We start from the raw sequence: 67145 nt of genomic DNA, 5'->3' as shown, positions 1-67145 counted from the left end.
TGTAATTCAGCGTTGTGTGCAGCAGCGATCCACCCTCATTGTCAGTCCACACAAAACCTCTCACATTGGCCGTTTTGTAAGTAGTGAACAATTTGCCGCGCTACCTACTGTGTCACTCCACGCATGCACGTCTTGCGTAAACAAACTTTGCAAAGAGAAAACCAACGCCAACTTGTGGCCTGGCATGGGAACTACATCGTTTTCATCGTTTCAGGTGTCATCGTGTAAACACAGATCGTTTCTGAAACGCTATCATGTAAACGGAAGGCTGAAACGCATCAAAACGACACCGTTTCAAAATGTACCCGGCATCGTGTAAATGGGGCCTAAAACCCCTGATGGTATTGAACCACGGCCCTTTTCACACCTTGGCTCATGTGATGATGCGCATGAACAGTAGTGGGTCATGGACCACCTCAAGGGGACTCGCTATCATTTGGTTTTGAGCTGAAGAAGTCTCTTCGATGAGAGGTGAAAGTCCATAACAGCGACTGTACAGCAGCTCTTTGCTGCAGGATTTTCCTTTTATTTGTCACCTGTCAGTAAAGGAGCCACCATATTCCTCTGTTCTCAGCATGATTCAGACGTATTCTTTTCTGGATATCTCACTCTTCCCTTATATTACAATATAAACGATATTGATAAAACTGCTGTAAAGTCTATGCTGGTTATTTTTAATCAGTAATAATGCTGCTGTGCAAAACTGGAAAGCTGTAGTGGACCAGAAGCAGGATGTCCATGGCTCTACTGTATGAATGTCATTTTAGCCTATGGTTAGGTGGTTGCCAGGCAACATGATGGCATCATATGTATATCATAATTTTCAAGTTTTGTGGATATAAAATAGATGTTACTGACATGAAATGTAAAGATGCTTTTATAAGGTGTCATAGGAGCACAAATGGTAAAAACTATTCTTTGGGAAAGTGGTTGCTTGGCAACATTATGACACCGTAATGCGTGATATAGATAAGAACCTTCAAGGGCCTGAGATTTACCCCTGTACCGAGTTTGGTTGCTCAGCTCCTGATGGTGTCGGAGATGTTGGCTGACAAAGAAACAAACACACACCGTAAGATGATTTTACTGACATGGCATATTTTGAACATCCGTGACATTTGCTATGTTTAACTTGTGCTTTAATTTGAAAGGTCTCAGGAGGAAGCTGAATTTAAAAATGTAATTACTTAATTTTTTTTTTGGCTGAGGAAAAAAATTAATGAGTGCTGTTTTTTTTTTTAATCCCTGTTGTTGTTTATCTGACACATAATTGGGGATTTAACCTCCCGTATTAAATCATTATAGCTGCAAATGATTGCACTGATTTTTAAAGTGCAAACACACGTGCAGAATGACAGACTCAGTGAAATGACTGAAACACAGACAAACAAGAATATTTGCTGAGCCGAGCTTTAATGAGAGAGGACATCAGAGGATTCGATACAAAGGCATGAATGCTGTAATACATCCGGTTTACTGCAGGAAACCTTCAGTGATCCATAAAAATATCATTAATAATGGCTGCTCATGTTCAGAGTGTTCCCAGAGAGCAGCATTTAGGACAGATGTGGCCTTCACTGATGCCGGTGAGGCTGCATGAAGTCAGACACAGGTCCATCTCACACAGGTCAAATATCAGGCTCTGACCTTTGGGTCACATCAGGACCACACAGCACGTGCTGATGGTGAAATTTCAGTCTGATTACAAATAGAAAAAGATCAATGATTTGGATCAACTGTCAAAAACAAAAACCTGACTGCACCTTTGGACAGCAGAGTCCTCAGTGAGTGAAGCCAACGAGCAGAGAGACGAACATTTAAGCTTCTACAATAAAAATGAGCGTTAATAATTTTCAAACTGGATTCAGGGACTTTTTTTTTCACTGTTGTATCCCCTGAATTGCTTTGAAGCTCAGTGACCTTTTCTGTGAGGTCACTCAGTGTAACAGTTTTTGGTTACAGTGTTGCCTTCAGCACAGCTGATACACTGGAATTTTCCATTCAGTCTGTAACAGCGAAATATGTTTTGAACACCAACAGATTTCCCAATTTGTTCCAGGGCCAGTTTTATTTTGGTTGGGTCAATGTTCTCTCCCTGTGGCTTAAAGAGATATTCAAACACAAATGCCTTTTCCCCCACATTTTATTATTGAAGACATCACGAAGTTTGTCAGTGATCTTAAATTTACTTTTTGGATTTGCACAGTTTTCATCACAAGGTGAGGCCAGAGAGAAGAAGACCAAAAAATCACCCTTCTGAACTTCAAAATCATCAAGATTCTTCAGAACACGGTACTCTGCATGTTCAGTGTATCTCCTTCCCCCCTCAAATACGTCTTTCTTTGTGGCGATCACTAATCTGTTTTGTATGAACAACAAACTGTTTTTGATGTTCTCACTGTCTTTATCTGTGAGCGTGTCTGTGAGCTTTTCATCGTAGGAGTCCTGAGCCAGAATGCTCATAGCCACAGCGAACATTGGATATTTAACCCTGTCAAAAGAAGAAAAACAATCACACACACACACACACACACACACACACACACACACATTAGAATTTGTGTAGAGTAACTCCATAAAACCTGGTAAATACACATTTCTGTATATGTTTCACATTTTGTAAGCATGATGTTGGTATTTTTGTTTATTATGTATTATGTAACATATTTTGCAGACCATAAGGTGCAATATCAATGAACGGGTCTATTTTCATACATAAGGCGCACAGGGTTATAAGGCGCACGATAAAATATATGTAGAGCGAAGCAAAAGCGTCAGGTAAGTCAAATTTTATTCAACTCATTCACAAAAACTCAGAATATTGTTCAGCTGTAACAAATACAGAAAAATACCCTCACATTTTAAATCATTCATCTTCCACAAATCCATCAAATTTCTCATCTGCAGTGTCTGAGTTGAACAGTTGGGTGATTTCAGCATCAAGCATGCCGGGTTCCCTCTCGTCATTATCTGAGTCAGTCTTGTTGTTGTTACTGTTTTGTTTTGGTTGCGGCACACAGCAACCATTTAATTGTTAATAAAAGGGCAACTTTTGCTGGCAATCTCTCGCCATCTTCTTCAACATCTTAACAGACGCTACAATATATTCTTATTAATGAGGGTAAGAACAAGTCATTTCTTCATTTTATATAAGCCCTTCATAAATCCTGTGCACCTGTCTATTTATCGATATAAGCAAAGAAAAAACATTAAAGTAAAAAAAAAAAAGAGAAATCCCTTTTTGACACAACACCGGAAACCTGAAAACTCCGCTGTCACCGTGTTTTGTGTACATACAGCGCTCGTACTGCGTCCCTTCATACGCTGTGGCATCGCCTGGACCTCTCTTTGGCACCGAGGGGGACAGCGCACACCCCTGGACCTCGATTCGTCGTTTAGCGGCCTTCTAGCAATTTTGAGACAGGATTTTTTTTTGGCCACAGCGGCTTTTTGTGACAGTGGAGAGAGACAGGAAATGGGGGAAAGATACAGGGGAAGACACGCAGGCAAATTGGGCTGGGACGCAAACCCGCGCCACCCGCACCACAACGCGGCATATGTATGTGGTCACCAGCTTCACCACTAAGCCATCCAGGCACCCGAGACCGCGCGTTTTGTTGCACAAAAGTTGGCGACAGTGGCGGTCGCCGATCTCCAGATTACGCACAAATATACGGGCCAGCATAGATGAAAATAGGCCAAATCCATCGTTTTCTGCGGTTACTGCTATGGTTTCCATTTTTGGAACAATGCTTCCACTTCTTGTTTATCTCCGGCGGCTTTGGCTGCTTTCCACACCTGCTGCGCTGCACTCAAGCTTGTTCCTGTCTAATATCGTCAGTAGAGTCATTTTGTGAATCGATGATGGACTATTTTAGAGAATTCAATGAGGCCTTTGAACTGATCCACCAGACCGGAGACCATATCACTGCAGACCACGTAATGGTGCAGTGGTGTGGATGCCTCGGGCATTGGCGCTCAAATTACACAGACCAACCGACATTTTCTAACTATTTGAAAAGCGTACGCTGGGTGTTACCCCCCTCCTCCCGTGGTACGCTTTGTACGCTCTGGAAAATGTCGATATTTGTGAAGCGTCCCTTACCAAAGTCACACTAAAACATTTTGAAAGATTTTTGAGCGCAGTGTACCACATAAAATTCGTTCAAGGTCAGTAAGCGCAACAAGAATTCATACATAAGGAGCACCGGATTATAATGCGCACTGCCGATTTTTTTGAGAAAATGTAAGGATTTTAAGTGCGCCTTATAGTGCAAAAATACGGTAGTAGGCGTGTTCTCCAGGCAAATTCCCTCTTCATGAAGTGAAAACTAACAAGTAGAGCAAAAAGAATGAAATCCATCAAATCATATAAAGTTAAGCTTTAAACATGAGGGCTGATCCAGCCGCTTGAAATATAAAACATGGTGATACTTTTATTTTACAGCTACAAAAGCATAGAAATGTCAGACTGAGCTGTTATGGACAGCTGTTCCAAAGGCGTGTGACCTTTACCTTCCTGTATTCTCAGCGGGTATCGCAGCTCTCTAATCTTAAAGGAAAGAAAAAGAGCAGAAAATAAGTGAAAACAGCCAAATAAAACTGTGAACTTACTTTTTTGTGATATCATTTTTCAGCTTCTGTATTAGTCCTGAAAGCCGTCCCAGGTCTATTTCAGCCAGACTTGTGGCAATCAGACAGAAGGTCATTGTCAGAGTGAACAGGCGAGCCATCTGTACAGAGTAATGACAGAGCACAGTGCTGTCAATAAAAACCCATTCACACTCAGTCTGTCCAGCATCAGCTCTTGTTCACTTGTTCTTTACTCTATGTGTGGTTCATTTATTATCCACACAGCAAAAACTTGGCAATGACACTGAGACGTCTCAACAGTGCTGAGATTTGGTTGAAATTGAAAGGAGAAAAGCCATCTGGATTCAAAATTTGACTGAAAGGTCAAAGGTCACTGTTCTTTTTCCTCAGGACTTCTGCAACCTCCCCACACAGGCAGCTTGTTGACTCAGACCAACAGTCTTTTGCTGTGAAGCAGCAGTGTCCTGCAGCAGACCTTTGTCCAACATTCAGTCTGTTTGTTCTCGTACTAAATACTCTGAGGCACAATCAATATTTCTCCTCTTTTCAAAATAAGAAACTGAGTTTTCCACAAAGCCTAAAATGACAGAAGACAGTTCAGAAGACATTCATATGTTTTATGTGTTACATATCAATGCATATCTCATGGAATATCCAGCAGAGTAGGTATAAAACAGCTAACTGATCATCTGCAGAGGAACAGTTTATTTGAAGAGTTTCAGTCAGGTTTCAGAATTCATCACAGTACAGAAACAGCATTAGTGAAGGTTACCAATGATCTTCTTCTGGCCTCTGACAGTGGACTCATCTCTGTTCTTGTCCTGTTGGACCTCAGTGCAGCTTTGATACTGTTGATCATAACATTTTATTACAGAGATTAGAGCATACTATAGGTATTAAAGGTACTGCACTGCAGTGGTTTGAATCATATTTATCTACCGTATTTTCCGGAGTATAAGTCGCATAGTTTGGCTGGGGGTGCGACCTATACTCCGGAGCGACTTATATGTGAAATTTATAACACATGAACCAAAATACTCCAGCCACTTGACATCTCCGTGAACTGCAGCTTTAAGGCAGTCTTGCGTAACCTGTGGGCGCAGTGGATGATGGATGGAGAGCACAGCTTAACGGCAACTGGGAGAATGCGCCACCCAACTTTCTTGGAAGTCATTGGATGGATCAAGAAAACATGGGCTTCAGTGACAAACCATCCTGTTGGGATTCAGAAAGGCTGGAATAATTGGAACTGCAGCTGACGACGAGTCTGACGAAAGCGACACAGAAGAGGAAGCGGCGCTTCGTCTACGTACGGAGTGTGCGGAGTTGTTTAGAAGTGACACCGAGGATGAAGAATTCAATGGATTGATGGTTTGGTTAACTTGTTAGCATGTTCTTTATGCTATGGTTATCTGAATAACTGTTAATGTTACGTTAACATACCAGACACGTACTCTGTTCGTTGTGCGTCATGTAGCTGAATGTGTTACGTTAGCATAACGTAGGCGTAACCGTGTTCGCCCTGTTCTTTAATCCATTATTATTTTAAATTGCCTTTCAAGATGGAATTTCTGCTCTGAGTCTCGGATTCTATCAAATAACCCCCCCCCCCTCAAAAAAAAGTGCGACTTATAGTCAAGTGCGACTTATATATGTTTTTTTTTTTCTTTATTATGCATTTTTTGGCTGGTGCGACCTATATTCCGGAGCGACTTATAGTCCGAAAAATACGGTAATAGACTCCAATTTGTTCATGTAAATGGGGAGTCTTCTTCACACACAAAAGTTAATTATGGAGTTCCACAGGGTTCTGTGCTAAGACCAATATTATTTACATTACACATGCTTCCCTTAGGCAGTATTATTAGAAGGCATTGCATAAATTTTCATTGTTATGCAGATGATACTCAGCTTTATCTATCCATGAAGCCAGATGATGCACAGCAATTAGTTAAACTGCAGGAATGTCTTAAAGACATAAAGACCTGGATGACCTCTAATTTCCTGCTTCTAAATTCAGATAAAACTGAAGTTCTTGTACTCGGCCCCACAAATCTTAGAAACATGGTGTCTAACCAGATACTTACTCTGAATGGCATTAGACACCCATCTCCCCTATGTTAGTCTTATCTGTCCTCCTCTTGGGTGGTTGTTCTGAATGGAATTTTGTTGTATGTATAATGACAATAAAGTTCTATTCTATTACCTTGGCCTCCAGTAACACTGTGAGAAATCTTGGAGTCATTTTTGACCAGGATATGTCCTTCAATGCACATATTAAACAAATATGTAGAACTGCTTTTTTGCATTTGTGCAATATTTCTAAAATTAGAAACATCCTTTCTCAGAGTGATGCTGAAAAGCTAATTCATGCATTTATTACTTCTAGGCTGGACTATTGTAACTCGTTATTATCAGAGTGTCCTAAAAGCTCCCTGAAAAGCCTTCAGCTGATCCAAAATGCTGCAGCTAGAGTACTGACAGGGACTAGAAAGAGAGAGCAGATTTCTCCCATATTGGCTTCTCTTCATTGGCTCCCTGTTAAATCTAGAATAGAATTTAAAATCCTTCTCCTCACATACAAGGTCTTGAATAATCAGGCCCCATCTTATCTCAAAGACCTCATAGTACCATATCACCCTAACTGAGAGAGAAGTTCACTATTGGGAGTAGAATGGGAGGCAGAGCCTTCAGCTTTCAGGCCCCTCTTCTGTGGAACCAGCTCCCAGCTTGGATTCGGGAGACAGACACCCTCTCTATTTTTAAGATTAGGTTTAAAACTTTCCTTTTTGATCAAGCTAATAGTTAGGGCTGGATCAGGTGACCCTGAACCCTCCCTTAGTTATGCTGCTTTAGGCCTAGGCTGCTGGGGGGTTCCCATTATGTATTTCTTTTCATTCACCTTATTTACTCTGTTTATACTCCACTCGGCATTTAATCATTAGTTATTATCAATCTCTGGCTCTCTTCCACAGTATGTCTTTTGTCCTGTCTCTCTCCCCTCAGCCCAACTGGTCACAGCAGATGACTGCCCCTCCCTGAGCCTGGTTCTGCTGTAGGTTTCTTCCTGTTAAAAGGGAGTTTTTCCTTCCCACTGTCACAAGTGCTGCTCATAGGGGGTCGTTTTGATTATTGGGTTTTATGTGTTATTATTATAGGGTTTTTACCCACAATATAAAGCACCTTGAGGCAACTGTTTATTCTGATTTGGCATTTTCTAATTAAAATTGAATTGAATTGAACTGATGTTCTTGTTGTTGTCATTATATTGTAATCATCATTCACAGCCACAAGTCTGTTGAGTAAAAGTTTCAGTCTCGAGATACTTTAAAGTATCTCATTCGTCTGACTTCTAAAGTATCTCAGGACTAATGGTACTTTCAGTTTATAACTTCTACTGTTTTTCATGTTCAAACTTATTCATCATTATCGTTAATGAAAATCAGCGAAGTAACAAAAACTCAAATTGATAAAATATTTTTGTTAACTAAAAATGACAATAAAGGGGAAAAATGATAACTAAAACTATATTGTGGGTTTACAAAAATCACTAAAAAAAAATTGAAATTATAGAAAATTGACTTTCGTTTTCGTTATGTTATCTAATTTGTGGAGTGAGATGAAATAATTTTTTTCCACTCTAGCAGTTTAAGCTGGGAGTGCCACAACCGTGTGCGTGTGCTCATCGCACTGGTCCGACAAGTAATGGCAGCAGTTTGCCGAGAAAGCAGCAGAGTCCCATATGGGGTTTCTTTGAGTACAACAGTGAGACAGATAGAAGTGCGTGTCTTGGTGTGAATGATGAAAAAATGTGTGGAACATTTCTCATTCGGAAAACCACCAACATCAAAGTCCACCTGAGACACGCGCACAAGTTTATTGTAGAGCTTATCGGGTTTTGGAGTTTGTTTTTCTTTATGTTTCTCCCTGCTGATGTTCATGTGTGTCCTTAATGTTACACACATTTAGCACGTAATGCTGCTGTCTTGTTGGTTGTTGAATGCAAATGAGATGGTGAACAGAAAACTTCTCTGCTTGAGTTTATTTTAAGTTATGATCTAAATTCTTTAATTTCATTCAGTAAAACAACAAGCTTACCTCGTGTGGTGGAGAAAGTCTGACCGACACTGGGTGCTCTGTTTCCTCTCAGTATGAGATGCTGCTGCAGTGGCTGCAGTCAGAATGAGGAGACCTTTTTATAGAGGGCAGGCTGATTATGGCCAAACCCGCTGAGTGGCTTCATGCCCTTATTTGAACATGTCTTTACTGCTGAGTGGAGGAGGAAGAGGTGCTCCAAATGTCTCAGAGGTGTTTACCTGGACTGAGCAGCACACTGCTGTGCATTTGTAGAGCAGTCACTAGTAACTATCCTCTGTGTCTGTATCTTTCTGATATGAATATTGCCTGCTGTGCCCAACAGTTTATTAAGATGATGACAGGAAACCAGAACAGTTGTCAGAATCATCATTTCTAACTTTTGTTGCAGTTGGACTGAAACTTCTCCCGGCCGACTGGGACAAAATATCGAGTCATTCTAAAGATTATTTGTCTTATTTCAAGAAATCTCACCAAGTGTAATTATCTTCCTGCACTGGCAGATTATTTCACTTACTTTGGAAAGATTCAGACTATAAACACTTCCACTGCAACAATCACCCTGCTCTGACTTATTTGTCTTCAAATAAGAGCAGAGGTTACTGAAAGCTAACAGAAAGCAGATGATTAAAGCAGTCAGAGAAAAAGCAGAAGTGACTTTGTGCTACAGAGGTTTATGTTTAGCAGCTGCAGTCTCGACCTCATTTATGTGAGCTGTAACTCGCTAAGTCATTAACAGATGAAGATAAGATGAAGACTTCTGCTTCGTGGATGACCAGTTCCTCTTTTTGTTTTGCCTCTCGCTTTATTCACTTTGTGAAATACAGAAAAACAAAGAACCTTTCACACACTGCAGAGTGCTGAACAAGAAAACACAAATAATTTACAAATCTGTCAAAAACTAAGAGTTATATTAATATTTATTTGGCAAACAACAAACTGAATTTACATTTTTATACCCAAATTTGAGCCGACACACTCGACTATTGATCAGTGAGATCAATAACATTCAACCACAAAAACTGGTTTACTATTCAGGAATTGTAACTGTAAGCATCTTAATCAAAAATTAATAATAATGTGTTTTATTTGTTTTTCTGCTTTTTTGTAAAACAGTAAATTTGAAAAATCCTTTTAACATTTAGTGTATTTTAAATTAAATATTTTGAGGAAACAGCTTGCACATACTGGTGGTTTGAACATTACAGAAACATAAAATTGATTTTGCTAATTGCACTTTCAGGGCAGCTGTGGCATAAACCTCACACTGGGTGGGGGTCTAATAAATTTGTTAAGACCTGACAAATGACTCCACACTCAGTAAAACATTTCAGGGTCACCTCTTAACACCAGGCTGGCTGTGAGAGAAGCAGAAGGACGACTATAATGTTAGCTGCTGCCTGTCCAGTTAACAAAAGAACACAACCTAAACAGAAGGATGAAAATGAGGAGGTAAAGCAAAGAGCAACATGAAAGCAGCAGCGTTCCTGCAGCGCAGGCCAGAGGAGCAGGATTAGCTCTGCTAACCAGCTGAGCCCTAAAGTCCCGATCAGATGGCATCTTCTGTTCCAGGGAGGAGGTGGAGTCATGGTCTGCGGGTGCTGTTGGGTTATTAACCCCGAGCTGTGATTACTGCTGTAGGCTGAGTGCTGTTATTTCTGTTGTTCTTACATCCTGACGTCTGTAAGAATTCAGCTCCCTGTCTCTGAGTTCAATGCTCTGTTCCTGGTTTCCTCTCCAGTCTCTGTGCTGCACCATCTACAGGCTCAAAGTGCCAGAAATGAATCTTAAAGAGGGATCCAAACATCACTGAGTTGGCAGTCCTGCATTGGGAGCTTTTATTGTGTGAACTCAGTTGTTCTGAAACACTGATTCTGCTGCAGTATGTAAAGCTGCTTTATTTTGCAGCTCACACTGAAGATTTAACATTTCATTGTGACTTACATGATGGCTGTAAATATCTGACCACAGCAGTTCACCTCACAGCAGACGTTTGAAAATTGATGGATACTCTATACGTTTGACAGGAGACCATAGTTTAGCAAATCATCTTCCCTCATGGATGTGAATCACAATAACACTTCATAAAAACCACATTATGTGATAGCATAATTTTCAGTCATAAACTTTGAATTTGCAAGAGACTGCATCATCCTGCATGTGTCTTAGGGGACACAGTTTTAACTCAGTCAGGTTTCACTGTGACGCTGACAGAAGGAAGCCAGTGGGAATAAAGGACTCATTAGAGCCCACTTTGACTGTAATGGAGAAAAAAGAATGAAGTTATGACAGAACTCTCTCTCTCTGAAAACCCCAGGCCTTTCTTATTGTACTGACTGCTAGCAGTGAATGGTGGGGCAGGTGTGCACTGTTCAGCTGCAGGTACAGAGATGACTGCAGTCTCTTACAGAGAGTTCCTGGAACAAAAGTTGGTCCACAGTGCACAACACTGAGCTTCAAAGCCCAGGCTTAATGTGAATGACCTTTGGATGGTCTTTAACAAGGCTTCTTATGTTTGCACAAGCCTTTGTTTCCGGTGGATGTACCTTTAGAGAGGAGAGTTTTTATTCTGCTGCAGCACCTAAGCACCGAGATCTGTTAACAGCACAGATTAAGGTCCTAAAAATGAATGATTGTGTGATTTGATTTATGTCCATATGCAGTGAAGCTGACTTATAGTGAATCCATCTTAATGACTGTGAAAGTAGTCTCTGGAGCTTGCAAAAAGGGTGACTTTTTGTTTCTTGAAGAGCTTTCAATTCTCATCCAAAAGGCTTCTTCGGTTCTCAAACCAAAAGGTGGAGAGACCCAAGTATTCAACCCCCAGTGGGCGTAGTCCTCTGGAGGTGGTTGACATTGAAAGCTGTGCAAATGTTAGCTTGTGTATGTTGTGACAGTGCGAGCCCTCTTGCTTTGTGTGTCTATGTTGAAGTCTGTTTTAAAATAACCTGCGGCTCCTATGGTGTTTTCCAAGGAAAGGACAACAGGAAATGAAGGAGTATTTGTGTTGGACAAAGGTCAAAGGCTATACATGAATAAATACTCAAGAAGTAAGTAAGTAAGCAAGTAAGTAAAATTTTATTTATATAGCATCTCTCAAGACATAGATCACACAGTGCTTCACAACACTAAAATTACAAATGGAGTAAGGAGGACAAACATATATATTAGAAGACTGTGGTCTTGCCGCTTGCCTCTGAACTTTAGCTCCACTCTGCCTACCCCTCATGGCTGCAGCTGCCACTGCGAAGCCTACTCTAGGCACCTGGTGAGGTTTTAGGTTCACTTTTCTGGGTAAGCAGAGATTGAAAGCTTCTCCCTCCTGCTTTCTGAGAGTGCTTGTTTCTCTAATTTTCTCCAAGGCTGGGCCAAAAAGACTCTTGGCTGGGTCACAGGCTGCATCCATGACTTCAACCTTCTGAGTGTCTCCCAATCATGACAGGTTTAGCCATAAAGCTCTCTCACCTGAGACTGCAAGGCCCATTACATGTCCACAACCTTGGACTGCTCCCCTGGACGAGCGTAGGATGAGATCTTTGACCACACAGATCTCATCCCAGAGGGCCGGGTTTGGAGGCCCATGTCCTCTAAAATCTCTGCCTGATAAGCTGACAGTAGTGTAACCGCATTAAGGGAACACACTGACTGTGCTGCATATTTGTACATCCTTTGATAGATGGATGCAGTGAGGCGATCCATCTTACTGGGCAGAGAAATATTAGAAGAAGCTGAAAGTGACCTGCGGTTAGGGTGAAGGTGATAGGCCACTGAAGGCTCCGCTGCTGGGGGTCCGTCAGCCCCAGCTCACCACAGCTCACTTAAACAAATATGTAGGACCGCTTTTTTGCATTTGCGCAATATTTCTAAAATTAGAAACATCCTTTCTCAGAGTGATGCTGAAAAGCTAATTCATGCATTTATTACTTCTGGATGAACTACTTTTGGATGAGTGATATCGTTATAGTGGGGTGAATAGTTTTTGCGTCAGCAGGTTTGTATCTCTTCTGGCGTTGGCAATTTAGTATTTATTGATTGTGGCTGAGTGACTAATAAATAATTGGCTTAAGATTGAGAAAAGATTTTATCAATTACTGTTAATGATTAACAAATAAACCGATAAATAAAATTTTTTGATTACAATAAAATTGATTAATTGAAAATAAAACATGTTCATTGAAAATTAATCAATTAATTGAAAAAAAAGGGGGGGAAATTTGAGAATTCATTAAAATGTCTGACAACAATACTAAGGTTTTGAAAGCAATTACCCCACGGAGTAATTCATTGATTAAATTACTCATTGCAAAGATATCAGAAAACTGGCATAAACGATGGCCACATATTGATCAACCCTGGAACTTTAAAACCAGATGTGGTTCCACACACAAAGCGGAACAAAAGAAGGGGAAGAAAGGAGAACGACAAAAAGACAAAAGGCAAATAGAACTTAATGTCCTTCAGCTTTTTGAAAAAGAAGGGCAGAAATTGATGCAAGCAACTAAGGACAAGAAGAATAAAAGCCTGGAAGATATTGAGAAGAATCACATCTCAATTCAATGAAGAAGCCCTCCTCTTATGAAAAGGAGCTTAAGTTTGAAAAAGTATACCCTCAGCTTCCAGTGGTTAACCACGATGGGAACTACCACATTAAGGATGACAATGAGAGAATAATTGACGTGGGACAAGCGGAGACAATTATAAAATTGACTCCTTCTTCTAAAAGCAAGAAGAAAATGTGAAGCTAGAAGTTCTTTTTCAAGAAGGTTCCTCCCAACTGTATCCAGCACTAAAATACAGAAGGACAGACAAAAAACTTTAAGAGAGATTGAAAGAAGTATAGATGAATGCTTGTCAGATCTAGATAAAGCGACTACCTCAGTAGGTCAACTTGCTTTGGAGAACTAACTAAAAGAAACTGAAGGCACAGAAAAAAGACCTCCAGAAGGAAGAATTGCAGAGATCAGCAATGACATTACGTCTAAGGAAGAGGAAAACACCTGAGAAGATGTGTCCAGTAATTATAAGGGGACAGACAGTGGAGTACAAGCCCTGGCAGAATACGGACATGTCAGATATACTTGAGAAGCTAACAGTTTTCAGAGGGGTGTTACAACTGTGGAGAATTTGGCCATTTTGCTTGTGACTGATCCCTTCCTAATCTGAGATGAAACAGCTGATTCCTCTCACTACCCATACTGGTGTCAGAGCACACGTCCAGTGCTTTTCTTGGTAGAGATCCCCTGTGTAAATTAAACTGCATAATAAAGTGTACACCGGACAGCTGTCTAGTGGAAATACCAAAGGATACTGCTCATCAATTATGGATGACAACAGAAACTGAAGGATCGACAGTATTTTGGATTGGAGATTTGAGCGCAGACTTCATGGAGCCAGTCAAGTTATGGGAAAAGTTCATTGCGGCAAACATGCCGAAAGCAAAACTTCCTGAATGCCCGTTACATTGCATGCTTAAGTACTTCAAAGATGCTTCAAAATCAAACTCAGAAGAATGGTTGAGTTGTCAACCAGAACAGGTTCAACTCTCTTCAAGCTGAATAATTTTGGGATCACAAGGAGCAACTATGAAGATAGAGGAAAGTGAATATCTGCAGAAAGAGTTTGATATTGTGAAAAGTGTGCCACATGTAACTCTGCTGGTATGTGAAGATTACGAGCAGAAGGACATAGGAGAAAGGGCCGCACTCTGTACGGCTTTGGAGGTTAAAGTCACAGTTCGGACACACAACTACAAACACACAAAGGTCCTTTTAAGGACCGCCCACACACTCAATGGGAACAAACGATTCCTACCTGCTTACAGCACGGCTTGATACTAATCACTGTACAGTAATGTTGCTCAATTATTGTCCACACTAACACGCCCTTCACTTATTGAGGGAGTCTTGACAGTCAACACAGGTTGTATAAAGCTGTTTGCGGTTCATATTTGCTGTATACTGCTTTCTCTTCTGATACAATTTAACAATCCACAAAATTACAGGTAAAATGATTAAGCAGGATGGTCCACTGTCCCAAAATCTCAGTATAGTAACTCAAAGCACTGCTTAGCAGTTTGTATGGTCCTTGGGCCACCCTCATGAAGCCTGTGTCTGATTGGTCAGACACATTCACACCAGTGGCTGCTGGAGGTCATTTTGTAGCTCTGGCACTGCTCATCCTCTTCCGCCTCGCAGAGGAGCAGATACGGTCCTGCTCATGGGTTCAGGACCTTCTACGGCTGGGGTGTCAAACTCAATCACTGAACAGGCCAAACAGGATTAACTGAAAATATTTTAATCAGAAATGTGAATTTGAATGGCCAGCATACAGCAGCTGTTAATGTCAGTAACACAAAAGCAGCTGAAACCAATTAACCCCTCTGCTACTTTACTGAGCAGATCAATATTGCAGAGGTTTCACTGACTTGATGCTAAACTCTGATTAAAAGGCGTTGCTTTAAGTTTTTTGAGCAGTGGATTATTGAATGTCTGATCCGTTGGTAATGAGAGGGGGAGATGAAGCCTTGTGAAGCTTTGAGGTTTCGTCCCAACTGCACCAAGGAAAGCTTCAAACACAGACCCTACCACCGAGTGCTCAGTTGCAATTACAGCAGCCACAAACTTCCAAAGGATTCCCGCTTCTTGTTGATTCCGGTTCCAACACAAAAGTAGCAAATTCAGTCGTGAGCAGCTGCCTTCATCCTGAGAATCAGTGTCTAAAATAACGTTTAAATATGTTGACCTGTTACTGCTTATATTGCCTTGAAGCATGATTTAGATTGATGTGACAGGTTTGTGCTGTGAAGTGAGACGACAGATGTTCCGACATCAGGAAACAACTTCTAGTGGTAACGATCAGGACACCCCTGGATTTGTATCACAAACATTTTCCTGACTTTCACAAACAGAACGTCATTGTAATGTAACCTATAATATGGAAAGATTCACATTCAGCTTTTGGAAGCACTCTTGTGGGAATGATTCCTTGTGCTGCAGTGTGAAAATGAAGTGTGTGCATGAGGGGATTGTGTTTTTACTAGTTTTTATTGATGAATGAAATCCGCTCAGTTGTGCTTGGTTTCAAACAGCTTCTTCTCTGGATGAAGTTTTCTCCAGCCTTTGGGAAAAAAATCCCCTCACAGGGGCCGAGGATCCTGCTGTGGAGAGGTACTGTGGAGCCACTCTATGAAGGTGTGGGGATGCCGGCTTGTGGAAGATTCAGTAATGTAATGGGTCCTTCAAACATCTGGATGAACAGAAAACAAATATACCTGAGATCATCACGTATATTGAGATATCATTTTGCCTGAATTCATTTCAGTGTTATGTATTATTCTGGATGATTTTTATTTCACGTTGTTTTTTTAAGGAGACGCACGATGTTCACAGATGACATCTGTTTACTTTAATTAGCGCCTCTGGGTAGTAGAACGAGGTATGTTTAAAGTGTGGAATTTTGTTTGGTTTCTGAGTTCAGGTTTGTGAGTAATGTTGTTTAGTGTGTATTTGAAATATTTTTTGTTTGAAACTGTTTGAGTTTTGTTTATTGAAGTAGCATTTTCCTTATTGTGAATTTATGTCAATTTATAGAATTAGTCCCTTTTCCCTTTGTATGCTTTATCGCTGTTTTCATGGTGCATGATGAAGTTGAAGAATTAAGCACCTGTGGAGACTCTCCATTCATTGACCCCACAGGATTGTTTTTTCTCTGTTTTGCAGTTTAAATTCATCCTGTTACCTTGTTTGGATTTCAAGGACTTTTTTCCCTCTTTTTTTTTCGTGCCATCAGCACAGCTGATAGACTGGAAACTTCCATCCAGACTGTCACCAATACATTTCCCAACATGTCCCTGAGCCAGTTTTATCTGGATCAATGTTCTGTCCCTGTGGCTTACAAACATATTCAAACACAAATGCCTTTGTCCCCCACATTTTATTATCAAAGGCATCACAAAGTTTGTCAGTGACCAAAAATGATCATTTCTGACTTCCAGTCTGTCGACGGTCTGCAGAACACCGTGCTCTTTGATCTCTGTGTTGATTGTGCGAGTCCCGAGCTGGAATGCTCACAGCCACAGGGCACACTGGATGTTTACCACGGTCAACAACAAACACACAAACAGAAGAGAAGCTACATCTGCTTCCATCATCATTCAGAGCCCGCTTCAGTGATCAGTCACACCTCAGCCTCCTCATGTGGGGACATGACACATTACACTTGGCTTCTGCTCCTCAGAGACTTTCAGACTTTGTGAGGCAGTGATGACATTATTGTGTCCTCGAGTAAAATGAATTCCTTGTCCCGGTATGAGGACATACATTAAAATAAGTAGCTTTTGAAACAACTTTGTAACAAAGTAACTTCCTGTTCATCAAATCTACTTGTAATTGTTATACTATCAGCATAATCTATATGCTCAGGAGGTTAATACGGTGTGCACAAAACTACCACTCAAATAACCTTCGGTCCTGTGATGTCACTGAGGTGTGTTCCTTGGTGATTTTCAGCAGTTACCTGTAACATTTGTATCAAACAGCTGGATTGAGATTTGATAGATTATCATGTAGGAGTCAGCGCTTTACACTTATGAATGATTGGCTCTAAAAAGGACCGTGTGTGTGTGTGTGTGTGTGTGTGTGTGTGTGTGTGTGTGTGTGTGTGTGTGTGTGTGTGTGTGTGTGTGTGTGTGTGTGTGTGTGTTATTACAGCGCTATAAACATCAAATTAAGTGAAGGCAGATTTCTAAAGAAACTTTAGTTTGTGGTGCTCAGATGTGCAGTTACACTCTGAATACTGGGGAACAAAAGGAGCGTGACAAAATAGATCAGAGGATTGAGCTCTTTCAATGCAAACTTCTGACTTAATGCACTCTAAAAATAAGTAAATTGAATATTTGTAACTTATTGTGCAGAAGCAGTTATCATGAGGCATTCGGAGTGAGTGCAGTGTGAGAGGATCGAGCTCTCGGTGTGGGAGTGGGGGGGGCTCTGAAAAGAGCCGTTGGGTTTGCTTTGGTGCACGGAGGCAGCTTAAGCTCTCTCTCCGCGGATGCGTCGGGCCAGCTGGATGTCTTTGGGCATGATGGTGACCCTCTTGGCGTGGATGGCGCACAGGTTGGTGTCCTCGAAGAGGCCGACGAGGTAAGCCTCGCTGGCTTCCTGCAGAGCCATGACGGCGGAGCTCTGGAAGCGCAGGTCGGTCTTGAAGTCCTGAGCGATTTCTCGGACCAGGCGCTGGAAGGGCAGCTTGCGGATGAGCAGCTCGGTGGATTTCTGGTAGCGGCGGATCTCGCGCAGAGCCACGGTACCGGGCCTGTAACGGTGAGGCTTCTTGACGCCTCCGGTGGCCGGGGCGCTCTTGCGAGCGGCCTTGGTGGCCAGCTGCTTCCTGGGGGCTTTGCCTCCAGTAGACTTACGGGCGGTCTGCTTGGTTCTTGCCATCCTTTCTTCCTTCTGTCAACACGACAAAACGTAGCGACAGGAGCGCCCGCTCGATGCTCTTATATTGTGCGAGCGAGCGGCGGTGACGCGGCTGTGACGTTGCGTCAGAGCGCCGGCTCATTGGCGGCTCTCTCGTGGGCGAGGAAAGCGCGTTCAAAGTGCGCGCCACAGGCGACAGCGGCCCGCCCCTGCGCGCATATAAGCGAGGCTTTGCGCTGCTGCAAACACATTTCCTTGGAGCGTTGAAACTGCAACGAAACACAAGTCAACATGAGTGGACGCGGCAAGACCGGCGGCAAAGCCAGAGCTAAGGCCAAGACCCGCTCGTCCCGTGCTGGACTGCAGTTCCCCGTGGGCCGTGTCCACAGGCTGCTGCGTAAAGGCAACTATGCTGAGCGCGTTGGTGCCGGCGCCCCCGTCTACCTGGCGGCCGTGCTCGAGTACCTGACCGCTGAGATCCTCGAGCTGGCCGGCAACGCTGCCCGCGACAACAAGAAGACTCGCATCATCCCCCGACACCTGCAGCTGGCTGTGCGCAACGACGAGGAGCTCAACAAGCTGCTCGGCGGAGTCACCATCGCTCAGGGTGGCGTGCTGCCCAACATCCAGGCCGTGCTGCTGCCCAAGAAGACCGAGAAGCCCGCCAAGGCCAAGTAAACGCAACTTACTGCTACTGCAACACAAAGGCTCTTTTAAGAGCCACACACTGCTCTCTGAGACGCAGCCTCACCACAAACTACACAATTACAATCCGCTTCATTCACACTGAGCTCAGTAACGCAAACCTCAGTCTGCTGCATTAAGACATTTAATTTATGCATTTAAAAATCACATCATTTTGGATGCATCAACTCACATTGCGCCATTTCGGATTCCGTACAGCTCATGAAATACCGCCACACGGATGGCTCCGCATAGTCAGTCCGACCAATGAAGCTGAACAGTCGAGATCCTGAAAGCACAGATTTCAGAGGACAATGGGAGGCAGAGCCTTCAGCTTTCAGGCCCCTCTTCTGTGGAACCAGCTCCCAGCTTGGATTCAGGAGACTGACACCCTCTCTATTTTTAAGATGAGGCTTAAAACCTTCCCTTTTGATCAAGCTTATAGTTAGGGCTGGATCAGAGGACCCTGAACCCACCCTTAGTTACGCTGCAATAGGCCTAGGCTGCTGGGGGGTTCCCGTGATGCACTGAGTGTTTCACTCGGGTTTATACACCACTCTGCATTTAATAATTAGTTAGTAACCTCTGGCTCACACAGCACGTCTTTCAGTGTGATGAAATAAACTCTCATTCAGATGAGAGAAAAACATGCATGGGTCAGACCCACTGGCTTACATCAGCTGTAAAATTCAGTGCTTTCCACGAGAAAATAAAACGGGCAGAAATCTCGAGCGCTTTCTCCCCTCTGCTGTTTATGTGCTTTAAAAGGAAATGTGCTTGCTGCATTTAGTAACTGCATCCTCACTAAGTCATTACTGTGTGGGCTCAGCAGCCTCAAAGTGAAGGAGAACCCCTACTCTTATAAAAATGAATACATTGAACTGAGGCAAACGCACTCATCCACAGCTGGATGCAAAGAAAGGTCAGGAAAGTTTCTCCATCCTCTGAGTGTGGGATGACCTGTTGGAGGAGTTTCAGCATCTGAGAGTGTTGTTCACATTAAATCTTTTGTCAGTTGAATTGAAAATAAAAGTCTAAAATCTATTTGAGAGTGTAGAGTAAACCTGAGGACATGTCAACAGGCCTCATAGTGTGTGTGTGTGTGTGTGTGTGTGTGTGTGTGTGTGTGTGTGTGTGTGTGTGTGTGTGTGTGTGTGTGTGTAGTGATGTGAGTGCAGAAGAGCTCTCGGGTGATGGTGTGGTGGCTCTGAGAAGAGCCTTTGTGTAGTTGTATTGTGAGTGTGAGCGCTCACTTCTTCTTGGCTGGCGCGGCCTTCTTGACTTTGGGCTTGGCTGCTTTCTTAGCGGGGGCTTTCCTGGCTGCTGCGGGGGCCTTCTTGGGCGCCTTTTTGGGGCTCTTGGCGGCCGCTTTCTTGGGGCTCTTGGCGGCCGCTTTCTTGGCGGCTGCTGCGGGCTTCTTGGCCTTCTTGGGGGACTTCTTAGCGGCTGCGGCGGGCTTCTTGGCTGCCGCCGTCTTCTTGGGCTTCTTGGCCGCTGCTGGTTTCTTGGCCGCGGCGGGCTTCTTGGCTTTAGCAGCGGCTTTCTTGGCGGGCTTCTTCTCTTTACCCTCAGCCGCCTTCTTGCTCATCTTGAAGGACCCGGAGGCCCCGGTGCCCTTGGTCTGGACCAGAGTCCCCTTAGCCACCAGGCTCTTGATGGCGGTCTTGACGCGCGCCTTGTTCTTGTCCACATCGTAACCTCCGGCGGCCAGAGCCTTCTTGAGAGCGGCTGCGGACACGCCGCTGCGCTCCTTGGAAGCAGCCACGGTTTTAACGATGAGCTCGCCGACGCTGGGGCCGGCCTTCTTGGGCTTGGAGGGCGTTGTCTTCTTCTTCTTGGCCGCTTTGGCCGGAGCGGCGGCCGGAGCTGGAGCTGGAGCTGGAGCTTCTTCAGACATTTTCCACGTCGCTTCCGCACTGGGAGCAAAAACACGAGAGTCACGGTACAGTGATGGAAGCTCGCAGCGCGGCGCTGCACTTAAACACACCATGAGAACCGTGGAGAGTGAAGGCAGCGCGTGGGGCTCCTGCGCGCGGCCTGAGCGGCTCCACTTTGTGTTTTGTGTCCGGGATCAAAGGGCTCCAGGTGTGCGTGTGAACCGCCCTGCAGAGCGACGCTGAAGCGGACCGCAGCGGACACGCGTCTCCTGTCGTCGGCCTCATGCGGAGCTCTGCTGCTGTCTGCGCTTTGTCGGTGGAGCCTCCGGAGCTCGGCGGCTCCGCGCGGAGTGCAGCGCTGCTCGGCGCCTTCTGCCCCTCTTTGCTCCGCTGAAAGGATGAGGACGCAGCGCAGCTCCGTGAAAAGCGGTTTTGTGGATGAGCCACTGTACCTGTTTTCTGCTGATTAGGGATGGCACGCCAAAGCTTTGCTCAGTGATGTTTTGACTCAAAGTTAGGAACAACACTTTTCTGTAGCTTAAGGCCTTGATGTGAGATAGTGTTCAAAAGCAAAATATACATACCTTCATTTTATTTCAGCGTACAGTCTGAGCATATCTTGATAATCTTGAAATTATCCTATTTATATCTTCATCTTGTGATATTGTGTAAGGGCAGTCGTCAAAGCATTTTGCTGCTACTTGTACCTTGTATGACAAACAAACTGATTTGATTTAACAAGAAAGCACATCAAAGTGCAAATAATATAATAACACAATCATTACTCCAGACTGTGACAGCATGTGGCGACAACTGATGATCTTTCACAAGTCCACCAGAACACCCTGAGTGGAGGGGCTCGTCTCAGCACACCTGTGTATCCACTTTTCAAACTGGAGTAATAAATTTAAACCTGTTCCTGATATTGATGATTAACTGTTTGACTGACTCTTGATTGACTGTTACGGTATGGCAGAATTTATTGGTCCATGTAAACAGTATAATTAAGTTGCACTAAGCACCTTCATTTTATTAACAGATTAACTTTTGAGTCCCAGGTCAACTCATTTGACATGTTTATAAAAAAAAAAAATTACTTGGTTTATTAAAGAAAGTCCTCTACCCATCAAAAACACATAAAGCCATCTTTTGAGAACAATTTCAGAATAAAGCCAAAAGCCCTCCAGTGAAGGTGGGATATGACAGCTTGCATCACTGGACACTGATGTTTAAATCATGATTTCATTTTCATGTAATTTCTTCTTGAAAAAATCAGTTCCTACATTATTGTTCAATATGAAGCTTAAGCGTAAATTCAAAAAGGAAGATGTGAAATCACTCATCTGCTTTCTTTCCTGGGATTTTTGCCACCATCACCGCCACTTTCCCACGAAGTCAAACTCAGCGCTGCCCACAGCTCCTCTAGTCCAATCATCTGTCTGCCCGCCTTCCTTGAGCCAATCAACCTGCACTCAGCGTGCTTTAAATATCGCTGTTTACCTGTCATTCTCCCACCTCCCCTTCACCACCCAAGAGCTCCTTCCAAGCCTCCATCCGTGACCAGCATCTAGACTCTGGGGGTCCTGCCAAGTTCCTGTCTCTACTGGGATTCCCTTCAGCTTCGATGGGCCATCGGAGTCAAATCGCCAAATAAGCTGTTTGTATTTTCAATAAATCTCGTTCTCCTAATGATCGCTCCTGATTGAAATATTTTGGTTACATTTTAGCCTCGTGTAGTTTTCAGTTTCTTCAGTCCACTGACTCACCAAAGCAACAATAAGACATTTAGACAGCGTCTGCATCTGAAGAACAATCTCACACATGTCAACACACATCAGCCATAGCATAACCAGAACCACATAAACAGGAAATACCCCCAAAATGCTATTTTGCATACTGAAACTTAAAGGTACAGTCACTCCTTTGGTTTACGTTAAAGAGAAAAAAAAGAATATTGTATCCATAAATATAGATTGGTTAGTGTGTAATTACATCTTCCAATAAATTCATGTGTTTTCAAAAGCTTAGAATTAATAGATTAATATCATTTTTTAATGTCACGTACCAAATATTTGGCCAGTGAACTGTGGTAAAGCAACAGGGAGCTTGTAATATCCCAACTTAACCGTGCTTTGCTGAAGTTTACAGTTAAATCAGATTTCATGCTAAACAGAGTAAAGTAAATGAAGAAATCCTCCTCCTGTTGCTACTTTTTTGACATTTCGCTTAACCCTCTTAATTGGAGGGGAAGGCGAAATGTCAAAAAAGTAACTTAAAGGGCCAAACTGTATGTTATTTTTGACATCAATTATATATACAAACTACAGCAAGACTATATATGTGTTCCTCTGTCATGGAACGTACTCAATAATGAGGGCAAGAAGCCGCAACCACCCTCCCATGGGATCCAGAGGCAGGCAGAGAAAGATCCAGGGGACCCGGGTCATCCACGGCCCACCAGGAGCAAGACATCAGGCCATGCACCCCAGGACCCCCAGGCACCCACATCCCAGGGGCGGCAGTGACAATCCATGGGGAGCAGCGGGGAGCGGTAGGCAGGGGTAACTCCTGCCCTCCGCAACCGTGTCCCACAGGCCACAGACCCAGGACCAGCTGTCCACACGCACACACACACACGCACACACGTCATATATTCATACACACACATACATGCCAGTCACACACCCATGTTCATATACATGGACCATACATGGACATTCAGTGTGGGCAAGCAGGCACCAGCACTGAGCCAAGTACTTGGGTTGTTTTCTGGCATCAAATTAAAACCTTTTTTTAAACTGAACACCATGTGGGCTGCAGCAAACTGAGAAGTCTGAGAAGCACAAAACCTGCTGGTGTGCCTGCAATCATTTTGCCCTCAGAGTGAAGGAAAATTTGTCTTCTTTTCCACATGGTCTTACTCAAAGCCAACAGATGTATACTTTTTGGACTGGAGGCATCTGAGTGAGAGGAGTGCCTTTTAACTGCCAATATAGTTCCATTATATCTTCATCAAGGACTTTTGGAGAAAAGCAAACACAACCTTGTTTTTATTTCCCTTTCCTGACCACATTTTAACACGGGGAAAACCAAAACTCACATGTTTTAGTAAATCAGCTTCTTAGGATGCTCAGGAATTTTAAAGCAGGTGAGTGTGATTTAATGGTTTCTGTTTTATAAGCAGCTTTGTGAGCAGAGAGTCACTGGGCTACAGTGAAACCAGAGCACCTTTGTGGCTGCTCCCTGCACACATGTGCGAGCCACTGACAGTTAATGAACTGATTCATTTAACTATTATCATCTGATTGGCTGATTTCAATCTCCTCTCTCTGTGTAATTGGCTGAAATTTATTTCAGTTCAGCTTCAGTAACAAATGTTTCGTAGTCAGATGGTTGAATATGATGATAGGGACCTACTTGGAATGAACTTGGATGCATTTCAGTCTAATTCAATAATAATATCCATCTTACTTTCTAATGTAAGATGGATAATATTAAGATGGCCACTTTATTAGGAATGCCCGTGCCCAGCCATTGTGTTAGATACTTCCATGGCTATTTTATTAGCTACAGCCATGGCCACTTTATTAGGTACATTAATCTTGTAGCCTAACAAAGTACTTTTTGAAGGTTCAGGTTAAATCCTGCTAAACAGGACAGCGCCTCCTGCTGCTGTCTGTTACTATCCATAACAAGGATATATGTTTTTGTGGGAATTATTGAAAGCAATGCAGGATTTGCTGCAGTTTTTTTTTTCCTTATCATAATTGCAAATGTGCAATAAAGTGTCTCTTAGCACAAACCTGAGAATTATTCAGGTAAAGAACAAATCTCACACACGTGTGTATGCATGTATTTGTATATACGTTTGTGTGTGTATATATTAATATATATATATATATATATATATATATATATATATATATATATATATATATATATATATATATATATATATATATATATATATATATATATATATAGAATTGCAATATATAAATGCAAATATATGCAGTATGTATATTAATGTGTAGGTAAGAAGGCATTTATGTATTTCTTGATCATTGGCAGGTCATTAGAAAGTAAGATGGATATTATTATCATTCATTAGACAGGAAGGAGGGTAGGATCATATACGTTTATACTTCCTGCTCCTTTGCAAGCATACCATATTTTTCAGACTATAAGGCGCACTTAAAATCCTCAAATTTTCTCAAAAATCGGCAGTGCGCCTTATAATCCGATGGTCCGCAAAATACAGTAAAAGTTTAGTTACTTTAAGGTGTTATTTTGTTTTGTTGGATGTACAGATATGGCTCTTTATTCTGTTTTCTCTTTTGAATGTTTGAAACCTCCATCCATGCAGCATGTTGATGAATTTCAGACTACAGTGAAGCTCAGTGAGAGCAGAGAGATCAGAGGAAGTCCAGCAGGCCTGAGAGCGCATCGATCTGCTGAGTCTCATCAGTGTCTTCCTCATTCTCTACATCATTCCTGCTACCGGTCAGCAGGTGGCGCTGATGCTGCCCACGGCCACGAATAAGACCCGCCCCTGTTCTCAATTACGTCCTCAGAGCGCCCTGAAATAGCTGTGAGCACGTCGGCAAGTTTATTCACGATCTTTTGACTGACCAGTGAAAATGAGTGGAAGAGGTAAGGGAGGCAAAGGACTCGGAAAAGGAGGCGCTAAGCGTCACCGCAAGGTTCTCCGTGATAACATCCAGGGAATCACCAAGCCCGCCATCCGCCGCCTGGCTCGCCGCGGTGGTGTCAAGCGTATTTCCGGTCTGATCTACGAGGAGACCCGCGGGGTGCTCAAGGTGTTCCTGGAGAACGTCATTCGTGACGCCGTCACCTACACCGAGCACGCCAAGAGGAAGACCGTGACCGCCATGGATGTGGTGTACGCGCTCAAGAGGCAGGGCCGCACTCTGTACGGCTTTGGAGGTTAAGCTCACAGCTCGGACACACAACTACAAACACACAAAGGTCCTTTTAAGGGCCGCCCACACGTTCAATGAGGACAAATGATTCCTGTTTGCTTTGCAGCATAGCTTTGTGGTTATGACTTCGAAGTGTTATTATACAACATTACACATGTACAGCATGTACAGCACTCAGTACTTAGTTGGGGCTCCTTCTGCCTGGATTACTGCAGTAATGGGACGTGCCATGGAGTCGATCAGTCTGTGGCACTGCTCAGCTCTTCTGAATTGTTGGGTCTGGGGTATCACATCTTCCTCTTCACAATAGCCCATAGATTTTCTGTTTAATTTTTTTTAATGGAATTACTGAAATCAACTTTTTCTTGATATTGTAGTTGTATGACCAGCACCTGTAGTCTTGCATTTTTATATTGCCATTAAACACAAACACCAAGTTGCAGACCTGGGACTGTGCCAGTTCTCACAGGTGTTCAACACAGGTGAGATGAAGGAGAGGCAGATATTATTATGGGCTCTTATCACCATGTAGTAACACACCAGCTCACATTCTCACACATGTGCACACACAGAACTAGTGCTGTGCAAAACAGCAAACTGGCTGATTTCAGTACCACATACTGGGCCACCTGAGTGTTGTAGAGGACAGCTGTGCTTCATGAACACATCTTAAAGGACTGATTACTGTTCAGTTTTTGGAGGGCTGAATGTGAATGTGTGAGCTTCTGTTTGAAATGTGCTGCAAATAAGACTCGACAGTCAACTCAAACTGTTATTTTCAGATATATTTATAGTTAATGTTTGAGGTATTTTTCAGTTTCATTAAAATAATTTCACACCAGTGGCTGAATTTGAATGAATATAGTCTATAAGTGCTTTGAGTGCTCAGAGTAGAAAAGCACTATATAAGAACTAGTCCTTTTTATATACACTATTCACAAAAAGTTAGGGATATTTGGCTTTTGGGTGAAATTTCAGGACGAGCCTAAAATGCATTCGAACCTTTGCAGGTGAACTTAATGTGACCTTCTCTAAGCTTTTGAATGCACATGTCCAACTGTTAAATGGTTCAGAACTTTTTGCACAAGTTGCTGTTCTCTAACGAGGCGCTTAACGGCAAAATTCACAACAGGTATTTGATCCTCGAATCGACCGATAAATGTCCCAGAGGAAACCCACACACACGGGTGAACATGCAAACTCCACACAGTCTTTTCCCACCACATAAAACTGAGCTGAGGAAGTGCCATCAGTGAGGAGAGACCAGGTAACAACATTAAATATAAAATACAAAATAAAAGGGTAAAAAACATGAAATAATTCCAAGCAGGACAACAGTGTTTAGAGTGGCCAATTAACCTAACCCCAGTAAGTGCATGTCTTTGGACTGTGGGAGGAAACCGGACCTAACCCACGCAGACAACATACAAACTCCACACAGAGAGAGGAGGAGCAGCCTGGGCTAAGGAGGAATCAAAGCCAGGCCTTCCAGATGGTAGGCAGCAGTGCTAACCACCGCGCCACCGTGCTGCCTGTACGTATGAATGAGTGTTTGTGATAGGCTGGTGACCTGTACAGGGTGTACCCTGCCTCTCGCCCTATGTCAGCTGGGATAGGCATCACACACACACACACACACGCAACAGAACAAGAGTATGTGCTTGTTGTGTTTTTCCTTTCAGGTGCTGTTTTTTGGGGGGTTTTTTGTTTGTTTATTTTGGAGGGGGGGGGGGGGGGGGGGGGGTTCTGGAAGCTCTCACTGCTTAATTTTCATCCTTCCCAGCTGCAGCTGGTAGGAGCAGGTGGAGCTGAATGGTGAAGGTTTTTGTGTTTCAGTGCGATCAGCTCAGACTGGCTTCAGACACACTTTAGTCCTCTCTGCTCTCTGCTCTCACACTGAATGTGTCTGAACTCTTCCGGTGTTTGATTGTCTGCTGCATAGGCCTCTCACATAAATACGTCATCCGTGACATGCGCACTACTGTTTGGAAAAAGGAAAACGTTTCCCGGATTTGCTGCTGAGCAGAGTGAACAATTGCAGAGTTCCCCGCCTGTCTGCTGTGTGCGTGCCCACGTAACTTTACACGGAAATCATTAAGCCAATGAGAGCCGAGGGTCGGCGCAGCAACATTAGCATGCAGCCTCTATAAGAGGAGCAGCTCCTGCTGTGGAACCACACTGGTTGCTGTAAAGTAACGAGGAAGCAGGATGCCTGAACCCGCCAAGTCTGCGCCCAAGAAGGGCTCCAAGAAAGCGGTGACGAAGACCACTGGAAAGGGAGGCAAGAAGAAGAGGAAGACCAGGAAGGAGAGCTACGCCATCTACGTGTACAAGGTGCTGAAGCAGGTCCACCCCGACACCGGCATCTCATCCAAGGCCATGAGCATTATGAACTCGTTCGTCAACGACATCTTCGAGCGTATCGCTTCGGAGGCCTCCCGCCTTGCTCACTACAACAAGCGCTCCACCATCACCTCCAGGGAGATCCAGACCGCCGTCCGCCTTCTGCTTCCCGGGGAGCTGGCCAAGCACGCCGTGTCCGAGGGCACCAAGGCCGTCACCAAATACACCAGCTCCAAGTAACTCGTCTGCTCTCAACCCACAACACAACGGCTCTTCTAAGAGCCACACACTATACAACAAGAGCTCGTTCTGTCTTTATCTTTGTGTGTATGTATACATATAGTGTGTATGTATACATATAGTTTGTGTGTGTGTGTGAGAAGGCTGAAGTTTTACACCTGTATTCTGATGCCACGGTAACAATATGTATCTTGTGTGCGAGTGTGGGGCATTATGGGATGCTGTGTGCAGTGTATGGGGTGATGAGGTCCTATGACTGCGTCGAATCTTTGCAGTCAGCTGCTTCACCAAACGCCTGAACGTTTAACATATTCAGCAGTGCTGACATCTGCTGGGCGTTTGATGTACCGCTGTTACATGTTGGCCGGCGGCGCTCTAAGCATAATTTTAAAATGATGTCAATCTCAATTTGAGGTATTGTAAAACCAGATTAAATAAATCTATGCTGATCGTGTTATATATGTTTCATTACATCAGTTGTGGTATATCAAAGTGTTGTATATAGACTAAAGACTAAAGTGGTGTTTGAAGATAAACACTTACAGAAAGTGTGTGTGTGAGAGGGGGTAATTATTGCTCTAACAGTGGCTCAGATCACCCAGAACACTTCCTCTTTTTCAGCAACTGGAATCACGTAACGAGGCAGTCACGTGATTTCGGAAAACGGGGCCTCGTTTGGCTTTTGTCACGTGGTGTTCTGAAGAGGCTTCAATTGGAAAGGTGTAGCATCACCAGTGAGTATATGGAGGTGTAATGGTTCAGCAGTCTGACAACATCTACATCATGATGCTCTCCACCACACAGCTGTGAAAGGGCCTCTTCCTCAGGAAGTACAAGTGTTTGTGGGCTTTCGTAATGACAGCTGTGGTGTTGGTTCCCATGATGCACTGAGCACTTCTCCACTCCACAGGTGTGTCAATCCTGCTGCTGCAGGATATTAAAATTTTGATTTGTCGTGTTGGTTTTCCTTGATTCACGAAGTGATGAAGAGGCAAAGTTAAAACAGAGACTGCTCATCTGTTAATGACTGAGTGAGTTAAAGCTCACCCAACTGAAGCTGAGACTGAAGCAGTTTGTCCTCATACTCTTCCCACTCCAGCTGAACTTTTCACCTCATTCCTTCATTCATCTGATTCCTTTCAGTCTCCTGGAGATCCTGCCTTCAGTGTTGAATTGTATAAAGGTTTAAAGTTGTGCACAATTAGAGGTGCAACTACTTTGTGTCATTTTGTCCTGTTTAAAATGAGGCTGCACTGAAAGATAGAAGCTTCCTCCCTGCATGGGCTGTAGGCCCTGTGTGACACTCCCAGCAGTGACATGGTGCCCACAACAAGCCAAACTAGAGAATTTCTTTTTTTTTGTTTAGTCAGGGGAAAAAAAGGAAGTTCAGTGGTTCTATGTGTGTGAGCAAAAATGACTTTATTTCCATGAACACAGACTGAAATCAGCCTTATATGGCTGTGTAGCTCTTCACTGGTCCTGCAGTGAGTTCAGGCATTTTCTGCTTTGTTTCACAGAGAAGGTTCATCGCAGGTTTCACTAAACACATTGGTGACAAATTACAGGAAAAACATTAACCACTGAGACCTTCAGTGAGGACGTGAGTGGCCCTGATATTGCATGGTGTCATGGTTTGGGTCTGTGTACTCTCAGAGGGAAGGCTCACTCCAGAACCAATACAAAGCACCTCTGAGTGATTCATTCATCCTCTGATGAAACATTTCTATCATGATGGGAATGGACTCCAACACACAGAGTGGAGGTTCAGTGGCCTGATGAGAATGAAGATAATGTGAATCAAATTATGATCTCTAACTAGTTGAAAACCTTTGGACGTATTTGCACCAGAACATCTTTCACCTCTTCCTCCTCCTACATTCAGCAGTTTCTTAGAGAAATGTCCAAATAATGGAAAACATGCAGGAAATTTCATATGAGACAGGCTTCATGAGACAACATATAAAGCATACAAATATCTTCTGAACCTGTCAATTTTGGCAAACCCAATTTTTTATTTTGAAAGAAAAAAAAAAGAGACATTGGTTGTGCCTTAGAGTATATAGTAGCACTGTGGCACTCCTTTGACCCTCCTGGAGCAGCTCTGTGCTCAAAGCACCACAAACACTCTTTGATTTCATGAAACTCTGGGGCAGACAGAGCAGTAGATTTTTGTCCCTCATCTCTGGCAATGGAAGCACATTAGAAAGAAGAAGTATTCCACCAGCATGAACCTGGCTCGTTGTTCACATGGGGACATGGCTACAAGCTGGAAAACTGTGCTGAGAAAACAGACTGGCGTCTCCAGCATCAGCTGAGAGGCAGCGATGGGACAGGTCCAAATGTGGCAGCGAGCTGCGGGCAGATCCTGTCAGGACAAATATGAACCGTCTGCTCTTCAACAGTGACCCATCCGGGAGTCCAGCTCTCGGCTGTGGTTTGCTTTGAAGCGAGCAGCTCTCACACGAGTGCGGCTGCGCCATCAGCCTCCAGCATCCTCGGTGTGTTTGCTGCGAGCTCAGCAGCTTCACTTTGTTCCCCAGCTGCGCTCAGCAGATGCTGCTCTCAACTCGGAGCCTGTCAGCCAGCATGCGGCTCATCCACAAAACCGCTTTTCACGGAGCTGCGCTGCGTCCTCATCCTTTCAGCGGAGCAAAGAGGGGCAGAAGGCGCCGAGCAGCGCTGCACTCCGCGCGGAGCCGCCGAGCTCCGGAGGCTCCACCGACAAAGCGCAGACAGCAGCAGAGCTCCGCATGAGGCCGACGACAGGAGACGCGTGTCCGCTGCGGTCCGCTTCAGCGTCGCTCTGCAGGGCGGTTCACACGCACACCTGGAGCCCTTTGATCCCGGACACAAAACACAAAGTGGAGCCGCTCAGGCCGCGCGCAGGAGCCCCACGCGCTGCCTTCACTCTCTACGGTTCTCATGGTGTGTTTAAGTGCAGCGCCGCGCTGCGAGCTTCCATCACTGTACCGTGACTCTCGTGTTTTTGCTCCCAGTGCGGAAGCGACGTGGAAAATGTCTGAAGAAGCTCCAGCTCCAGCTCCAGCTCCGGCCGCCGCTCCGGCCAAAGCGGCCAAGAAGAAGAAGACAACGCCCTCCAAGCCCAAGAAGGCCGGCCCCAGCGTCGGCGAGCTCATCGTTAAAACCGTGGCTGCTTCCAAGGAGCGCAGCGGCGTGTCCGCAGCCGCTCTCAAGAAGGCTCTGGCCGCCGGAGGTTACGATGTGGACAAGAACAAGGCGCGCGTCAAGACCGCCATCAAGAGCCTGGTGGCTAAGGGGACTCTGGTCCAGACCAAGGGCACCGGGGCCTCCGGGTCCTTCAAGATGAGCAAGAAGGCGGCTGAGGGTAAAGAGAAGAAGCCCGCCAAGAAAGCCGCTGCTAAAGCCAAGAAGCCCGCCGCGGCCAAGAAACCAGCAGCGGCCAAGAAGCCCAAGAAGACGGCGGCAGCCAAGAAGCCCGCCGCAGCCGCTAAGAAGTCCCCCAAGAAGGCCAAGAAGCCCGCAGCAGCCGCCAAGAAAGCGGCCGCCAAGAGCCCCAAGAAAGCGGCCGCCAAGAGCCCCAAAAAGGCGCCCAAGAAGGCCCCCGCAGCAGCCAGGAAAGCCCCCGCGAAGAAAGCAGCCAAGCCCAAAGTCAAGAAGGCCGCGCCAGCCAAGAAGAAGTGAGCGCTCACACTCACAATACAACTACACAAAGGCTCTTCTCAGAGCCACCACACCATCACCCGAGAGCTCTTCTGCACTCACATCACTACACACACACACACACACACACACACACACTATGAGGCCTGTTGACATGTCCTCAGGTTTACTCTACACAATAGATTTTAGACTTTTATTTTCAATTCAACTGACAAAAGATTTAATGTGAACCACACTCTCAGATGCTGAAACTCCTCCAACAGGTCATCCCACACTCAGAGGATGGAGAAACGTTCCTGACCTTTCTTTGCATCCAGCTGTGGATGAGTGCGTTTGCCTCAGTTCAATGTATTCATTTTTAAAGAGTAGGGGTTCTCCTTCACTTTGAGGCTGCTGAGCCCACACAGTAATGACTTAGTGAGGATGCAGTTACTAAATGCAGCAAGCACATTTCCTTTTAAAGCACATAAACAGCAGAGGGGAGAAAGCGCTCGAGATTTCTGCCCGTTTTATTTTCTCGTGGAAAGCACTGAATTTTACAGCTGATGTAAGCCAGTGGGTCTGACCCATGCATGTGTTTCTCTCATCTGAATGAGAGTTTATTTCATCACACTGAAAGACGTGCTGTGTGAGCCAGAGGTTACTAACTAATTATTAAATGCAGAGTGGTGTATAAACCCGAGTGAAACACTCAGTGCATCACGGGAACCCCCCAGCAGCCTAGGCCTATTGCAGCGTAACTAAGGGTGGGTTCAGGGTCCTCTGATCCAGCCCTAACTATAAGCTTGATCAAAAGGGAAGGTTTTAAGCCTCATCTTAAAAATAGAGAGGGTGTCAGTCTCCTGAATCCAAGCTGGGAGCTGGTTCCACAGAAGAGGGGCCTGAAAGCTGAAGGCTCTGCCTCCCATTGTCCTCTGAAATCTGTGCTTTCAGGATCTCGACTGTTCAGCTTCATTGGTCGGACTGACTATGCGGAGCCATCCGTGTGGCGGTATTTCATGAGCTGTACGGAATCCGAAATGGCGCAATGTGAGTTGATGCATCCAAAATGATGTGATTTTTAAATGCATAAATTAAATGTCTTAATGCAGCAGACTGAGGTTTGCGTTACTGAGCTCAGTGTGAATGAAGCGGATTGTAATTGTGTAGTTTGTGGTGAGGCTGCGTCTCAGAGAGCAGTGTGTGGCTCTTAAAAGAGCCTTTGTGTTGCAGTAGCAGTAAGTTGCGTTTACTTGGCCTTGGCGGGCTTCTCGGTCTTCTTGGGCAGCAGCACGGCCTGGATGTTGGGCAGCACGCCACCCTGAGCGATGGTGACTCCGCCGAGCAGCTTGTTGAGCTCCTCGTCGTTGCGCACAGCCAGCTGCAGGTGTCGGGGGATGATGCGAGTCTTCTTGTTGTCGCGGGCAGCGTTGCCGGCCAGCTCGAGGATCTCAGCGGTCAGGTACTCGAGCACGGCCGCCAGGTAGACGGGGGCGCCGGCACCAACGCGCTCAGCATAGTTGCCTTTACGCAGCAGCCTGTGGACACGGCCCACGGGGAACTGCAGTCCAGCACGGGACGAGCGGGTCTTGGCCTTAGCTCTGGCTTTGCCGCCGGTCTTGCCGCGTCCACTCATGTTGACTTGTGTTTCGTTGCAGTTTCAACGCTCCAAGGAAATGTGTTTGCAGCAGCGCAAAGCCTCGCTTATATGCGCGCAGGGGCGGGCCGCTGTCGCCTGTGGCGCGCACTTTGAACGCGCTTTCCTCGCCCACGAGAGAGCCGCCAATGAGCCGGCGCTCTGACGCAACGTCACAGCCGCGTCACAGCCGCTCGCTCGCACAATATAAGAGCATCGAGCGGGCGCTCCTGTCGCTACGTTTTGTCGTGTTGACAGAAGGAAGAAAGGATGGCAAGAACCAAGCAGACCGCCCGTAAGTCTACTGGAGGCAAAGCCCCCAGGAAGCAGCTGGCCACCAAGGCCGCTCGCAAGAGCGCCCCGGCCACCGGAGGCGTCAAGAAGCCTCACCGTTACAGGCCCGGTACCGTGGCTCTGCGCGAGATCCGCCGCTACCAGAAATCCACCGAGCTGCTCATCCGCAAGCTGCCCTTCCAGCGCCTGGTCCGAGAAATCGCTCAGGACTTCAAGACCGACCTGCGCTTCCAGAGCTCCGCCGTCATGGCTCTGCAGGAAGCCAGCGAGGCTTACCTCGTCGGCCTCTTCGAGGACACCAACCTGTGCGCCATCCACGCCAAGAGGGTCACCATCATGCCCAAAGACATCCAGCTGGCCCGACGCATCCGCGGAGAGAGAGCTTAAGCTGCCTCCGTGCACCAAAGCAAACCCAACGGCTCTTTTCAGAGCCCCCCCACTCCCACACCGAGAGCTCGATCCTCTCACACTGCACCCACTCTCACGGCAGCAACAAATCACTACAATCACTTTTATCATCTCTCTCTTCAGCTCCTTTACAGTTCACCCAGCGTTTCATTCATTGATTCAAAGTAGCTCCAATATTGATCTAGCAGTGGCCACTCACACATTAACATGTTGCTATCACTCTGTAAATTCCTCGTGACAACTGCTCCTCAATAATTCATCACAAATATTCAGATTTTTATTCTATTATTTTTTTTTAAGCATGCATTAATCCAGAAAAAGCTCATTGAAACAGCTCAATCCTCTGATCTATGGTGTCACACTCCTTTTGTTCCCCACTAATCAGAGTGCACATCTGAGCACCACAAACTAAAGTTTCTTTAGAAATCGGCCTTCACTTAATTTGCTGGCCAAAGATTATTCGAGCTGTAGTTTTGTGCACATTGTCTTAACCTCCTGAGCAGATAGATTATGCTGACAGAATAAAAACTACAAGTATCTTTGATGAACAGGGAGTTGTTACTTTGTTGCAAAGTAGTTACAAAAGCTACTTATTTTTAAGTATGTCCTCAAACCGAGACAATGGTATGGTAAACATCCAGTGCGTGCTGTGACTGTGAGCATTAGAGCTCAGGACTGACACCATGAACCCACTCAGTGATCAAATAGCACAGTGTTCTGCAGACCGTCGACAGATTTGAAGTCAGGAAGGATCATTTTTGGTCTTCTCTCTGGCCTCTCCTTGTGATGAAAAGTGTGCAAATTCAAAATCACTGAAAAACTTTGTGATGTCTTTAATAATAAAATGTGGGGGACAAAAGCATTTGTGTTTGAATATATTTGTAAGCCACAGCGACATTGATCCAGATAAAACTGGCTCAGGGACGTGTTGGGAAATCTATTGGTGTTCAAAATACATTAACATAACATCCTGATATTGAAGGAATCATTACATTATTGACTCTTCCACAAGTTGGCGTCCCCACACCTTCATAGAGTGGCTCTACAGTACCTCTCCACACCAGGATCCTCGGTCCCCTGTGAGGGGAATTTTTTTCCCAAAGCAGATTTCACTCATCAAAAAAACTTGTAAACAAAAAGTGTGGCACATACACAAAGACAATCCCCTCATGCACATACTTTATTTTCACACTGCAGCACAAGGAAGTCATCCAGAATCTTCCCACAAAAGTACTTTCAAAAGCTGAATGTGAATTTTCCATATCATGGGTTTCATTACAATGATGTTCTCGTCATGAAAGTCAGGAAAATGTTTGTGATACAAATCCAGGAGTGTCATGATTGTTACCACGAAAGTGGTTTCCTGATGTTGGAACATCTGTCTCACTTCACAGCACAAACCTGTCATATCAATCTAAATCATGCTTCAAGGCAATATAAGCAGTAACAGGTCAACATATTTAAACATTATTTTAGTAAACTGGTATTTTACAATGTAATATTTTCATGCGTACACACTGATTCTCAGGATGAAGATAGCTGCTTGTGACTGAGCAGAACGGACCGGACCGGGATCTGCTCCTTTGTGCAAAGAGGAGGAACAGGATGAGCTTTGCTAGAGCTACAATTAAGCTCCAGCAGCCACTGGTGTGAATCAAGTACTTTATTATCCCCGAGGGGCAATTTGTTTTGCAGCCAACAGCAAAAATAAATCAATCTATAAAAACAATCAAACATACAACCAGGGACACAATCATCTAAAAGTTTAAAAAGTTAATAGTATTGGGAATGAAATTAATTTGTTCTGCATTGTGGCAGAGAGTACCTCCTTCCTGACGGCAATAACTGATACAGAGGACAGGGGGTGAGTGCTATCACCCCAAATTCTTTCTGCCTTTTGGGTGGCTCGAACCCTGTACAGGAGGGAAAGATGTCTCCAACCAATCAGACAGAATTCATGTGGATTTTTAGCCCAATGAGTTGTTAAACTTTATGAGAACAGAAAGCAACACCTCAGATATCAATTGTAAACTACTTTATTCAACTTACATTGTCCCCACTTGAAGATGAAGAGTGAGAAGAGGAAAAGTGTGTTACTTTAGACAAGTGACTGAGTGGCATCAATATTACTGTCCAATCACTCAGATCATGCAGCTATAAACAGGTAAGAATCATTTGTCCTTTTTGAACGTGTGGGCGGCCCTTAAAAGGACCTTTGTGTGTTTGTAGTTGTGTGTCCGAGCTGTGAGCTTAACCTCCAAAGCCGTACAGAGTGCGGCCCTGCCTCTTGAGCGCGTACACCACATCCATGGCGGTCACGGTCTTCCTCTTGGCGTGCTCGGTGTAGGTGACGGCGTCACGGATGACGTTCTCCAGGAACACCTTGAGCACCCCGCGAGTCTCCTCGTAGATCAGACCGGAAATACGCTTGACACCACCGCGGCGAGCCAGGCGGCGGATGGCGGGCTTGGTGATTCCCTGGATGTTATCACGGAGAACCTTGCGGTGACGCTTAGCGCCTCCTTTTCCGAGTCCTTTGCCTCCCTTACCTCTTCCACTCATTTTCACTGGTCAGTCAAAAGATCGTGAATCAGCTCGTCGAGGGCCTTGCAGCTATTTCTGGGTGCTCTGAGGACGTAATTGAGAACAGGGGCGGGTCTTATTAGGGGCCGTGGGCAGCATTAGCGCCACCTGCTGACTTGCAGCAGGAATGACGGACAGCAGACTGTGTGAGGGTCTCCAGCTGTGTGCAGCTGTCTCAGAGGTCTTCTCCTGGTTGGTGTGTCTGTCTCTGTGTGCTGCTGCGGGAAGATTCACAACAGTCACAGATACACTGCTACAATTCCACTCTGAAACATTTGATTTCAGTGATTTTGTCCACCTGCTCTGTGTGTGTGTGTGTGTGTGTGTTGCTGACAGTCACCTGGATGATGTGCTGTCTGTGATACATGAGCAGCACAGTGCAGCACTGAGACTCTGATTCTTCTTGTCCTTTTTCTCATGAGCACAGCTCTCAGCATTCAGCTGAGTGCAAAGACATCAGTGAGCCCTCTGCATCCTCTCAGAGTTTAACCAAACTCAATCAGCTGTTTTCAGTCTGCTCATTAAAGGGGTCAAAGGTTCAGGATTTCCTTTCATTTGTCACCTGTCAGTAAAGAAGCCACCATATTCCTCTGTTATCAGCATCATTTGATTGAAGTATTATAGTATGTGTGTGTACATACATAAACACACAGATAGATAGATAGATGTGCATAAACACATATCCATTTGCAGTGGGGAAAATAAGCATTTGATACACTGCTGATTTAGCAAGTTTTCCCACCTACAAAGAATGGAGAGGTCTGTAAATTTTATTGTAGGTACACTTCAACTGTGAGACACAGAATCTAAAAAAAGATCAAGAAAAACACATTGTATGATTTTTAAATAATCAATTTGCATTTTATTGCATGAAATAAGTATTTCATCACCTGCCAACCAGCAAGAATTCTGGCTCTCACAGACCTGTTCGTTTTGCTTTAAGAAGCCCTCCTACTCTGCACTAATTACCTGTATTACTTGCACCTGTTTGAACTTGTTACCTGTATAAAAGACACCTGTCCACACACTCAGTCACACACCGACATCTCCAAAATCAAAGAGCTGTTGAAGGACACCAGGGACAAGCTTGTAGACCTGCACAAGATTTGGATAGCCTACAGGATAATAGGCAAACAGTTTGGTGTGAAGGCAAAAACTATTGGTGCAATTATTGGTAAATGAAGAAAAGAAACACAAGATGACTATCAGTCTTCCTCGGTCTGGGGCTCCATGCAAGATCTCATCTCGTGGGTTAAGGATGATTCTGAGAGAGGTCAGGAATCAGCCCAGAACTACACGGGGGACCTGGTCAATGACCTGAGGAGAGCTGGGATCAGTCTCAAAGATGTTAGTAACACAGTATGCTGTCATGGATTAAGATCCTGCAGGGCACAAAAGTTCCCCCCTGCTCACGCTAGCAAATGTTCAGGCCTGTCTGAAGTTCACCAGTGACCATCTGGATTGATCCAGAGGAGGAATCTGAGAAGGTCATGTGGTCAGATGAGACCAAAATAGTTTTTTGATATCAACTCCACTTGATGTGTTTGGAGGAAGAAGGATGAGTACAACCCCAAGAACACCATCTGATGTGAAGCACGAGGGTCAAAACATCATACTTCGGGGGTGCTTTTCTGCAAAGGGGACAGGGCGACTGCACGTATTGAAGGTTGGGGTCATGTATCGTGAGATTTTGGCCAACAACTTCCTTCCCTCAGTAAGAGCATTGAAGACAGGTTGTGGCTGGGTCTTCCAGCATGACAATGACCTGAAACACACACCCACTCCAGAACTGAACCTAATAGAAGATCTGTGGAGGGAGCTGAAACTTAATGTTGCCCAGCAACAGCCCCAAAACCTGAAAGATCTGGAGAAGATCTGTACAGAGGAGTGGGTCAAAACCCTGCTGCAGTGAGTGCAAACAGCAACTACAGGAAATGTCTGACCTTTGTAACTGCAAACAAAGGTTTCTGTACCAAATATTAAGTTATGTTTTCCTATTGTATCAAATACTTCATGCAATAAAATACAAATGGATTGTTTAAAGATCATACGTGATTTTTTTTTTTTTTTTAGATTCTCAGTTGAAGTGTACCTACAATAAAAAAAATTAGACCTCATTCTTTGTAGGTGGGGAAAACTTGCAAAATCAGCAGTCTATCAAATAATTATCCCACTGTATATAACAATATTGATAAAACTGCAGTAAAGTCAGTGCTGCTGGTGATTTATAAAGGAGCCATGTGAAACTGGAAATCTGTAGTGGACTAGAAGCAGTAAACAAATGCATGTCCAAATCCTGCTCTACTGTATAAATGTCATTTTAGTCAGGCAGCTTGCCAGGCTTATGACATACGTATACCATAATTTTCAAAGTTTGAGGATATGAGTGTTACTGAGATTTAGCCCTGCACCATCTCAAATAATCAGTGGTGGAGAAAGAGCTGATGCTGGAGGCTGAGGTGCTGCTGCAGTGGACGCAGCTCTCTGCAGGTCACAGCCTGATTCTTACGCTCATGCAGCATTATCCAACTTTACCAGAGACACCCACCACACTCTAGTTATTCCTCATAGTTATTCCTCATAACTATTGCAAATGTTGTATTTCTGCACTTAAGAAAAATAAAGACATTTTCAGATCATAAAGCAAACACACAGAATGAGCTCTTGTTGTATAGTGTGTGGCTCTTAGAAGAGCCGTTGTGTTGTGGGCTGAGAGCAGACGAGTTACTTGGAGCTGGTGTATTTGGTGACGGCCTTGGTGCCCTCGGACACGGCGTGCTTGGCCAGCTCCCCGGGAAGCAGAAGGCGGACGGCGGTCTGGATCTCCCTGGAGGTGATGGTGGAGCGCTTGTTGTAGTGAGCAAGGCGGGAGGCCTCCGAAGCGATACGCTCGAAGATGTCGTTGACGAACGAGTTCATGATGCTCATGGCCTTGGATGAGATGCCGGTGTCGGGGTGGACCTGCTTCAGCACCTTGTACACGTAGATGGCGTAGCTCTCCTTCCTGGTCTTCCTCTTCTTCTTGCCTCCCTTTCCAGTGGTCTTCGTCACCGCTTTCTTGGAGCCCTTCTTGGGCGCAGACTTGGCGGGTTCAGGCATCCTGCTTCCTCGTTACTTTACAGCAACCAGTGTGGTTCCACAGCAGGAGCTGCTCCTCTTATAGAGGCTGCATGCTAATGTTGCTGCGCCGACCCTCGGCTTTCATTGGCTAAGCCTCTCGAGAGGCGGAGGCTAGTGTTTCTATGGAAACTTTTGTTAAAGCTGCAGCAGATACGGTGACGTAGTATTGAATGAGATGTGACTCGAGCACTCACTTCACACTCACTCAAAAGCGGAAATATTGTGATTAAAGTGGACCTGAAACCCAGCATGCATGAAGGCTAATTTACGGAGCTGCTCTAAAAGCTGCCACAGATGAACTCACAGATGAAGAGTTTACATCACATCACTGGGTTGGTTGGTCGGTCAGTCTGTTGTGTGTCACCTGTTACTATGTTAGCTAACAGGTGACAGAAGCCATAACTCAGCAGAAGACAAGGAAACTATGAAATTAAAAATCAGCCTCAGGGGTCACTTTGTGCTGTCTCTGCCTCATGATCCCATTTCAATAAGAAACTTAGTCATGTTATGCTGTGATGCACACGTAGTAACCTGTTACATTGTAAACTAGTTGGATGAGTTTGGGGAGTAAGACTATTTGAATGCACAAAATGGAGCTGAACACATCTTGCAGACAGCTGCTTTCCCAGCTGGTCGGTCCGGTGAACCACTGGGTCACCTGCCTCCAGCAGGCCCTCCTCCACAGTCCGCATTGCAAACCCGAACATTCAGCTAACAGGTGTTTTCTCCTGTTTTAGAGCAGCTAGCCAACAATGAACTGACTGCTTCAGACACAGAGAGTAAAATTGGACTCCATATCTTTGTTTAATTTTGATTTTTTTTTTATTCATTTATTTGGTTTAACATGCCTTACAAACAAAATATATTACACAAAAAAGGGTGAACACTTGTTTCCATTGTGGTCCCAGAAACAAACATAAATACGTGGCTGCAGCCGAGGGCAGCACAGAGAGACTTTCCCAGGCTGCTTTTTGGTTTAAGTTTCCTTCTTTTTCACTGAGTTATCAGTTATGACACGTTAGCTAACATAAGCTAATGTAAGTCTGTTAACCAACCAACCAACCCGGTGACATCACAGAACTTTAAACTCTTACTTCTTGTCTTTCTTGAGCAGCGCCATGCTGTAATTTAGCCTTCATGGGTGCAGGGTCCTCTTTAAAGCTACATTTATGGGACTCTCCTCATACCGGCGTCATCACACCTTATTCTTCATTCCCCTGAAGCAAAGTTGACTTTATTGTGTTCTGCTGTGAAATCAACCCTTTGTCTCAATATAAAGACACACAAAGAAAAGTCTTAGGAATGATGTAACAAAGTAATGACTGTTCAAAGATGATGCTTAGGTTTTATGCTTATTGGTTCCAATTAATCCCACACAAAGACAAACAATGGCCACTGAAGTACAGGTCAAATGACCTGCACCCCTGAGGATGTGGTTGAAATGTGCTCATTGTTCTAATATTTCAGTAGTCATTGAATGTAATGCTGAGACTCTCCTAACATTCATTTCATGATTGATCTCTTACTTAATCTGTTGTAGTGTTCCAGGTTCCATGGATGTCTTTGCCAGTAAAAATGGCAAAATTATGTTAAAAGTAAAAAATGAATAAATAAATTTATGCTTTTCTGCCTTTGAGGTTTGGTCCTGGCCTGCGTTTGATCAGGTTCAAAATTGTCCACTTTGGTTTGTCAGCTGAAGCTTCAGATTTCCCTCAGTGTCCTCAATCTGTTTTTTCTCAGGGCATATCTGTCCCACAGAGTCCACTAATAAAGTAAGTAAAATTTATTCATATAGCACCTTTCTAGATAAAAATAACAAAGTGCTTCACAACAATCAAAGGAAAATAGTGATACACAGTAAACACACATAAACCACTAGTTAAAAGCAAGCCTGTGCAAATAAAGGCCCTTTCACACCGGACGCATAAATTCTGTGCGAATGTTTCGTGCATTAAAAATATTTTTCGGACTCTCCTGTTCTTAATGCAGACGTTCACACCGACTGCGTCATTTCACAGGACAAATTTATTTATTGTTCATTTATTTTTTAGGATCAAGTTCGATTTTTCTGACTTTTGCAAGTGACCAAACAGGACTGACCAATCAGAGCGCTGCATTTAGCAGCATGTGAGGTCATAGCTCAAAACAATAAAACAATAAATAACAATAAATGGGAACAATAAAATCATAATATTTTACCTCAGACACACAGCTACACGCTGGTCAGTCGGCTCTCTGAGGTGCCGTTTACACGAGACCGTTTTCATTTTGAAACGGTGTCGTTTTGATGCGTTTCGGCCTTGCGTTTACACGACAACGGTGTCGTTTTGATGCGTTTCGCCCTTCTGTTTACACGACAACAGAGTGAAAACAATGTGTTTCAGAAACGGGGTCCAGAGTGGAGCGTTTCAGAAACGCACCGGCTTGCGTTTTCGTGTAAACACTTGAAACCGGGGTGATTTGAAAACGCTCGACTCGCACATGCGCACTATGGTTGCGACGGCCAGTTTTTCGCGCACGCGCAAACTGATAAACAGTACTCGCGGATTCACGAGTGCTTCTTATGCTTTTCTTGTGTTTTTACCGTTTTGTAATTCAGCGTTGTGTGCAGCAGCGATCCAACCTCATCATCTGTCCACACAAAACCTCTCACATTGGCCGTTTTGTAAGTAATGAACAATTTGCCGCACTACCTACTGTGTCACTCCACGCATGCGCGTCTTGCGTAAACAAACTGCAAAGAGAAAACCTACGCCAACTTGTGGCCTGGCATGGGAACTACATCGTTTTCATCGTTTCACATGTCCTCGTGTAAACGCGGATCGTTTCTGAAACGCCATCGTGTAAACGAAAGGCTGAAACGCATCAAAACGACACCGTTTCCAGTGAAAACGGCTTCGTGTAAACGGCACCTGATATTATCCTCTGCCTCCTCACATGTGATCCCAACTCTGCTCCTGTAGCAGAATGGATTCTAATTGGTTGGCTGCTATGACTGGGCGGTCATGGTATAAAAGGGCGGCGTGTAACACCATATTGTGATCTTGCTCTCGGTGATGCACACGCTTCCGGATTCTCATCTATGTGTCTCGTGGCTGTAGCAGAGTACGCTGGTGGTAACCTTGTAGCCCTCCCTCCATAAGCTTCGGGTGTGGTATGACTCCTTTTTATTGTAATGCGATTTTAATCCTGTATCTTATTTGCCTTTTGATTTGTAGGTAGTAGCTGGGGAAGCCCCATACCGGCCAATTTGGTCCCTGCAGGCATTGATTGACTGGTATGTAATTCCGCGGGTTTCTGTTTATATTCAATATCTTCACCAGTCATTTTAATATTTATTGTGTTATTATAGGGTGTTTGGGCCTGGGTCAGCGGCGTGTTGCTTTCCACGGTGCCGCCATCGCTTCGTCAGGATAAAGCTACAGTGTGCTGCTGTTTTGCCTTTCCCCATTTTTTTTTTTTTTTTTTTATGCGATCGTTTTATTTCTTATGAACAAAATAAATTATTTTGTTTTATCTCTTACAACGTCTGTCGTAAGTGAAACGAACCTGAGTGTCCTTCATGTGCTGATGAATTGGTGTCTGTTGAAGGAATATTTCCCTGGGTGGAATTCCCAGGGTGGCGTTGTCAGTTTCTTTGTTTTATGCAAATTACTCCAATTTTAAATAAGCAGATTCGCTGTTAGTGTCCTTTGAATATTTTGAAATACAGATCGATCCACCTTACCATCGCCACACCAGCAAGAGCTCAAACTGTCCACTGACATCCTGAAATATGTGCGAAAGTATCCGTGATGCAGCTTCAACTCTGGGATCAAACCATGAAACTCTCCCTGCTGCTGCTTTCTTATGAGTTGGATGAACCCAGAATCTGTTTTTTTTTTTTTTTTTAGAAACAACACAACCTCATTACATCATCGTTTGATGTCAACTTCATTTCTTTCACAATGCGTTTTATGAGGATGAAAAACGCAACGCGTGCGGTGTGTATGTAGGTTACACGACAGATTCGCATCCTAAAGATTCGGAATTTCGTGTTTACGCAACGCATCCAGTGTGAAACGGCCTTGAAGCGAGGAACCACGTGAGTTATATAGGATAATTAGAATATTACTTAAGACCAATACAAATGTTGGCCAGCTGAAAAGTATGAACATGAAAAGTATGAGCATGTACAGCACTCAATACTTAGTTGGGGCTCCTTTTGCCTGGATTACCGCAGCAATGCGGCGTGGCATGGAGTCGATCAGTCTGTGGCACTGCTCAGGTGTTATGAGAGCCCAGGTTGCTCTGATAGTGGGCTTCAGCTCTTCTGAATTGTTGGGTCTGGCGTATCACATCTTCTTCTTCACAATATCCAATAGATTTTCTATGGGGTCAGGCGAGTTTGCTGGCCAATTAAGAACAGGGATACCATGGTCCTTAAAGCAGGTACTGGTAGCTTTGGCACTGTGTGCAGATGCCAAGTCCTGTTGGAAAATGAAATCTGCATCTCCATAAAGTTGGTCAGCAACAGGAAGCATGAAGTGCTCTAAAACTTCCTGGTAGACGGCTGCGTTGACCTTGGACCTCAGAAAACACAGTGGACCAACACCAGCAGATGACATGGCACCCCAAACCATCACTGACTGTGGAAACTTCACACTGGACCTCAGCCAACTTGGATTCTGTGCCTCTCCTCTCTTCCTCCAGACTCTGGGACCTTGATTTCCAAAGGAAATGCAAAATTGACTTTGATCAGAGAACATAACTTTGGAGCACTCAGCAGCAGTCCAGGCGAGACTCTTCTAATGCCGTCTCTTGTTCAAGAGTGGCTCGACACGAGGACTGCGACAGCTGAAACCCATGTCTGCATACGTCTGTGCGTGGTGGTTCTTGAAGCACTGACTCCAGCTGCAGTCCACTCTTTGTGAATCTCCCCACATTTTTGAAGGGGTTTTGTTTCACAATCCTCTCCAGGGTGCGGTTATCCCTATTGTTGTACACTTTTTCTACCACATCTTTTCCTTCCCTTCACCTCTTCACAGACGCTTCGACACTGTCGAGCTTCCGAAGCGCAGATGTTTCGAAACACTGCTCCGAAACCTGGTTCAAAACACCCATGTCACGTGACCATGGCAAAGCGAGGCTTTGGTGCATTTCACCGTAGCTCCGATAGGTGGCTTACCCGCTGCCAGAAGCTTAAAAGTCAACCCAAACATATCGAAACCTCAAGGGCGTTTTATGAGATGCGAGAGGTTTCGAGAGAGGAGGAAGAATTTGATATAGTGACATTGCAATTGATAGCGTGATTTAGTGAGTGATTAGTCAAATTAGAATATTTATTCATAGGTTACTTAAAAGCAGACAGGTAGGATTACATTAAATTAATTCAGTTTAAAATATAGTTAGTGATAGTAGCAGCGAGATAAAGATAGGTACGAGAGAGTACAGCAGTTCCAGGTGTAGTCACATAGACTAGATAGAATAAGATGGAACATCCCTGTAAGAGATCCCGATCTGCAGTGTGGGAGCATTTCCATTTGGAAACACCAAATAAAGTCAGGTGTCTGATTTGTGCTCAGCAGCTGGCCTACTGCAATAATACATCTTCTATGATTCGACATTTGAGGAGTGCGCATCCTGCCATTTTAGAGGGTTCAGAGGGAGGTAATGTTCCCTCTGTACGTAGGCCTGCTCCTGGGCCATCTAATCAAGGTATGCATTGTTTGAGAGATTATTCAGATTGAGCCTTAATGCATTAAAACTCACTGAGAATGGCCACAGTTTGAAATGGGACTCAGTAATGCCCAAACAATGATAAATCTCAGCCACATTACAGGACTCCATTGTCAACACTGAAATAGCAAACAAATGCTAAAAAATGAGAATTTATTGAATCAATATGTTTCCTGCCTGTCTGTATTTATGCAAAAACCACCAAAGGCACAATATATTTGTGTCTGTGTGTATTTGACATAATATTAACTGTAATTCCCAAAGACTTTATTATTTTCAGATGGAAATGTGACAGCACACTGAACAGAAACTCCCTATAACAGTTTGGTTGTTTAGTGTATTTTGGCAATGCTGTTGTATGGCCAAGTAACCGCCTCATACCCAAAGCTGTTTTTTGAAGATACATCTACTTTTACTCTACATTTACTCTTTTGGGATTGATTTTATGTTCTCTTTTAAAAGGCAGGCAGAAAGAGTTGGATGAGGCTCTGGTGAACTTGGTGGTGAAGGATTTGCAGCCCTTCACTGTTGTTGAGGATGAAGGTTTTAGGGCCTTTGTCCAAAAGCTTGACCTCAGCTACAACCTGCCATCAAGAAAAGCATTCAAAGAAATGGTGGAGGAGAAGTACAAGATCACCAAGGAGAAAGTGAAGGCAGCCTTGTTACAAAATATTTTATTTCATACATTTATTTGTTTTGCATTACACTGAATTAATAAGCAACTGAAACACATATTAAAACACAGTTCTTTACAGTCACAGCATGCGGTCTTTGACAAGAGAGTTTTTCTTGCTTTGTTGGATGCTGGTTTCTCCCAAAACATGTGCGGATCATAATTATTGATAGTGTGGTGTAATAAGTACCCTCGCTTACAATTGTTCAGCACTTGTGCGTTTCATTGTTTCAGAGAACGTTATTATACAGATGTGGAATGAGCTAAAGTAGCCACTGGGTTACACTATAGAGATGTGTTTCAGATTGTTTCGAAGCTTCGACACAATTCCGGCAATTCCGGTTTCAGAAAGCCTCGCTTTGCCCATCACTACCTCTCTGTTAATGTGCTTGGACACAGAGCTCGTTGAACAGCCAGCCTCTTCAGCAATGACCTTTTGTGTCTTGCCCTCCTTGTGCAACGTGTCGTGGTTGTCTTTTGGACAGCTGTCACGTCAGCAGTCTTCCCCATGATTGTGTAACCTACAGAACTAGACTGAGAGACCATTTAAAGGCCTTTGCAGGTGTTTTGAGTTAATTAGCTGATTAGAGTGTGGCACCAGGTGTCTTCAATATTGAACATTTTCACAATATTCTAATTTTCTGATACTGAATTTGGGGTTTTCATTAGTTGTCAGTTATAATCATCAAAATTAAAAGAAACAAACATTTGAAATATATCAGTCTGTGTGTAATGAATGAATATAATATACAAGTTTCACTTTTTGAATGGAATTACTGAAATAAATCAACTTTTTCCTGATATTCTAATTTTATGACCAGCACCTGTATTAAGTAGCCTCCCAGCAGCATTTTGAACCAACTGCAGGCAATCTAAAGATGATTTACAGAGGATGATGTACAGTGAATTACAGTAGTCCAATTAAGAGGAGACAGAAGCATGAATAATAATTTTGACTTCAGATTTGGACACCTAGACCAAACGAAAAGGTCTCTGCCAGGGTGCTGGAAAGGAGGGTCTGTCCATTAGTCGAACCTCGGATTCAGGAGGAACAAAGCGGTTTTCTTCCTGGTCGCGGAACGCTGGACCAGCTCTTTATCCTCTCAAGGATATTCGAGTGTGCATGGGAGTTTGCCCAACCAGTCTACATGTGCTTTGTGGACTTGGAGAAGGCATTCGACCGTGTCCCTTGGGGTATCCTTTGGGAGGTTCTGCGGGAGTATGGGGTGTCTGGCCCGTTGTTGCGGGCCATTCAATCTCTGTACAACCGCAGTGAGAGCTTGGTCCGTATAGCAGGTAATAAGTCGGATTCGTTTCCTGTGGGTGTTGGACTCCATCAGGGCTGCCCTTTGTCACCAATTCTGTTCATAATTTTTATGGACAGAATTTCTAGGTGTAGCCAGGTGGAGGAAGGCTTCTTCCTTGGTGGCCTCAGAGTCTCATCTCTGCTCTTTGCAGATGATGCGGTCCTGTTGGCTTCATCAGGGGGGGGCCTCCAGCTCGCAGTGGAACGGTTCGCAGCAGAGTGTGAAGCGGCTGTATGAGAATCAGCACCTCTAAGTCTGAGGCCATGGTCCTCAGCCGGAAAAGGGTGGAGTGCCCTCTCCGGCTCAGGAATGAGTTCTTGCCCCAAGTGGAGGAGTTCAAATATCTCGGGGTCTTGTTCACGAGTGATGGGAGAAGGGAGCGGGAGATCGACAGACGGATCGGGGCTGCTTCTGCAGTGATGCGGACGCTGCACCGGTCTGTCGTGGTGAAGAGGGAGCTTAGTGTAAAAGCGAAGCTCTCGATTTACCGGTCGATCTACATTCCTACCCTCAGGCTCAGAGTAGAGCCGCTGCTCCTCCATATCGAAAGGAGCCAGTTGAGGTGGCTCGGGCATCTGATTAGGATGCCTCCTGGCCACCTCTTGGGTGAGCTGTTCCAGGCATGTCCCACCTGGAGGAGGTAGACCCAGGACACGCTGGAGAGATTATATCTCTCGGCTGGCCTGGGAACGCCTTGGGGTCCCTCTGGATGAGCTCGAGGAGGTAGCTGTGGAGAGGGAAGCCTGGGCTTCTCTGCTTAGGCTCCTGCCCCCACGACCCGGCCCCGGGTAAGCGGAAGAGAATGGATGGATGGGTTTGGACACATTTGACTGACGTGGGCAATATTTCTTAAATGAAAAAAGTAGGATCGCACCAGGCTATTAACAGGTTTATCAAAACTAAGAGCTCGGTCAAATGTAACAACTAAGTTTCAGACATTTGACTGAACCACTGATGATAAAAACCAAGATTATTTATCACAGTGGGAGCAAAGCTATCAGGTGCGCAACCAAGAACTTCAGTTTTCCCAGTATTAGTGAAAGGTAGTTAGGAGCCCTCCAGTTCTTTATAGCCTCAACACAGTTCTAAAGAACGTGCCCAAAATGTCTCTGATATGGAATAAATACAGAGTAAACAGAATAGGTCTCAAGACAGAACCTTGGAGCACACCACAGGACAGCAGCAACTGAGAAACTTCTGTTTAAGAGGTAAGATGAAAACCAATCTAAGGTTGACAAGAGATGCCCACCTGTGTCCTTAACCTGTCAAATTAAAATGTTGTGATCTGCTGTGTCAAACACTGATGTTAAGTCCAGGAGTACAAAAACAGAGAATTCACCTGCATCTCTGTCATGGTCCGGGGTCCACAGGACCCCGTGTGTTTTTGTTTTGCTTCCTTTTGTCTGTTCTGTTTGGGATTTCTTTTGGTTGTGAGGTTTAATTGTTATTTCTAGTCCCTGGTGTTCTCTCTGTATTCTGTGTCAGGTCTGCGTTTCCGTTCCATCGTGTTACTTCCTGTTTTATTTTGATAGTTGTCCAGTCCCAGTCTCTTGTGTTTAGTTTTGCTTCCCCTGGTCTAGTCAGTATTATCAGCATCACCTGTGTTACCACCTGTTTCCACCTCCCTCATTAGCCCTCCTGTGTATTTAAGTCTTGTGTTTCCAGTGCCTGTTGTCGCGTCGTGGTCCCGTATTCGTCTCCTGCTGTGTGTCTTGTTTCGCCTCGTATTTAGCCTGGTATTTTTGCTCTGTGTTTTGCCACTAGCTCTGCCTACTCCGGCCTTTTGTTGTGCACCTGAAAAATAAAGGTGAATGACCTTTTACCTGTGCCTGGCGTGTCCTGCATTGGGGTCCTCCTTCCTGCCTGCCACACAGACGATACATGACAATCTCTTTTCATTAAAATATTGTTAGACACTCTAAGAAGAGCAGTTTCAGTGGAGTGCAGGTTACAAAACCCAGACTGAAACTTATCAAGTATGTTATATTGAGCTAAAATAACATTTAGCTGTTTGACCACAACTTTTTCTAAGATTTTTGATATAAAAAGCAACTTTAAAATTGGTCTAAAATTCTGAGGGAGAGAAGGATCAGAGACTCCCATCAGAGAATATTTTTGTGTTTTTTGTGGTACTGACTCCCTGAGGGTGTAACACTTGGTGAAAAGTCCTTGCTGCTTTTGCAGCTTTGCTAGCAAAGGTTCAGGTATCTTTTCACACTCTGCATCAATCAAGTTCTTGTGTTTCTCTGCATCTTAAGTCTCATAATGGAAATTCAAAATGTAATATTTAAACACAGCAACTGTTTCCCACAAACTAAGGGCTCAGATTTACCTCTGACCTCAGTAAATAAATACTTAGAAGCCCAGGTCCTGTTAAAAACTCGGATACAAATCCTAACTAAAGAAGAGGAAAGAAGTTACTGGATGAAACTTCTCCCCATCCAGAGGGGAAATTTATTGGGCAGATTTACACAGTGGGACAAATTAGCATTACCAGCAATCACCAGGGTGATTCCTGGTAATTTATATACCAAGACCCAGCTAGTTAATTTCATCTTCATCTTCATCTTCATCTGCTGTGACCGGTTGGGCTGAGGGGAGAGAGACAGGACAAAAGACATGCTGTGGAAGAGAGACAGAGATATAACTAATGATTAAATGCAGAGTGTAGTATAAATGGGTAGGTTCCTTAAAGTGCAATGTCACATTGCCACATCTGCTGTGAGTTGAACTGTTGTTCCTGCTGTGTGGTCAGATATTTACAGCCATTATGTAAGTCACAATGAAATGTTAAATCTTCAGTGTAAGCTGCAAAATAAAGCAGCTTCACATCCCTGCCAGCACTCCTAGGTGGGCCCCATAGCAAGGGCAAACATTATGGGCCCCATAAGGTTTTGTCCGCGGTTTCCATGGTGGCCCTACAGGGGTTTGCCCAGATAGATTTTAACCAGCCCTGAATATGTGTTCATTCGGACCCATACGGTCCATGCATGCATGGACCGTATGGGTCCGAATGATCGGTGTTTCAGAACAACTGAGTTCACACAATAAAAGCTCCCAATGCAGGACTGCCAACTGTGATGTTGGATCCCTCTTTAAGATTTATTTCTGGCACTTTGAGCCTGTAGATGGTGCAGCACAGAGACTGGAGAGGAAACCAGGAACAGAGCATTGAACTCAGAGACAGGGAGCTGAATTCTTACAGACGTCAGGATGTAAGAACAACAGAAATAACAGCACTCAGCCTACAGCAGTAATCACAGCTCGGGGTTAATAACCCAACAGCACCCGCAGACCATGACTCCACCTCCTCCCTGGAACAGAAGATGCCATCTGATCGGGACTTTAGGGCTCAGCTGGTTAGCAGAGCTAATCCTGCTCCTCTGGCCTGCGCTGCAGGAACGCTGCTGCTTTCATGTTGCTCTTTGCTTTACTTCCTCGTTTTCATCCTTCTGTTTAGGTTGTGTTCTTTTGTTAGCTGGACAGGCAGCAGCTAACATTATAGTCTTCCTTCTGCTTCTCTCACAGCCAGCCTGGTGTTAAGAGGTGACCCTGAAATGTTTTACTGAGTGTGGAGTCATTTGTCAGGTCTTAACAAATTTATTAGACCCCCCACCCAGTGTGAGGTTTATGCCACAGCTGCCCTGAAAGTGCAATTAGCAAAATCAATTTTATGTTTCTGTAATGTTCAAACCACCAGTATGTCCAAGCTGTTTCATCAAAATATTTTAATTTAAAATATGCTAAATGTTAAAAGGATTTTTCAAATTTACTGTTTTACAAAAAAGCAGAAAAACAAATAAAACACATTATTATTATTTTTTGATTAAGATGCTTACAGTTACAATTCCTGAATAGTAAACCAGTTTTTGTGGTTGAATGTTATTGATCTCACTGATCAATAGTCCAGTGTGTCGGCTCAAATTTGGGTATAAAAATGTAAATTCAGTTTGTTGTTTGCCAAATAAATATTAATATAACTCTTAGTTTTTGACAGATTTGTAAATTATTTGTGTTTTCTTGTTCAGCACTCTGCAGTGTGTGAAAGGTTCTTTGTTTTTCTGTATTTCACAAAGTGAATAAAGCGAGAGGCAAAACAAAAAGAGGAACTGGTCATCCACGAAGCAGAAGTCTTCATCTTATCTTCATCTGTTAATGACTTAGTGAGTTACAGCTCACATAAATGAGGTCGAGACTGCAGCTGCTAAACATAAACCTCTGTAGCACAAAGTCACTTCTGCTTTTTCTCTGACTGCTTTAATCATCTGCTTTCTGTTAGCTTTCAGTAACCTCTGCTCTTACGTGGCTGTAGTTCAGGAGGTAGAGCAGGTCACCTACTGATCGAAAGGTCAGCGGTTTGATTCCTGGCTACTCCAGGCTGTATGCTAATTTATCCTTGGGCAAGATACTTAACCCCACTTAGCTTAGTTAATCATGGAAGTGCTTGTAGGTGTGCATGGGTAAATGTATTGTATAAGTGCTTTGAATGCTCAGTCAGAGTAGAAAAGCACTATATAAGAACGAGTCCATTTACCATTAAGGTTTAGAGCTGTGCAAACTCAAGGGCCTGGCTGAACGTGTAAGATTATTAAACTTGTTTTGTCTAAAAACTAGATGTTTACACCTGATTATAGTCTGAATCTTTCCAAAGTAAGTGAAATAATCTGCCAGTGCAGGAAGATAATTACACTTGAAGTAAGACAAATAATCTTTAGAATGACTCGATATTTTGTCCCAGTCGGCCGGGAGAAGTTTTAGTCCAACTGCAGCAAAAGTTAGAAATGATGATTCTGACAACTGTTCTGGTTTCCTGTCATCATCTTAATAAACTGTTGGGCACAGCAGGCAATATTCATATCAGAAAGATACAGACACAGAGGATAGTTACTAGTGACTGCTCTACAAATGCACAACAGTGTGCTGCTGGCAATGATAAAATGTTTTCTCTCTACATTCTCTCCCCAAAAATATCCCCGTTCATTCAGCGTGACGTGCACTGGATGGTTTCATGTAGATGAAGATGATGTGACTCATGTGCTGTAGCTACAGCTCAGTCCAGGTAAACACCTCTGAGACATTTGGAGCACCTCTTCCTCCTACACTCAGCAGTAAAGACATGTTCAAATAAGGGCATGAAGCCACTCAGCGGGTTTGACCATCATCAGCCTGCCCTCTATAAAAAGGTCTCCTCATTCTGACTGCAGCCACTGCAGCAGCATCTCATACCGAGAGGAAACAGAGCACCCAGCGTCACTCAGACCTTCTCCACCACAGCAAGTAACAACATTTTTACTGGGCTAAATTTAGATTACAGCTTAGGATCAACAGGGCAGAGAAATCTAGACTTTCTGTTCATCATCTCAAAGCAAGGTCTCAGTAATCATGATCTGGATTTAAAATTGTCCGTCTTTTAAAAACAGTGAAAGTAGAAACCAGGCAGACAGTTTTATTGTGCATTTCTAGACTAAAAGAGGAATCCAGTCTGATCAAAGACGTTTAGTCTACAGGCTTAATCCATGTCTGGGGAGCTGAGCCGTTCAGTCCCGACAACCTGCAAACTGTGAAAGGTTTTCATTTCACAGTGAGAGGAAACCCTCTGTGCTCTCTGTTGACACTGTCCAGTTCTGAGTTGGTGCTAAAGGCAGACAAACCAGAAGAGTCCGAAACAGCAGAGCTGATAACCTGAGGGAATTAGGGTCCGGTTTAGTGAACAGTTTACATATACTGTGACATGTTCAGACTTCTGACTGGTATTTTTGTTAAACCCACTCAGATGGCTGCTCTCTGCTGGATGTCTGTAGCGGTGGCTTTTTTCATGACTGTCAGAAACGGTCAGACTGCTCTGGACCAAAACCAGCTTGCACCAATTGTACAAGAAATTCTGAACAGGTGAGTTTAAAGTCCATTCATACACAGTGAGATTTTACACTTGATTAGCTCCTCCTTTTAATTCTGTGTCTTCCTGAACTTCTGTCATATAAACCAACATGCTGCCAGCCGTGTTGTCCTTTCATCTATTTTCCAAAATTAAATCTTTAAATCAAAATCAGAATCTGTTTGTTTCTTTGGCAGGTACACACCACATTACTCAAAAGACAAAAGGTGAGTAACAAAGTGCCAGAAACAGATAAACTCATGTAGAACCAGAGACTGAACAAATTCATCATTATATACTCACTGTTGTTCATAACTGGGTTTTCAAGCTCTCATTCTCCGAGCATCAAATAATCCAGTTCTGTCAGAACCTCTGGTGTGTGTCTGTTACGCACACAGTGTGCTGTGGCAGAAGTGACAAATGGACCTTAGTGTTAGTGAGACACATTAATTATTGCTGCATAGGACCATAAACACACATATACACAAAAAGACACCTTGTGTGTAGCAGTGAGATGCATATAGTATCTTACAAAGCTGCATTATTAGACAAAGTAAGCGTTTTTCAATTAAACAAAATACAGTAAATCGATTTTTAAAAAGTCATAAAGCCACTGATTTCCTGAGCAATATGTGAGTGAATCAGTGAAAACTTTAATTTGCACAATATGAACAAAATGTTTTTGTTTCTGTTTCCTTTGACAGCATTCCCCCCATGTTCAGCGTGGCTGTGAGCGTCCCGTACAACAACAAAAACCACATGTATGACATGAGCAAAGTCCCTGATTCTGGTGAAACAATGAGAAATACAATTCTAAAATGTGACGTGTACAAGAGTAAAAAAGTGGTGGCAGCCACAGTGCTGAGATGGCCCAATGTCCTAAAACAGTGTCCTAATGAGCGTGTGAAGTGGATTGATGTTCTGAGGACATGTCGTGGACACAAGGTAACAACATGGGCTGATATTGAAAAATGGTGCGGTAAGGATGAAATTCAGGAAGGTAGAGCTGATCACGCGGAGTACCGAACCCTGCAGCACATCAACGCTTTGGCACCAAAAGACCAACAATCAAAAGATGATCTGATGATTTTCTACATCCGCGCCTCCTCATGTGACAGCATATGTACCAACCCAACAGATAGTCGGAATATTCTTGAGAGCATAAAACAGATTCAGAAATGGAAAAATTATGCTGTTGTGTTTTCAGATGTGTTTAAACGTTGTGGTGGTAACAACATACCTGAGAACAGACTGTGTGACTCACTCAACAGGCTTGCGAGCTCAGTCGGTCTTAAGAACATATTCCGATGCTACCCAGAGCGGGAAGTGCGGTGCGTTAGCTGCTATAACAATAATAACGTTACACGTACTTGTTTTTCAGATTGAAACCTGGCAGCAAAATACTGGGCGGTGGGAGCAGCAAAAAGTTGTGTTCAGCGGTGAAAACAGAGGTCAGAGGGGAAGGAAAGTGGGGAAACAGAGTAAGAGAAAGAGGCAGAAGATTAACAGAACACAGGGGCAAGTGTGGAGAGGAGGAGTAATGACAAGGATGAATCAGTAACTGGAGAGGGAAAAAAAAAAAAGAAAATTTAATCTGTGCTTTACATCATTTTCCTGCAGTCATGATTTACAGAAACTACCAAAACTCTTAAAATGTGAGTTTGCATCCCTGCAGAATAAATAATGTATCCTTTCATGCTGTGCCTGTACATAAGATTACCATGTGCTTCTGAAATCATGGCTCCATCATGTACTCTGGTAAATCCAGTCCACTGTAGTGTGTATGATTGTGTCAGCTTTTGTGAACCTAAGATATGTTGAAAAGTATATTAAAAAAAGTAACTTAAACACTGGACTGTATGTGGAGCGAGTGCAGTCTGTGGATATGAGTTGTGTATTTCTGTAAAGCTTCCTGATTAAAGCTCAGCTCAGCAAACACTGTGAGTCTCTGCTGTTGTAAGTTGCATGAAAACATGTCAGTGCATCCTTTTTAAAAATATACAGCCAGCTGCCAATGTTCTGTCCATGCAGACATTTGACTCAGACATTAGATCCAAGGTCACTGGCAGAGTGGTTGTATTGATAAAAACAACAAAAAATAATCTGCACTAACCAACCACACTGCAAACATTACAGCAACCAAAGAGAACCAAAAGGCAATACACAACACACCAATTATAAAAACACACAGATCAACAACAGGCCCACTGACACTAACCTAAACTCCTCTGTAACCTGCAACGTAACCTCTTGAGAAATCTAACTACACGTCGGGTCGATGCGGCCCACGAGGATCGCTGTGCATTTCCCGCTACTTTCTCAGCTTTTGAAATTATCAGTGAGAAAATAGCAATCATTGTCTCAAGATAAGGAATAATAATGACATCATCAATATAAGGACTCACAGATGTCAGCAAATTCCTGGAAGAAGATTGCTGAAACTATTGGAATGGATGTGAGGGAATGAACAAAGAAGTGGAAAAACTAGAGGGATGAATATGTTTGCACTGACAGCAAAGACTGAGGATCCAGGAGGGAACAAAGTCCCAGCATTTTATTAGTTTCTGCCAGCCTGTGTACATATGATCTCAGTCTCCGCTGGTCCTTTGTCAGTTTCTCTGTTTCAGTTTCCCTCACCCCCAGAGCTTCCCAGTCCCTGTGAGTCTCCTAGTGTTGAGTTTTTTAAGCTTTCAGTTCTCAGTTGTTGTTGACCACCCCCCCGTTAGTAATACAAAGCAGTTGAGCATCGGCACCCTCTCTGTGGCGCTCTTGCTGCAGTTTTGTGTCCTCTGTTCCCTTTTCTTATGTATTTTTGCCTTTAATGGATTTAAACAGCTCGCTTTGGCTTTAAGGTTGTCTGCCTTTGCTTCCTGCATTTGGGTCCTCACTCCTTTGCACCTAATATGGCCGGTATCATCCTAACGTGACATGACACTCCTGAGCAAAGTATTTTAGAGTGAAATGTGAGGCCATCTGGCTCACAGTCAAAGCTTAACCCAAACCGGGAGATGCTACAGGACAGTGATCCCTATCACACTAATTCAGTCCAGCAGAATGGGTGAAAAAGAAAAGGAGTTTATCAGGTGTGTCATGGTCCTGGGCCGATGGCCCAGTGTTTTTTGTTATCTTTTGTATTTGTCCTCAGTTTGTGATTTCTAGTTCCTTGTGTTTCCATGTGTCAGGTCTGTGTCCTTGTTTCCCCGTTTGATCTCCTGTTTTATGTTGTTAGTCATTTGGTCTGTCTGTCATGTTCAGTTTTGCTTCCCTTAGTCTTGTCAGTATGATTACTGTTTCCTGTGTCTCCCAGCTGTTCCCACTCCCCTCGTTATCCTCTGTATTTAAGTCCCGTGTTTTCACTGCCTGTTGTCACGTCATCGGCTCCTCTGCTGTGTCCCTTAAGTCATTCTTGCTGCTCTGCCTGTGTGACTGTCCAGCATGTGCAACGTACAGGAATAGAGCAGCGAGCTGTGTATGTCGTTCTTAAACATGCAGGAATCAATTATTCAGGTATTAACACGTTCTCATTGGGTTCTGCTGGTTTCTCTCAAGTTTTGTCTCCACCAGTGCGGCTAGAAAGCCAGCTCGTGAGCTTAGTCACCAGGAGAGAGACTATTAATATTAGCAAACCAGTGACAAGTGGTGCAAATTAAGGAGAGAGGGAAAAGCTGAAGGTAAACTGTGAAATCAGCTAAAGGCTCAGCATAACAAATGTTACTGGTTCTAATATATACAGGACCAGTTCATTTACCATTTACCAATGCAGTCTGTACCAATGAAGCTCTGCAGCACAGAGGATTTCCTGTGCACTGACAGTACTTCCATATATCCATTTATTGTTGGTTTAGTCTTTAAATGTGATTTGTTCACATCCTTTAAAGAACAATTCAGCCTTCTGCAGGCTAGATGCTAACATTGACCTTAAAGCCTGTTTTTTTGCTGTTTGCTGCTAGAGCAAAGCATTTACCTTTGGCAGAATGGAGCAATTTTTTAGTCTTCCTCCCCTTTTATATAATCTTTGGCCACTAAAGCACTTTGAGTGCACAATTTGAATAGAAAGAGGCTAGATAAGTACCACTCCATTTGCCATTTACTTGCTTCTACAGTGGTTGAGGTTCAGTGCAATGGCTCTGTATCCTGACTGAAACTTGAGAACGCTTCGTACTTGTGCCCAGGAAGGGAACAAACTAATGTCATGTCCTTTTCTGGCAAGGATGAGACAAGTGTAGAGTCCAAATGTGACGCTGTCGTCATGCCATATGGTAAAAGAGAGTAAATCTGAACCTGTTACTTGAAACTAGCCTTCACCTCAGCTTTCACATCGTAGCATATACCAGATGACTGGCCCTGATTGTCAGACTCCTCACCAACAGGAAAGCAGCAGAAGTCCAGTGTAGCCATGATAAAATTACTTTGAAATAAAACTGTGATTTGAGAGCTATTAGATTCCAAACTGGTGCATTTTACATCTAATCTAATTTTGTTACTTGCTATCCATGACCATAACTGAGGATTATTGAGCACTTTGCTCTCAGACTGCTGGCTTATTGTGGTTCCCAGGATACTTAAGAGTAGAATGAGAGCCTGGTTCTGCTGGAGGTTTCTTCCTGTTAAAGTGGAGTTTTTCCTTCCCGCTGTCACCAAGTGCTGCTCACAGGGGGTCATTTTGACTGAGTTTTCTCTGATTATTGTAGGATCTTTATCTTACAATATAAAGCACCTTGAGGTGACTGATGTTGTGATTTGGTGTTATATAATAAAATGTGTTATTTGATAAAATTGTACATCGGCTATAAATGGAAAGCTTTGTTTTTGTCTCCATTCCCTCTCAACCACAGCAGTCAGGTAGAACTCTTGACACAGGCGGCACAGTGAGCTTTACCAATTCAAAGGGAAAAAAAAAAAGGTATATTTATTTTTTTATTTCCAAGCTGCTTTTATTTGCAATTTGCATCTGTTACATTGCAACAACACTTGTGGTACACTGCATTATTTTTTTTAATAATATAAAATATTATTCTGTCATAGGCCTCTCGCCCTATGACAGCTGGGATAGGCTCCAGCCCCCCTGCGACCCTTAACAGGATGTGCGGAAGCGAATGGATGGATGGATGGATGGAATATAAAATATTTTCACATGATAAAATATTATATAAATTATAATTTTGAATTAGAAACCGACACAGTAAACACTTTGTTTTGTCCTACTTTGCTTTCATTATCTGCTGTATAATGCACCAAGATGCACGCTTCCATTCAACCTGTTCTCCTTCAGCCACTGGTCATCCCGCTGGGAGCTACTTCTGCGCAGGAACAAGCTCATCTATATTTAGGTTTCCCTCCAGCTTCTTCTCCATGATGATGAGTAGCTTAACCCCATCCACCACCAGCTGGGTCAGTTGCACCTCAGTCAGGCCGAAGGTCGCCATGTTGCTTATGTTATACAGTTCCGGGGATTCTGGGAAATTAAAAGGTTTGAAAAGTTTAAACCCTGTGCGGTTTTAGAAACAAATAGCTGATGCATATTTTTTATGCACAGGTGCGCACAGGTTCAAGGGTCGCTGCAGTCCGTCGTGGAGTGTGCTGTTCAACCTTCATCAATCCGGTTCGCCCTGCTTAACGCTCGGTCAATTAAAAACAAATCATTTATTCTCAATGATCAGTTTATTAAAGAGTCCCTAGACTGACCTACTGACCTCCTGGCATTGCTAAAGTCTTTTTAACTTAATTTAATGACCTGCTGTCATCCATCATCGTATTGAAGAATGTAATATTGGGAGATTTTAACCTTCATATTGATGATGCGTCCTGTAACACGACTGCTGATCTCATCGCTATCACTGAGACTTTAAACTTTAGGCAACATGTTTCTGGCCCCACACATATAAAGGGCCATGCATGGGACCTTGTTTTCTCCCTGGGTTTAAATAGAAATGATGTGTATGTGTACATGTGAGTGACCAAAGCTGCACATATATCAATGTAATTCTATTGTAGACTCAGTGGTACCTCTAAAACAAAGCATCATCCAATGTTCAAATTGTTGTCCTTGGATTAAAGAAAATATTTGTAATTTTAGAAGATATTGTCTCAAGTTAGAAAATTTATGGAAGGCTTCCAAGCTCGAGGTTCATTGGTTGCATCTTAAAGATTCTATTTTCTCACATGTTGAAAAATGCTGGAATGCAGTATTTTGCAAATCTTAAAAGTCTTGATACGATTAAGAATATTGTTACTCCCAATATTCCTCATCCACCAGTCTATACAAAGTCTGAGTGCAATAAATTTTTGAACTATTTTGTAAATAAGGTAGCTGCTATCAGGTCAAGTATTTCTATATCATCCTCTCAATATCAAGCTTCCAGTTTACTTCTGATACCTGATCCTTCTTTGCTTCTGTTACCTTGCAGGACATCAGTGCTTTGCTTGGTCTTCAAGCCCCTTGACTTCACTGAAACTGCTTTACTTAAAGTACTTAAACTAGTGACATTTTGATTGCAGCAGACTCTGGAGAGCACACAGTTCTGGTTTTATTGGACCTCAGCTTTTTTGATACTGTTGATCACAGTATCATCATAAACAGGCTTAGGGATCTGTTTGGGATTACTGGTGTTGTTTTAAAATGGTTCATGTCATATTTATCTGAGAGATCTTCTATGATTTATATGAATCAAGTGTCTGAAACAACAATCTTGCCTTGTGGAGTACCTCAGGGATCTGTTCTGGGCCCAATTCTCTTCTTACTTTATATATTCCCTCTTGGCCAAATTAAAAGATGCTACAATAATATTTCTTACCATCTCTATGCTGATGACATTCAGTTATACTGTTCTTTCAGAGCCTCTGAGTTTAAGTAATAGGCTGAAAAAAATTAAGGAATGGTTAAATGAGTCTCTGGAGCTTGAAAAGGGCGACTGGACTTCTTTTTGTTTCTTGAAGACGTTTCACCTCTCATCCGAAAGGCTTCTTCAGTTCTCAACCAAATGGTGGAGAGACCCAGGTATTTAAACCCCTGTGGGCGTAGTCCCCTGGAGGTGGTTATGACCCTCTATTGATCATGTGCGTGAACACATGTGCCCAGGTGTGAAGGGGGCGTGGGTCATATTTAATCAGTGGTTTCAGTTGAAACCAATTTAGGACTCCGCTCCATTGTTTCCTGTGGCCTATTGAGGTCACTGGAACAAAGGTGTGAATGGGGGTTGAGACGTCTGGGAAGGGAGCTCAGGACAGCACTGTAAGCGGGGGAAAGTTGGTGACGTAATCCACCTCCTCTGTTCAATGATGGTTGTTCACAGTGGACATAGATGGCTTCTTTCACTCCTCTTTCAAACCATCTGTTTTCCCTGTCCAAAATGTGGACATTGGCATCCTCAAAAGAGTGACCTTTGACCTTCAGATGCAGATGTACTGCTGAATCTTGTCCTGTCGAGGTGGCTCTTCTATGTTGTGCCATTCGTTTGTGAAGAGGCTGTTTGGTTTCACCAATGTAGAGGTCCGAGCACTCTTCACTGCACTGAACAAGATCAGCGATGTAGTGTATGCTGTTCAGTGCAGTGAAGAGTGCTCGGACCTCTACATTGGTGAAACCAAACAGCCTCTTCACAAACGAATGGCACAACATAGAAGAGCCACCTCGACAGGACAAGATTCAGCAGTACATCTGCATCTGAAGGAAAAAGGGCACTCTTTTGAGGATGCCAATGTTCACATTTTGGACAGGGAAAACAGATGGTTTGAAAGAGGAGTGAAAGAAGCCATCTATGTCCACTGTGAACAACCATCATTGAACAGAGGAGGTGGATTACGTCACCAACTTTCCCCCGCTTACAGTGCTGTCCTGAGCTCCCTTCCCAGACGTCTCAACCCCCATTCACACCTTTGTTCCAGTGACCTCAATAGGCCACAGGAAACAATGGAGCGGAGTCCTAAATTGGTTTCAACTGAAACCACTGATTAAATATGACCCACGCCCCCTTCACACCTGGGCACATGTGTTCACGCACATGATCAATAGAGGGTCATAACCACCTCCAGGGGACTACGCCCACAGGGGTTTAAATACCTGGGTCTCTCCACCATTTGGTTGAGAACTGAAGAAGCCTTTCGGATGAGAGGTGAAACGTCTTCAAGAAACAAAAAGAAGTCCAGTCGCCTTTTTCAAGCTCCAGAGACTACTATGACCTGGATGACTGAGAATCTACACAGACATAATGGTTAAATGACAATTTCCTCCAGTTAAATACTGATAAAACTGAAACATTGGTTATTAAACATTGGTGATTTCAGAAATTAGGTGACATATCAGCTTCTTGGGCTCTTTTATTTAATCAAGCCCCAGAAATTTAGGTGTCATCTTTGACAGTTCAATCCCTTGAGCATCACTCCAAACAGCTGGTTTGGTTTATCATTAAAGGAATATTTCAAAACTCATATTACTGGTGTCAAAGGCTGAACTTGAGATGATCATTCATGCTTTTATCTCTTCTCATTTAGATTATTGTAATGTTTGGATTGCCTTCAGACTGTGCAGAATGCTGTGTATTCTGTTGCTTCATATTGTTCTGATATGCTATACATTTATTTTATTGTGAATCGCTTTGTGATTTTTATCTGTGAAAAGTGCTATATAAATAAATTAAAATTGCTTACTTACAGCAAATGTTGGGTTTTATATGTTTCAGAAACTGTCATATTTTCTCATCTAACATAATTCTAATAAGTAAAATCATTATGTTAGATGAGGAAAAATATGAACGGAGACCCTTTCATGAGTAAATCTCTGGTTTCTGGATCTTGCTGTGCTTCATCTTCCTGCTCCGCCTCTCAGACTGTTTTCATCAATTGCTGGTGTCAACTTTCAACTCACCCTTGCTGTCTGTACACTCTGAACAGGTTTGTCTCAGTTAAATTACATTATGAGCACTTTATTGTTGCTTTAAGAAATCAGATCTGTACTGTAGTTTTGTTTTACTTCTGCTTGTAGTGCCTGATGAGTGAATTACTGTGTTTTAGTGAGAATGTGTTTAGAGTTCTGTAAAAAGGAGATCTGTAAATTGTGTTTAACTAAAAGAAAACTCAGAAAAACTGTATTATGGACTGATCTCTGTGCAGAACTATAATTAAAAACCTCAAACAATGGAAGCCGCTCTACTCACCCAAAAGTAACTTCATGTTAAATTCTGCTCTGGTGAATTAAAATGGTAGTATTGGAGTGCAGCTCTACATATCCAGCATACAGGATCCAACTACAGGATATTTCCAAAGTTGTGAGCTCAGTGTTCTAAATGTACACATACTCATCTATGTTATCTAGTTTGTGAGAGTCACATCGTGTGCTGAAACATTATGCACAGTTTATATAGTGAACTGCTCTAATAAATGGTTGATAATTGAAGCCTCACACCATGGATCATATTTAATCCAAAAAGTAATCAAAAGTTATGAAGCCATGAAATATCAGCTGTAGCTCTTTTGTTTACCGGTTTTGTCCATGTTGATCCTCAGTCTTTTCAGGACATCCTTAAGGCGTTTATGTCTGGGAAGGTGCTGCAGTTTGATGAGGACACTGATCCTCAGACCTGTACCCACATCGGCCGGGGAGCTCGTCACCCATCCCAACTGCTGCTTCCAGATAAAGGGATGTCTGAGACGTCTGTAGTACTCCTCCACCTGGACAAAAACAATCAGTCTTCAAGAGAGTTCAACCTGGTTTTCCTGGTGGAACCTTTACTGGTACTTTTGGGGGCCCTAAGTACTACAAAGTCAATCTAGAGAGTTCTAAAACTACCAAATGGGAAAATTATATCCGTCCATCCATTTTCTTCCACTTATCTGGGGCCAGTCGTGGGGTCAGCAGCCTAAGCAGGAAGCCCAGACCTCCTTCTCCCCAGACACCTCCTCCAGCTCACCCAGGGGGGAACACTGGGGCATTCCCAGGCTTTCCCGAGAGATATAATCTATGCAGTATGTCCTGGGTCTACCTCAGGGCCTCCTCCCAGTAGGATATTCCCAGAACATCTCACCCAGGAGGCACCCAAGAGGCATCCTTGTCAGATGCCTGAACCACCTCAGCTGGCTCCTTTCCATGTGGAGGATTAGCTACTCTGGGTTCCTCCCAAAAGACTGAACTCCTTATCCTAAGAGAGAAATAGGTCGACTCTCTTGACTCTGAACAAATCTCATGTCTGCTGCTTATATCACCAATCTAATGACTGTCGTTTGTGCATAAATCCAAATGACAATCAGGAAGCATTCCTCCACCTAAAGGTGCAAAGAGGCAATCTTCTCATCCACCGGGAACAAATCCAACATACAGACAGCAAGCCAGGGCCAAACAATGAAAATTGTATTATTTATTAACATTTATATTTATTAAATTTTACCTTTTGCAAGTTGATGCAAATGCATTTAAAAGCTTCAGCCACATTGGCATCTTCTCGTCTTGATACCAGCCTGAGGTGGTCGTCTATGTTGACCCAAATAACCAGGCTGCTGTCTTCACTCACCCTGCATGAAGAATTATGGGGCATAAAATGTTTGACTTTAATTTCCCTCTTCAACAGCACAGGCTGATTGTGACAATACATAAAAGATGGACTTAGCCAAAATTATATCATCTATTAGTTTGATGAAGTCCCAGTTTTGAAGTCTCAAGCTAAGCCATTTGACTCTTGCTATATTAGCATTTTGAAACCAGATATCATGAACAGGCCTACCCCAAAGCATATGCTGCTTTATCCTGTAGACACAAATAGGGCCATAACGTCCTGTACAAACTAGCAATTGAGACAATAAATCATTCATCATTACTGAAGGCATAATTCAAGGAACTGAGGGCTTTTTTCTTGTAGACTTCCATACAACTAGACATTTTGCTACCAGAGAGCCCCTGCTGGCCAATAGCGTACACGTTTAAGGCACTTCCACACTGGCTACACTTTACAGACCTGGAATCTACATGTATCTTTCATTGACAGTCTATGATTGTGGCAGACTGTATAACAGTTGTGCTTGAGTAACTTGTTTAGTATTCATGAACAGCCAAGTGTGACATGTGGTGTCTTACACATAGATTGAATCACTGACCATATTCCAACAATTGATCTAAAGCATCTGTAAAATTAAATTACTTTTATTTGAGAGATTTGTAAAAGAATTTATAATCTTTTACACTGCTGGAGCAATATCTGTCAAGGACAATTTGAAATTTGGACAAATAGTAATGGCATTCAAACCTTAACTACCTGCTACCAGAGCCCTAGCCCTTCTCTACCCATGAAACCCAGACTAACCAGACTGCCCTGGCATCAGGCCAGTCCCGGGCCACACCGATACGGAGCTGGGAGAAAGTTGGAGCTTTGAGATTCAGCTCCCTCTGTTGTTCTTGGTTTAGATCCTTTAATAAGAGAAGTTGACCTGGCAGCTCCTGTTCCAGGTGCTGCAAAGCTGAGAAAGACAGGAGACTGGTGAAGTGGTTTAGTATGACTGGTGACTTGTAAAGACAAAATCCTAAAGCTAAAAGTAACACCTAACTGGGCTCATACGTGAGCACTGGCTTAACTCTTGACAGTGGGCATCATTCATTCATTCATGGATGGATGGATGGATATACAGATTGCAGTACCTTGCGTGGCTAGTGTGAGGAGCTGTCTGCGCTCTCCTCGGCTGCAGTGTGTTGGGAAGCAAAAGTCTTCAACACCTCGAATAACACTGACCTCACAGCGTACAGCATATGACCTGTCCAAGTCATCACCACCCTACACACACACACACACACACACACACACACACACACACACACACACACACACACACACACACACACACACACACACACACTTTATGAGCCTGATCAAATCCTTACAGCTCCAGTGTTGGCATGTTTTTAAGCTTAAGTCTTTCTAGTGAATAAATTCGAACCACCATGAAAATGTTCTAAGAATTATTCAATCAACAAAGATTGAAAACTGACTTTATTATGCACTGTGGGTTTTGAGCCGCTACCTTCAAGTTGTCATAGTTGAAGTCACTCTCTGGTGTCTGGCTGGTGATCTTGTGTTCATGATATGCTTCGATAATTCGGTCGAAGAAGTCACAGAACAGGATGTAGGACTGGGCATCGCCCGCCACACACCCAACAGATACAGGACCTGACCAGTCTCCTTCATCCACACAAAAAAAGGGGATGTTGCTGAAAGGGATGTAGGTAGTGATCTGAATGTGTACCTAAAAATCTAACTTTATACTGTCTCATGTCCAGAATTGGTCCTGCGGCAGAGTACGGTATGTAAACTTTTAGTATTATTTTTAAATATATTGATTAACAAATCAATCTTGTGGCATCTCTATTAATGTAGTTAAAAATGAGGGTAGAAAGCTGTGACAGCCCCCCAGAGGCCAGAGGCAGATATTAACCTGTGACAACCATTTTCCATTTTACAGTTTCAGACAGCCGGATCCATAACTGTCTGCCCACAGATTATGACTCATGTATAAAAATACGAAACTGGTTTGAACTTGTGAATGAAACTAAATGCAGCATGGATTTGAATGTCCAGCATCAGTAACGTTTTCATGTTGAATTAATTATGATCAGCTTAGAAACAGAATGATGAAAGTTTATCTTTCATGCACAACTCAAAGCCTTTTGTGAATTTACCTGTAAACGAAAACATCAGATTCATTAGCAACTAATTTTCATCTTACTGCAAGTCTACTTCAGGCACCATCCTCCTGATATCACATCACCTGGTTCCTCCAGGCCCGGACGGATGACATCATCAAAGATTACGCCACTGTGGGTGCAGCGGTTGAACTGTCGGCGGTACATGGCCAGCGTGAGGATTCGCCCCATCCAGGTAAAGTTCCTGCACAGGTCAGGAAACTCCTCCTCAGGGGAACCCCTCGTCAGGTGGAACCGGCCCATGGGGTCAGGAGGAACCAAACTCTGAGCAGACAGGACACATTTTTTTACTACTGCATTAATAAAATAAAATAAAATTATTAACTTTTTTTTTTTTACTTATCAGCCATTAATAACAATGAAATATCAGCAAACAGCCTGTAATAACAACCCTGCTGATATATCAGCCTCTGTTCATGAAATGGGATATTTGGTGAAACTAATCACGTCTGTGCCATGAAATCATTTAGGACTACGTAGCAGGATATCACAGCTATATTGTCTACATGTTCGATTACTATATTTTAATGAAAATATTCTGCTGTGGTTTATCACATTAAATACTTGGATGTGACTCTTGAAATTTTGTGTTTGATCTGAACAGTTAAAGAAAGATTTTATCAAATTGCATCTTTGTTACATTAATTTATTATTTTATTCTTTTAATTGAACATTTTGACCATTTTTATAGGTGATTTTTGAAGAGAAATTAGCTCGAAGAAAGGTTCAAACCTAAATGAAAACCACTAGTGACTGGCTTCTTATGGAAAAATGACAAATGTTATACTCTTTTTATACCCCACTCGGCATTTAATCATTAATTGTTATTATTAATCTCTGGCTCCCTTCCACAGCAGGTCTTTTGTCCTGTTATTTCACCCCCAGCCGGTCACAGCAGATGACCCCCCCCTCCCTGAGCCTGGTTCTGCTGGAGGTTTCTTCCTGTTAAAAGGGAGTTTTTCCTTCCCACTGTCACCAAATACTTGCTCATAGGGGGTCGTTTTGACTGTTGGGTTTTCTCTGTAATTATTGTGGGC

General features: G+C 43.6%; 11 protein-coding genes across 11 annotated transcripts in view; 5 read left to right on the top strand and 6 right to left on the bottom strand.

Moving 5' to 3' along the window:
• Positions 1-15810: 15810 nt before the first annotated feature.
• Positions 15811-20688, bottom strand: LOC115776743 (histone H1-like). Its single transcript, XM_030724507.1, has 2 exons — positions 20045-20688; positions 15811-15933 (listed from the first exon to the last, which is right to left on the bottom strand). Exons 1-2 carry the CDS (start codon positions 20686-20688, stop codon positions 15906-15908), a joined length of 672 nt encoding a protein of 223 aa, XP_030580367.1. The 3' UTR covers positions 15811-15905.
• LOC115776746 (histone H3) lies at positions 17676-18135 on the bottom strand. Its single transcript, XM_030724510.1, has one exon. It carries the CDS (start codon positions 18126-18128, stop codon positions 17718-17720), a length of 411 nt encoding a protein of 136 aa, XP_030580370.1. The 5' UTR covers positions 18129-18135; the 3' UTR covers positions 17676-17717.
• On the top strand, positions 18388-18796 carry LOC115776750 (histone H2A-like). Its single transcript, XM_030724513.1, has one exon. The coding sequence runs from the start codon at positions 18399-18401 to the stop codon at positions 18783-18785; it is 387 nt and encodes a 128-aa protein (XP_030580373.1). The 5' UTR covers positions 18388-18398; the 3' UTR covers positions 18786-18796.
• Positions 20689-25298: 4610 nt separating the features above from the next.
• Positions 25299-25698, top strand: LOC115776752 (histone H4). Its single transcript, XM_030724516.1, has one exon. The coding sequence runs from the start codon at positions 25309-25311 to the stop codon at positions 25618-25620; it is 312 nt and encodes a 103-aa protein (XP_030580376.1). The 5' UTR covers positions 25299-25308; the 3' UTR covers positions 25621-25698.
• A 2104-nt stretch (positions 25699-27802) lies between these two features.
• On the top strand, positions 27803-28963 carry LOC115776745 (histone H2B 1/2-like). The gene is made up of 2 exons (XM_030724509.1): positions 27803-28190; positions 28816-28963. Exons 1-2 carry the CDS (start codon positions 27820-27822, stop codon positions 28946-28948), a joined length of 504 nt encoding a protein of 167 aa, XP_030580369.1. The 5' UTR covers positions 27803-27819; the 3' UTR covers positions 28949-28963.
• A 2246-nt stretch (positions 28964-31209) lies between these two features.
• On the top strand, positions 31210-31870 carry LOC115776744 (histone H1-like). Its single transcript, XM_030724508.1, has one exon. It carries the CDS (start codon positions 31210-31212, stop codon positions 31855-31857), a length of 648 nt encoding a protein of 215 aa, XP_030580368.1. The 3' UTR covers positions 31858-31870.
• A 1183-nt stretch (positions 31871-33053) lies between these two features.
• LOC115776749 (histone H2A-like) lies at positions 33054-33462 on the bottom strand. Its single transcript, XM_030724512.1, has one exon. It carries the CDS (start codon positions 33449-33451, stop codon positions 33065-33067), a length of 387 nt encoding a protein of 128 aa, XP_030580372.1. The 5' UTR covers positions 33452-33462; the 3' UTR covers positions 33054-33064.
• A 252-nt stretch (positions 33463-33714) lies between these two features.
• Positions 33715-34174, top strand: LOC115776747 (histone H3). The gene has a single exon (XM_030724511.1). The coding sequence runs from the start codon at positions 33722-33724 to the stop codon at positions 34130-34132; it is 411 nt and encodes a 136-aa protein (XP_030580371.1). The 5' UTR covers positions 33715-33721; the 3' UTR covers positions 34133-34174.
• A 1999-nt stretch (positions 34175-36173) lies between these two features.
• Positions 36174-36750, bottom strand: LOC115776751 (histone H4). The gene has a single exon (XM_030724514.1). The coding sequence runs from the start codon at positions 36713-36715 to the stop codon at positions 36404-36406; it is 312 nt and encodes a 103-aa protein (XP_030580374.1). The 5' UTR covers positions 36716-36750; the 3' UTR covers positions 36174-36403.
• A 2641-nt stretch (positions 36751-39391) lies between these two features.
• Positions 39392-39852, bottom strand: LOC115776781 (histone H2B 1/2-like). The gene has a single exon (XM_030724553.1). It carries the CDS (start codon positions 39833-39835, stop codon positions 39461-39463), a length of 375 nt encoding a protein of 124 aa, XP_030580413.1. The 5' UTR covers positions 39836-39852; the 3' UTR covers positions 39392-39460.
• An 18758-nt stretch (positions 39853-58610) lies between these two features.
• LOC115776810 (creatine kinase M-type) overlaps positions 58611-67145 on the bottom strand; it is a 9446-nt gene continuing 911 nt past the window's right edge. Inside the window, exons 3-9 of the mRNA XM_030724585.1 lie at positions 66174-66372; positions 65430-65587; positions 65050-65182; positions 64718-64871; positions 63809-63932; positions 62906-63095; positions 58611-58884 (exon numbers count right to left, since the gene is read on the bottom strand). Of these exons, the coding sequence (XP_030580445.1) occupies positions 58724-58884; positions 62906-63095; positions 63809-63932; positions 64718-64871; positions 65050-65182; positions 65430-65587; positions 66174-66372 (1119 nt within the window). The 3' untranslated portion in view covers positions 58611-58723. The remainder of the gene's footprint in view (positions 58885-62905; positions 63096-63808; positions 63933-64717; positions 64872-65049; positions 65183-65429; positions 65588-66173; positions 66373-67145) is intronic.

The sequence above is a fragment of the Archocentrus centrarchus genome, unplaced genomic scaffold (genome assembly GCF_007364275.1).
Source record: "Archocentrus centrarchus isolate MPI-CPG fArcCen1 unplaced genomic scaffold, fArcCen1 scaffold_37_ctg1, whole genome shotgun sequence".
Classification (NCBI taxonomy): domain Eukaryota; kingdom Metazoa; phylum Chordata; class Actinopteri; order Cichliformes; family Cichlidae; genus Archocentrus; species Archocentrus centrarchus.
The sequence above is the reverse complement of the archived record's forward strand: the minus strand, read 5'-3'. Positions and strand labels throughout refer to the sequence as shown.

Coding starts and splice junctions, on each gene's coding strand:
- LOC115776746 (XM_030724510.1), bottom strand. CDS start 18,128: ATGGCAAGAACCAAGCAGACCGCCCGTAAGTCTACTGGAGGCAAAGCC.
- LOC115776750 (XM_030724513.1), top strand. CDS start 18,399: ATGAGTGGACGCGGCAAGACCGGCGGCAAAGCCAGAGCTAAGGCCAAG.
- LOC115776743 (XM_030724507.1), bottom strand. CDS start 20,688: ATGTCTGAAGAAGCTCCAGCTCCAGCTCCAGCTCCGGCCGCCGCTCCG. Junction 15,934..20,044: donor GCCGCGCCAGCCAAGAAGAA/GTGAGCGCTCAC, acceptor CTGTTCATCCAG/ATGTTTGAAGGACCCATTAC.
- LOC115776752 (XM_030724516.1), top strand. CDS start 25,309: ATGAGTGGAAGAGGTAAGGGAGGCAAAGGACTCGGAAAAGGAGGCGCT.
- LOC115776745 (XM_030724509.1), top strand. CDS start 27,820: ATGCCTGAACCCGCCAAGTCTGCGCCCAAGAAGGGCTCCAAGAAAGCG. Junction 28,191..28,815: donor ACCAAATACACCAGCTCCAA/GTAACTCGTCTG, acceptor CCTCTTTTTCAG/CAACTGGAATCACGTAACGA.
- LOC115776744 (XM_030724508.1), top strand. CDS start 31,210: ATGTCTGAAGAAGCTCCAGCTCCAGCTCCAGCTCCGGCCGCCGCTCCG.
- LOC115776749 (XM_030724512.1), bottom strand. CDS start 33,451: ATGAGTGGACGCGGCAAGACCGGCGGCAAAGCCAGAGCTAAGGCCAAG.
- LOC115776747 (XM_030724511.1), top strand. CDS start 33,722: ATGGCAAGAACCAAGCAGACCGCCCGTAAGTCTACTGGAGGCAAAGCC.
- LOC115776751 (XM_030724514.1), bottom strand. CDS start 36,715: ATGAGTGGAAGAGGTAAGGGAGGCAAAGGACTCGGAAAAGGAGGCGCT.
- LOC115776781 (XM_030724553.1), bottom strand. CDS start 39,835: ATGCCTGAACCCGCCAAGTCTGCGCCCAAGAAGGGCTCCAAGAAAGCG.